The sequence below is a fragment of the Lepisma saccharinum genome, chromosome 17, assembly GCF_977018435.1.
Source record: "Lepisma saccharinum chromosome 17, izLepSacc3.1, whole genome shotgun sequence".
NCBI lineage: Eukaryota > Metazoa > Arthropoda > Insecta > Zygentoma > Lepismatidae > Lepisma > Lepisma saccharinum.
This window is the reverse complement of record NC_139245.1, coordinates 2,879,131-2,940,078: the sequence shown is the minus strand read 5'-3', so window position 1 is coordinate 2,940,078 and position 60,948 is coordinate 2,879,131. Positions and strand designations below refer to the sequence as shown.

At 38.9% G+C, this 60,948-nt stretch overlaps 1 protein-coding gene and 1 long non-coding RNA gene across 2 annotated transcripts in view; both read right to left on the bottom strand.

The window, feature by feature from the left end:
* Positions 1-383: 383 nt before the first annotated feature.
* LOC146001474 (epoxide hydrolase 4-like) lies at positions 384-25,726 on the bottom strand. Its single transcript, XM_083138836.1, has 6 exons — positions 25,324-25,726; positions 10,740-10,864; positions 9,360-9,472; positions 6,762-6,930; positions 4,385-4,539; positions 384-2,926 (listed from the first exon to the last, which is right to left on the bottom strand). Exons 1-6 carry the CDS (start codon positions 25,519-25,521, stop codon positions 2,634-2,636), a joined length of 1,053 nt encoding a protein of 350 aa, XP_082994962.1. The 5' UTR covers positions 25,522-25,726; the 3' UTR covers positions 384-2,633.
* Positions 25,727-58,268: 32,542 nt separating this feature from the next.
* Positions 58,269-60,948, bottom strand: part of LOC146001156 (uncharacterized) — a 14,166-nt gene continuing 11,486 nt past the window's right edge. The window contains exon 2 of the long non-coding RNA XR_014443535.1: positions 58,269-58,528. This is a non-coding gene — a long non-coding RNA (uncharacterized LOC146001156). The remainder of the gene's footprint in view (positions 58,529-60,948) is intronic.

The window sequence follows — 60,948 nt, the reverse complement described above, 5'->3', positions numbered from 1 at the left end:
TATCCAGGTAACATTTACCGGCCACAGTTTGCTCAGCGAAGAAAAAAAAACGGCCCATACATCTTTGTTTGTGACACTGCACAGAAAACATTCACCTTTGGCAAATCTCTTTCAACTGTCACGACTGCACGTGGGTTTTCCGTGCCCCAGAATCGCACATAATGGCGATTCACGTTCCCGGATAAGTGGAACGTTGCTCCATCGCTGAATATCAACTTGGCAGCGAAATAATAGATAATAGAAAAAGATAATGATCTCGTGCTGCCACCTGGAATACACAATACAAACTTGGTGAGTTTGTGGTTCTTTTCATCTATCTTTCATGTGCGTACGTGTAATACTTTTGAAAATATAGCCTTTTCAAAACGAATGAATCATTTATGCTAGCCCTGTATTTAATACAGTGCATAATATGGAGAATACAGACATCAGTGCACCTTCAAAATAATGTCGTCCTTCTGCTTGGATGCACTGTTCGAGGCAATGTGGGAAGGCTTTCACGACAACGTCTCAACCTGTCCTGTGAAATAGTGCATATTTCACGGCGACTGTGATCAGTGCCTGTTTGGATGAAGTCTTCCACTGCTACACTCCACGTCTGCACCAGCCAATGCTTCATGGTATACTAATTGGCTGACTCCCAGCTCTTCAAGGATGTGCATTCTGGTAGATACAATATGAACCACCCTGTATGTTCATGTACACTAATTGGCCTAATGATTTGGTCTGCAAAAATCAAGGAATTTTGTTTTTACGAATTGTAGACACCCTGTTATTCTGAACATTTAATAGTTTCATCATGACTGGTCACACTGGTTGAAGAATGCATCTTCAGACAATTAGAACAATGCAATTATATAAATTTCCTGTAAAACATGCATCACTAACTGAATAGTGAAAGAAATAGAATGCATCCTCCCTGTAATATGAAACATTCCACTCACTACCTACAGGGTGGCTACTCATAGGGAATTCCTTTAATTCTTCGATTTATGTGTGAATTAATGCTTCCGGGAATAATATGTGAATTCTGCATGAATTTTTTTCCGTATACATGAAAAATTGCAGCTTTTATTAATCCACTGAATCCATACGTATTTAGAATGCCCTGTGGCATGGTTTCACAGTTTAGCTTTCATTTTTATCAAGGAAGGAAAATAAAGCTGCAGTGAAAAACAAAAGAGAAATCAAATCTCCAAATACCTATACTTTATTAATGTTCTTTGCAGAATAATCTATCTGACAGATGTAGCAAGTCATGGGAAGGCACCAGATCCAGAGATGGCCATTTGACTTCGGCCTCGAGTTGAAGGTCGGCCTCAGCCTCCGAACTCCAACTCGGTCTCAGCCTCACACGGCCTTAGCCTCGCAAGGTTTCTGGAGAACGAGGCTGAGGCTGGACATCTCTGGTCTGAACTGACAAGAAGTTGGCCAATTTCTTCTACAGTTCATGGGAAATCCTGTGTGTGTTAAGAGAAGGGGCTAATGATTACACAATATTAATAATCATGTTAGATTTAACATAGAATTTTACGAGATATGGAACGTGTCTGTATTTTCACTTTTTTCAGAACATAAACACCTCAGTTATAGTCTGCTGTCCTCGCGTTTCCTAACACAGGTGGTGAACAGGGGCATACTTTCCTTTCCAGGAGGCACGCGACAACGACTGTACAATTTCTGGATGTGGTTTCTAGATAGTCCAGAAGTTACGGACTTTCTTTCCAGAATACACTTGAAATAACATCTGACAAAAGAAAAATGGAGAAAAAGGAACAGACTGCACCCTACGCCACAGAGCGCCAAGCGAGATGCCAAATAAAGGAATGCAAACTACACTCGAGACCAAAAATCACGTCTACCATGGCTCATATCAACAACTGGTAGAAGGCGAGCTTCCTTTCTGAAGGACAAAGACAGTTTCACAAAGTCCGAACTTCATAAAAATTCCTGTAGTACAATCCATTGGAAGCGAGATGCAAATCGGATTCTGCTATCATGTAGAGAGAGCTGGTCATTTGATTTGCTTGCGAGGCCCAACCTCCAGCCTCACATGGCCTCAGCCTCCGAACTCCATCTTGGTCTCAGCCTCCAACCTTCAACTCGGCCTCGGCCTCCAAGCTCAAGGTCGGCCTCACATGGCCTCAACCTCTGACCTCCAACTCGGCCTCAGCCTCCAAGCTCAAGGTCGGCCTCACAAGGCCTCAGCCTTGCACGGCTCCTGGAGGCTGCTGGACATCTCTGGCCAGACCTAACCTTTTTGGAGTGTGTAAGCTACAAGTTTCTTTATGATCGAAATTCAACTGCACTAGCATCAGTTCGTTCTTCTTGCAGACGAAAGTGTTATTATATTATTTTGTGTAATCATAAGCATTTCCGTAATATTCTTACGATTACACACGGTAATAAGAAAGGTTTAAATAAAGGAAACATTTGCCTGTACCCTTGAACTTTTAGCCATGAATTTTTTTGGAAAGTTTTCCTTGAAAACCAGGAATTATACTTGAATTTTATCACAGTCTTACAGTAGCCACCCTGTGCCTGGTGAATGTACCCTATATCCCTCATTTTTGTACTATTCTAAATTCCCCACCAGATAAACATGGCTTTTGACTGACTGAACCACCCATGGTTCACAACTTTGTTTTAAAAGATACTTCCTGCAGAAAGCTCCTCATCAGCGCATTTGTGACTTCTGGTTGATCCTGCTGCATGAAGTGGTTCGCACCCGTCACGATTTCCGTACGCAAGTTGGCCACATACTTCTTCGACAGTTTCAGTAAGTCATGGTGAAGGAAGTCGTCTTTCTCTCCAAACAAAAGGAGCACTGGCACAGTTATTGGCTGTTTTGTAGACTTGGGTCTTGATGGTGGCACGGTTGTCAAAGGGAGAGCTCTCATGTAATTCAAAGGTGGAGTGAAAGCACCTGAAAATGTCCACGGAGCATGAAATTAGTAATATAGTCATTTCACAGAAATAAGGTTATGGACATACATTCCGCAAATGAAAATGGATATGTACTCTTATGAGTAAGGTAAGGTAAAATTCCCCATGCATGTAGCATTGTTCCATGAAAGCACTTTTAGGGGTTTGTGGGGGTAGGGTCCCACACATTCTCGATATCTGTCACTTTGGAGGTGATGTGATCAGCACCATGCTCTAGATGCCTTGAACCGCCAGGTACTCATTGATTTGAGTCTGGGTGAGCTCCAGAGCCACTTTATGTGGGGATAAGGCCGTAAAAATTCAGACCGTAGCTCACCCAACCTGGGAATTGAACCCAGGTCTCCACATGGAAGTCAGATGCTCTACTGATTAGACCACCGCTGCTCACACTTATGAGTTAAGTAATGATTACAATATGATGAAGAATCGGAGTGCACGAAGACACCCAAACGTATGTAGTACATGCCTGGGCTGCATTTTGCAGACTAGAAAGGCTCTGGAGTCTGGACTTACAGTCAGCATAATCTCTCGGTGGGGCTTGTTTTGTGTGTACGTGATTGTCCCTTCATCCAATTCATCCTCATTTTTGCAATTTGCAAAAAGTGGCAGAAATGCAAAGTCATCATCATGGATCCATTTTTGCTACACTATTTTTATGCATAATTTTGCCCAAAATTTGGAAACATCAACAATACATAAAGCAGTTAAGACATTTCTACATTCTATCAACTGAACACAATTTTTCAAATCACAGATACTTCATACCTGTCCCAATTTGTTCGTTTTGTTATTATTTTATTTGTTTCTTAAAAATTATCATGGGTGCATCAGCGCTGGTGTTATTTTCCACCTTCTCTTAATATGGCAACATAAGTCATATTAAGAGAGTAAATTTAAAGAACTAATATTTTGGAGATGAACTCCTTATCATGAACATATTAAAGGAAAGTGAAACACCAAAACCAAAATGATGATAAAAGCCGAGACTCTGAAGTGGTACTTAACGCATAGATGACAACACACAATCCATACTGGCTATGGACATGGGCACCACAGCTTCAAGCATGTAGTTTGCTACACGTGCAAGAGATGTTGACATGTGGGTGCCTTTGAACGGGGTCAACTTTTACACCCTAGCATGAAAACTAACAAAAAAAAAAATCAACAAGTGAAAACCATAGGACCCTTGGTTGAGCAAGGAACAACAATAATATGAAAGATGGAGTAGAGTCAAGTATGAGGATGAATGTCATTGGTGCTACTAACCAAGTGAAACCACATAGGTGTTATTCTTGTCTGTAACCAATGTGGAAAGAATAATAGAGCAATGTTACGTCAGGAAGAAATTAATTCCTGCAATGTATTTTATAAAAATCGTAAGCAAGAAAATCACTCGAGGTTTAATTTATAGAAAAAAATAGTTAAAAAGTAAACATACCTGGTTTCTGAAAAGTATATTTATATGCTTCAATGTCATCCTGTGTTATTTTGCTTCTTGGTTTATTGTGCCTTAATACGATATCAAAAATTTGATAGTCATTGCATCTGAGAGCTATTTCAGGCAGGTATGGGATACGAATAAAAAAGATGTACCTGTAAGAAAGAATGCTTGGAAGTTTAAATGCGAATATGTAACATTTATATCAAAACAACACCAAATCATAAGGCATAAAAATTATCCTACATTTACAAAGCACTCACTCAATGTATAAATTTACAAGAAACATCTGTTACATTGTTGACTTTCTTTTCATTAAACCTACAATCTATTTTAAGGATACCATCTTCTAACACAAGAGCAGCAGTTTGTGGAAAGCTAGATTTAAACTGTGTTTGGTACATCGTGTGACATTTCCCACACTAGCCAATCGTTGGTATTTCGAGCAGAAACCACACGGCGTTGCTGCTGTAGACAGAGTGAGCCCCACGTTGGGGGAAGCCAAAGTTAGGTTGCGCATAAGTTATACAGGAATGCATAAATTCAACACCACCCTTATAAAAGAAGCTTCTTGCGGACACAAGCAAAACATGTGGGAGTTAGACCACTATGTAGCAACAGCATCTACGTAAGAGCCTTTCTTCTGGCTTCCATTCACTCCTCACTGCCTAGCAGACAACTTTTTCCTAATCTCTCATTGGCACCAAAACTGTCAAGAGATCTCTAGTGCAGGAAACAGGTTGTAACAAATGCGGTATAGTACTCCATCTTACTTCTAGGCTTGCAGACATTTGCTGCTGATCAAAATTTGATCACTCTTCCCAAGTGTTTAAATTTTTTGTCTAAAACTTCTTACAATCCATTTTGGCTATAGTAGATGAAAAACACATGTTTTGTCACTGGTTGCTTTTCACATAGCACATAGCACATAGCATCCACTTTTCTGTGCTGTCATCCTGGAATAAAATTATAAAAAATCATGTCATTGTGCTTGGCTACCAAGTTGGATGAAACAGCAAAGGTGCAGAAAATAAATAATATGAATCCCCTTACAAAGTTTTCTTAACAAAACAAGGAATGCTCTTACTCGTGGGTAGCTTAGAACAAAATTTTTAAAAAGCACAAAAAAACATTACATTTATCATGCTTCATAAGTTCCTTCCAATCACTGTCAAGAAAAAATGAAGGAAGAGTAAAAACAAAGTGACAAGACTTTTACTTTTTCGTTCCTAGTTATTAACAGGTAGCTAGCTATCTGGCACCTGGTAAAAAGGGTAAGAAAACAAGAATTTATTAATGACCAAGGTGGACAATTAATAAGTGTTAGTTAGGTACAAGGGCACATATTCAATGAGAAGGGAAATTAATTCCCGTGACGTCAGAAGTGAATCAAGAAAAGAAGAAAGTGTGTCAATCTGGGAAAGTCTCCTGCTGTTTGAGTTGCTGTTTTAAGTCCACTTTGTGCTCAGTAAGGCTAATCGGGACTGGACCTACAGTTTAAAGTTGGATCCGAACCACTAAGTGCCTCCACCAGGTATTCAACCCAGGACCCCTTGATTGCAAGGCAACAGCACTACCACTGCTCCATCGGGGAGGCCTTGGTTTCCTGCTGTTGCACCGAGTCTATTGTATGACAGTAAAGGCATGACTGGACTCTACTTGAGGGTGACAAATGATTTTACCATATTTTATCTCACGCCGTGTAACACTACATCTGGCCTGCATAATATTAAAAATCTGCAAACAAAAACACCGACATACTTATATGACACACTACAATTTAGACATGAAATACACAACTACACGACTGCAGAAATCTTTATCTGGGGTTCTTTTCAAAATCTATATTCCTGTCATCTCTGTCTCTGCATATTGTTTGAATACTCTACTACCAGATGCTACCTCGTGTGCGACATACAACAGCTCTAAAAGGGCAGTAACAAAGGTACTTCTTGATGAGAAGAGACAGAGCCTCAGTACATATGACTATATTCAGCATTCTTGCATTCAAATCGATATCAAATACATGAGCAGATTTGAATCAGAAAATAGTGGTAGATCAGCTGCAGGCTGAACTTCGCCCATGAATAAAGAACTTCTAATTACAATAGATATATTTCAGCCCTTTGAGATGTTGTAGTTGTCATTAATAAAAAATTTAAAAAATCTGTATCTAGTTTCTTTTATATGTAACATTTAGAGTGATCTAAAGGAAATCGGTAAGGATGGAAAAGATTGGATTGCCCTTGCCAAGGATATCGATAGATGGAAGGCTTGTGTTGATGCAGCCATAAACCTTCAGGTTTAAGAAGGCTAGAGAGTTTAGTTAGTAATATTTACAGTGAAAATGACATATAAACCAAAAGCTTACACTCACCATGCTTTCAGGAATTGAAAAAATGACGACAACACAAGTTTCATGTATGCCTGTGGATGTGGAGCGGCCATTACGATACAGGACTCAATCAGTTCAGGGTATTTACTTAATACTCGCCAACTAATTACTCCGCCCCAATCATGGCCTACCAAGACGCACTTATTGCGACCTGCAAATAAGAACAATCAGACCATATTTTTGGGATGTACCAATATGAATTTTTTACTACCAATAAAGCACCGTTAATGTACCAATCTTTGGCAAACATTCATAATGAATATGAATTATTCTTATTAGTTTTTATTCTAATATATGTAAAAAAAATGATTTAAAAAAATCAATTGGTTGCCGACTTTCAATCTTGCCACCAAGTTCCTTGTGTCCAAGTCCTAGCCTAGGCATGGAATGCTTTGAGAGCATCCCTGCATAAATTTCATTTAATTATTACCCTCGTTGTCGCAATTAGCTAAAAGTGGCACAAAAAGACACTAAATAACAAATATACAAGTATAAAATATGAAAAAAATTCCTGGTATGTACTGTTGCATACCATCATAAACAAAGGACTGCATATATGAATAAAATTGATTGACTTGCTTTATTTTAACTTTGCCTTTTGTGCGACTTTTGGCTAATTTGCGAAGATGGGGATGAGTGATGATGTGATGAAATTGATGAATGGACACTCACAAACATCCATGCCCAGGCTGGGATTTGAACCTGGGACCCCTGGCATCGTAGCTCCATGTCCTAACCACTCCACCATGGGGGCCAGCATATATGAATAAAAGAATAACAAAATGGCAGAAATTTGCACTCAATTATAGTCAACTTAAAATGCTTGCATAGTGATGATAAATTTTCAAGCATTACTTTGGGATAGTTAAGTTGTGAAATAAAACTATTTCCATGTAAAAACTGCAAATCTTGTGTATAAAAAAATCATTACAAAGTTACAGATACAGTGAATAACGACATGATTTTCTGAATATATACTTAAGTAAGAACAAGAATTTAATCTTTAATTAAGCATAACGTAATGTACTAATGATAATTTGGGGGTGGGGGGAAATGAACTGTTGTTCCTTTCTAAATAGTAAAAGCTAGTAAAAAATATTAAAGTACTCTACTGTAGTTAAAGTACTCTACTGTAGTTAAATTAGTATGGCAGTCTTTTTATTTTTTAACAAAATGGACCCTTAATTAGATGATTCTAATTTATTTGTTATTTCTTTAACATAATTCATGTGATTTGTGAAATATAACACACGACTTAAGTAGATTAGTGCACTGCATGTTTGTCTAATAACCATACATAGAAATACACACAATTTCAGACTTAGTAGAACAAGATGCAAGGTTTTATCAGATATTGCCAAAACTACAATTCCCATTATATTACGTCATTCGCAAAGTAAGTTCCACTGATGAATACCGTGGCACTGTAAGTGGGGCAGTGTGAATGCGCATGCACCTTGTGTAGCCACAACCTTGACGAAGTGCAGACGTCAGTCTGAGGCAAATTGGTCAGGCGAGTAGTGCGTTGTTGTTGTTATGTTTCAGACAATCCAAACTCCTGCCACGTGTAAGGTGCGGTCCGTGATGTGTTAATGATGAAGAACGAAGTGGTCGACCGTCTGTTGTAAATCCCAATTTGCTTCGTTTAGTGGAAGAGCAGATTAGGGAGAACAGACGTTTCACTTTGTCTGAGCTGTAGTTAGTTTCCACAAACCTCCAGAACTGTGCTGTATGAAATTGTAACAGTGAATTTGAAATTTCGCAAATTGTGTAACCCTTGAGTCCCTCACCAGCTCTTTGAAAATGCCAAAAAGAAAAGAATGGGAAGTGCATTAGAGTTTTTGAAAGGGTATAGTGAGGAGGAGGAAGAGTTGTTGGATCGGATTGTGACTGGAGACGAGACATGGGTTTTGCATGAAACCCCAGAACAGAAACGAAGTGCGTCACCGCAGAAAACGCAACCAAAACCAAAGCTTACGAACAAAAAAATCATGTGCACTGTGTTTTAGGATAGGCATGGAGTATTGCTTGTGGAATTTATGGAGCGTGGACAGCACATCAATGCCGAAACCTATTGTGTGACACTTGAAAACCTGCGTCGTGCAATCCAAAACAAACGACTTGGCATTCTCCTCCACAACAATGCTCGTCCGCATGTGGCAAATGCAACTCAGGAACTCCTGATGACCTTCCATTGGGAAAAACTACCACACCCCCCTTACAGTCCTGATTTTGCCATATCTGATTTTCATTTGTTCCTCTACCTTAAGGCATTCCTTGCTGGAAAACATTATGGTACTGGCAAAGAACTGAAACATGCAGTTTCCCAATGGTTCTCCATTCAGGCGGAAACATTCTATGATAGGGGTATAACGAACTTGGTATCTCGCTGTGATGCGTGCTTGAATTCTTAAGGCGATTATTTGTGAATGTTGTACCATGTATATATTCTCACCCCTATAAAGGTCATGATATTACTATTTATATTTTTCATTTTATTGCATGATAGAACTTACTTTCCGAACGATGTAATACTTCATACATGTTTGGATTTAAAACCCAGAGGAAAAGTTTACAAACCTAATGCAGTCACAAGTTGAGCAATATCATTTGCCATGGCTTCTGCTTTGTATGAATTCACACCATCAGGTTTTCCAGATTCTCCATACCCTCGTAGATCTACAGCAACAACCCTATAAATGCAGATATCTTTACATTTTACCATTTACAAATTTTGCTTACAGCTAACACATTGACAATCAGTCTACATCCTTTACAGATAACAATGATATAACAGCACGTATTCATTATCTAGCTTACATGTAGTTAAGGCCAGCAAAATTTGAAGAAAGAGTAAAAAAAATTGCCCTGGCAAGGAAATTATGTCAAATAGATAAAGAATTGAATATTTATTGATTATAAAAAAATGATGACAGATACAGTTGGCGAAAAGTAAAGTTCCTGCTGACATTTTATGAATGTTACATTGTAAGTAGTAATAAATCTTCTGTGGTACTGTCATTCAAAGTCATATGATGACAATATAATCCTTGCCAAAGCTTGCCACACCAGGGTGTCTACCAAAATAACAAATCCAAAATTCTTGACTTATTTCTTCATTTTTCTTAATCATTATTTATCAACCCTTACTTAAGTAAAATTGGAAGCGGGCAATTAAGAAAAATATTTATTTAATGAAAAACTCCTACCAAAAGGCCAGTGAAGATGAAAACAGAAGCTCTATTTAAGAGAATTAGACTTGCTTTATCTATTAATGCATTCTGGACTGTGAGGCTCTGGCATCTGGATGCATGTACGCCTCATGTTGACATCCCTATAAATTTGTGATTGTCCCTTCATTCATCTTATCTTACCACCATTCATCCTCCATTTGCAATTCGAAAAAAGGGGCAGAAAAGTGAAGTAAAATAAACTAAATCAATCATCAATCAGTCATTGTGATAGCAAAAGTTATTGACAAGAAGTACGATTTCTTAATTTTATGACTGGCAGACACCCTGCACCTGTTGATATGACCATTAGCCTCTACATATTACTGCTCTTTCCTTGCTGACATGCCAGATCTTTCTTGCTTGCTTCTGTGGTGAAGCAGACAATGTGACATTTATTTATAGCTCTTGAGAAATACACACAGGAATTTTGGTGACACATTGAGTGAATTAAAAGGTTAATTCATTACAAGCACAATTTTTATTAATATTACAAATTCTATATAGCATTAGGCACAACTCTGTTGATTTACTGCTATTCACTGTTAGTTCATGTGGATGATGGAGTTGAATTTAAAAGACTGGAAAGTGTATACCAGAAAAGATACATATGATACCATTAAAATTGATGCATGTTTAAAAAAATTGTCTTTTTCTTTTCAAAAAAGGCCTGAAAACCAAAATAAATAGAAAGAATAAGCCCAAAATCCATTTTCCAATGTGACATTACCAATAATCTCTAGAAAATTCTCGCAACTGGTGTCTCCATGAATACCAGAACTCAGGAAAACCATGCAACAAAATCATTAATGGCTTCTCTTTGCTTCCATTTTCCACATAGTGCAATTTAACATCCTAAAGAAAATAAAAGAAGCTGTAAGCAGGGACAAAGGATGGAAGCAACATAAAATATGGCTTTATGAAAGGTTAACATTTTAACAGGCAACACTACTTTCATATTATAGGTTATTGTGAAATGTAAGATGTTCCACTGTAGAAATCAAATGAAAAAAATGATTCCATCAGGTACAGATTTCTAGTCAAGCCACGACAGGGCTGCCGATTCACTGTACCCCCTCTAGAATTATATTGAATATTTGATTTGATTTATTTTACTATGCTTTTTATGCCACTTTTGGCTAATTTGCGAAGATGGGGATGAGTGATGATATGATGAAATTGATGAATGTATGCTCACAAATATACATGCCCAGGCCAGGATTTGAACCCGGGACCCCTGGCGTTGTAGCGCGATGTGCTAACCAATCCGCCGGCATATTGAATATTTTTTTAATCAACAGATTTCGATGTTTTACGTAATATAGAATTAGTTCCAGCATGTGGAAAACACAAAATAATGGAGACATTTCACTCCAAAGTATGGTAAGTAAAAACCTGCCATCTCTGAGTACTTTTGCTGCTTTTTATTAGTATAAACCGGTTGTATGCACACTGAAATAGCTAAAGAACTAAAGATCACACCATCAAAATTAGAACCCCTAACTTAACAAAAACATCGAAAATTGCTATCAGCACCAAACATAACAGTCCTAACCTAATGACGTAAAATTATAAACACCAATAAATCTAACACTCCCAACGATAATTTCACCTCTATTTTGGTTTCGTAAGTTCTCAGTCGTTCATGTTTGTTTCACTTTATTTTATAATACATTTATGAAACGGTAAGCAATATCCAGTCTGCTGCTGTTGTGGAATGTTGTGTTGAGTGCTAATCCCTTGCGTAAAACCTTCATGCTGTTCTAATTCACGCTAAGGTAACAAGCATACTTTACTTTACGATAGCACATTTCCATGAGCTAAAAACAACTCAAAACGTTCATAAACAACATAATCTTTCACTTTCTCAAGGGGAGAACAAAGGGGCAAAAGTACCGCCATGACATTTAAATTCTACAATGTATATTCCTACATTTTAGAAGGATAGCAGCACAGGGGTAGACAAAATATAGGGTGTCCAATTGACATGACACCTGAAAATTTTCATCTCATGCCCGAATTTAAAATTCACTTCTATTTTTTATATATATATTTTGAGATCCCCTATGGAAATTTCCATCCCCATATCATGTGTATCGTTAAACCAGCTTAATAAACATTATAAATGTTTGTGCTGTTGCTAGCCTAGAGTCCTTTAGTAAGACCACTCTGGCGTAAGAATTAATTACTTTTAATCCATATCTTGAATTAATTAATACATTATATGCTTTATCTTAGCCGGATTCGTGGTTTTCTTCTTAGACTGTATTTGCAAAAAGAAAATGCTGGCAACTGAGAAAAAGGAGCTAGGTCTGAATTATTTTTAGTTTTGTCTACCCATGCAGCAGCATAAGACAATGATGGTAGGATGTGAGAAGTGATCCATAACATTGTGTCATTTTCACTGTGCTACTATTAAACACACACCATCTAAAGCAGAAATATTTCTATCCACAACACATACTATTATTGACAGTAAAGAGGGACAACTGTAGCTCAATCAGGTATTCTGCACATGCTATGTACTTGATCTACCAAGCAAACTACTGTGTGGATTTTTACACTAGCACATCTACATCTAAATGAAGAAAAAATTCAGGTACAGTTTTACAGTAAGCTAAATGTAGGTTTGGTAGCTCAGCTGATTTTAGTTTCTTCTAATATACCACCATAATCAGAAACACATTTCACACCACAGTCTGATAAGGTACAAGGTAAGAAAATTAATATGAATAAATAATTAATGGAACGACTTAAGATGACTGGACCCCTCTCCCATTTTTTTCATATTTGGCATACTCATTAATTGAGGCCTCTTAATCATGAATCTGGAGTTAAAATTTGTCGGAAACGTCTAGAAATTGCAAAATAAGCGAAAATAAGGCGTTACTTTTCGGAATGGAAACAGTCAATTTTCGTCAGTGATCAGAACGCTACATTTTAAAAGTAGCTTCGCTATAACTACAGCTACTCATCCTAAAATGTAGCTTCGCTACAGCTACAACTACATTTACCAAAAAGTAGTTCGCTACGCTACTCCTGTTCGCTACTCGCTACTTCGCTACTTTTGCGCTACTTCTGTATTAAAAACTTAAACAACTACATGGCTATTCAAAAGAAGCCCTAGTATGATAGTTGTACGTACTGAAAAATAGATTCTGTTATTTATTACCATGATTCCCTTCATTCTATAATTTTTATAGCAGTGTTACTTCAGTTACATAATTTTAATAAAGTGTTTGAGAATAAAGTTCCTTTGTAAGTGGCATATCAATTAAAAAAACTAGGTCTTACACGTATCCGTGATGTTCTTATTGTCATTTGAAAAAAAATTTATGTGACAGACTTCTTTTTAAAATTAATTGGAAGAATATCACATGTATCGAAATTCACTAGAACATGTTGCACAAAATGGGAATAAGATAAACATGTGATATTTAGTGAGGGATGGCGGATATTTGCTCGAACCTTGAGGATAGCTGGGAGATGCTTCTAATGGTATAAATGAGAAACAGTTGGAACAATGCTTTAGGTAAGTTTTTCTGTTGGAAATGCTTCCCGAAGACACAGTGGAAATTGTAATTGTCACCTTGTATTCAAAGGACCCCAGGTTCGATACCCGGCGGAGGGCACATGGTGGATCTTATCAGTCTTGATCAGCTGATTTGTGCATAAAGTGGACTCAAAACAAACACTAGGAAAGACTCCTATAGATCGACCACAAGGAAAAAAACCTTGGACGATAAGTTCCCACACAGCTTTCCCTTCTTCCCTTCAACACGGGCCATAAGGAAGCATGGTCCTCTCTCCCCCTCCCCTCCTCGCCGGAGTACGGTGCACAGGAGTCGCGGGTCTGCGCAGGTTGTTTTGCTCCTGGTTCCACTATAGTTGGGAAGATGGGATCCTCCTGTTCCTCCATTCCCCACTCTGCTAATCATTCTTCCCCATTCTCAAAATTAGCCAAAAGTGGCAGAAAAGGGCCATAGATAAGAAAATAACTAAATAAATAATGCATCCTCGTTGCCATGATTAGAAAAAGTTACAGAAAAGGGACGCAAAAGTAGGAAAAATACATAAATTTGAAAACTGTGTATTTTAACAAAACAAATGTCATTTCTGCAGGAAAGTCAATAACTTGTACGTTCTTTTTACAATATGATAAAAATATATTGAGGAAACTGATGTGTAAACCCGAGTGTTCTAAACATATTGTAATTTTGAAATTTGCAAACAATCATTATGACCAAAATAATTGTAATTCCAGAAACACTATCGTTCTTGTAACAATAATTTCTTGCCAGTGTGATCCTATACACTGACAATGATCAATGCTGTTAACGAACTGAATAATTGATTTCTGGCACTTTTGCTTTGTCAGATTAGTAGAAAATGGATCGCCCGTTTTTGCACTGTAAGTTGGGCTTTACACAGTAATTATCGATATTTTGCTGCCTGTTACGCCATCAATATCCACAGGATTTGTTCCAGGGGTGGCATAAACGGGGCATTTTTTCCTGGCGGTGTAGCAAATGAGGCATGATTCTCCCCAAAATATCGATGCAGCTAAAATAAATGGCTATTAGCCGGAATATATTCATATATGCCAGTTAGTTATCTGAATATTAGAATTATTCATATGCTAATGAAATAAATTATGCAGATATTTATAATCTGCGATATAAAGATATTTATAATCTAGATTATCTGTATTTGCATGTAATGGACTTTGTCTTTTTGAGTCTCTTGCAAAAGTAAGCAATATTGTCATTTATTTTTGAGGCCGTTGCCACATTCAAAAATTACCTCAAAATGCTGAGAAAAATGTAGCTGTAGCGAAATTTTCGCTACAACTACAGGAATTTTGTAGCTTCGCCACCGCTACAACTACAATTTAAAAAATGTAGTGCCGCTACAGCTACCGCTACAAATTTTGTAGCTAGCTACAGTAGCGACGCTACAAGTAGCGCGCTACTTCCGACCCCTGATTTTCGTGACATTTTTTGCTTCACAAGGAAATATATATATTCCTGATACTACCACAACACCAAATTTTAACTATGTTTGCCTAATCTAAGCAAAACTAACCTAACCACTCGTCAATGGTTCGTGGGGATAGCGTCAATGGTTTGCAATTATTTTGCAATTTCTAGACTTTCCAACAAATTTTAACTTCAGATTCATCATTAGAAGGCCTCAATTAGTAAGTATGTCAAATATGAACAAAATCGGAGAGGGGTCCGGTCATCTAGTCATACCTAATTAATAAATAAATATTAATATGAAATAACTTACAATGATGCAAGTGAACATATAAGTGTTCTCCTAAACTAGACAAGTTAATGTTACCCAGGTGGAAGAAATTGAGGGGCCTATGATATAATCTTTTCAAAATGTTGGAGATTTATCTATAAAAGTAACCATGTTTATTCTTTCTTTATATATTTTGTATTGCATATAGCTTCAATTGTTTATTTGTGTATTTCAAATGCCTTAAGTAACCTGCACTCCCATTGGCTAATTCAATCTTAGCGCGGTGTCTAGTTGCCGCCATTTTAGCACGGTAGTTACTTCCAGCCAGTGTGCGTAGAGAGGCCACTCGGGACACAGCCAGAAACCGTGGCGGACAATTATGGATACCGTAAGCCCAACGTGGCTACGTTTCATTAGTGGCGCGTTGTTGTAACACCAGCTGCAACTTCGTGTAAACAGTTTTCCCTAGAGAGGAGTGCATGGGAAGTGTAATCAAGTGTTATGTGCATATACCTTATAATACATAGTTATAGTTATCAGTGTGTGTGCCTGTGTTTTCTTTACAACTACCAAGAGGATCGCGGTGAACTTTGCCCTGTAGCGACACAATCCATACCAGAGAGATGTAAGTGGTACCTACAATTTCACTTACATTTAGATCCTACCGGTTTGGATCATCATTCATTTCTGGTCCTTCACAGCCGGACAGGTTCTACATTCAGTTTTGGTCCTGTACGGTCCGGAACGCAAACATTTTGGTCCTCCGCAGGCCGCGATCTCCTTTGTATTGAACATGAGGTACGTTACTATCAGTGATTTTAGTGACATTGTGTTGTGCAAACTTTATTTTCAAGTACAGTAACTGCAAGTTATTGAAAGCATTACGTCATTCGTTGTAGCGCGCGAGATATTTTCCACGTGGCTGAAGAACACGATCGGGACTTCCCCGAGCCGACAGCGCTCTCGTTGTTCGCTTGTCAGTGACGTTTCACACTCCTCTCCCTTGTCCCCTCCCACTGTGTGAGGAACAGTCGGCGACCAGTGACATGACGTCATACACCGCTGGTGTGTCGCTGAGTTATTTTTAGACTGCAGTTTTCTGTTCCCCCGCGGGACTGGCTTTTTTTCGTTCGTTTTCGTGCGGGAGCGAGGAGAAACGTATCGCGGAGAGTTGCATCAAGCAGCCCACGCGTGCAGACGTGACATCACCATGGCGACCGTGCATCAGCTGTTCCAGTACTCGTCAGTGTCAACGACTACCTGCAGTGTTGCAGCCTAACCAGGATTTCAGATGCCCAGATGGTCCAGTGAATGCCAGATCGGTGAGTACAACAGTGTTTGGTTCAATATTTCCTCACTTTTTCCTTTCATTTCAATACGCATTGCTTGTCCCTCCCACCTTGAGGCATGGCAGACTTAGCACATCTTCTAAAGCAACGTGCCGCCTACAGGGGGCAAATAACGAGATTGCAGTCGTATATTAGCAGTGTTGATCCAGAGGCGCCGAACGTTCAACAGATCAAGGTTCGGCTGGAGCAACTGAACACATTATGGCCCAAGATAGAAGAAATTCAGGATTGCATTGAATTTGAAGCCACAGACGATGAACACACGGCAGTTCGAGAGACAATCGAACTTTCATATTTCGATCTCAAGTCGCAGATGCTAACATTAATTGAGGGAAATCATTCAAATACAGACGGAGCGGAAAATGAACACAGGGCTTCGTGCAAGTCTCAAGTCAAGTTGCCGTTAATAGAGCTTCCACATTTCAGTGGAAATTACACCCAATGGGTATCATTCAAAGACACATTTTCTTCGCTCATACATGATAATTCGGATATTTCAGATATTCAGAAATTCCAGTATTTACGTGTCGCACTGAAGGGTGAGGCATTGCAAATCATTGAAAGCATACCAATTACAGCATCCAACTACGGTGTAGCGTGGAAACAACTCCAAGAGCGTTTTGACAACAAGCGTCTCATAGCTGCTTCACACATCAATGATATTTTGCATATAAAACCAGTGTCGAGAGAAAACGCAGAAGAGTTGCGAGCGTTCACAAACACAGCAATCAGTTCCATCTCAGCGTTAAAATTATTAGCAGGAGATAGTTCACTATCAGATATAGTGTTAGTTCAACATCTTACCTCTCAGCTTGATGCCACCACCCGAAAAGCTTTTGAATTAGAAGTGAATGACTCTGAATTCACCACTCTTGACAGTTTGTTTCAGTTTCTAGAGCACAGAACCAAGGCTTTGGAGAAATTCAAACCAATTTCCAATGAAAAATTAACATTCAAACCACAGTTTAGTGGCAACACCAAACAACAAAGTCACAAATCTGCGCATCCTTCTCCTTCAAGATCGTATGTTTCTACTGTATCTCCTTCATGCCTGTATTGCAAGGATACTATGAAGAATAATAAGCATCCGCTGTTTGCGTGCAGTTCTTTCAAAGCAGCTACTATAGCTCAGAAGTACAAATTTCTTCGAGAAAACCAGATCTGTTTCAATTGTCTTGGACAGTCAGATCACCAGGGATTTAGGTCAGGATGCAAGGCAGGATCTTGCAAGTATTGCGGCGAGAAACATAATTCCCTTCTTCATGAAGATAAGAACATCAGAGAACGTCAAACACAGAAGCAGCCCAGTAAATCGGCAGTAGGCGATGATACTCGTTTTCAGGATAATGATGCCCAGACTAAAGCAACATATTGTTCTGTCAAGAACAGAGAAATTTCGCAAGTTCTCCTAGCCACTGCAGTCATAAAAATTAAGAACGCATACGGCGAGTGGCTCCCATGTCGTGCACTTTTGGATGGAGCCTCGCAGAGTAATATTATGACAGAGCACCTTGCTCAGCAGCTACGCATCAAGAAACAAAAACGCCGAATTCCTATCCAAGGGATAAATGAAGCTACAGTGCAAGCCTTTCACACCATGGAGACTCAGATTAAATCCAGCATAAGTGGATTCACCATGGATGTATCTTGTTCCATCTTGCCAAACATCACAGGTTCGATGCCAGCGCAGAGGCTCGAAACTTCCACATGGGGAATTCCGAGTGACATACATTTAGCAGATCCTAGCTTCCATACACCTGGCAACATTGACCTACTTCTGTCTGCAGATGTGTTCTACACGATTCTCAAGCCAGAGAAACTTTCAAGAACAGGAAACTATCCAGCGTTGCAAAACACCGAATTTGGATGGATTGTAGCAGGAAGGATTCCCAATGCACCATCTAATAACGGACCTTCGAAGTCATTCTTTGTTCGCACAGAAGATACAGTCAATTTCCATTTACAGAGATTTTGGGATTTGGAGGAATTCCATGATAAGTTGCCTTCGCCAGAAGAAATCACCTGTGAAAAACATTTCCAGGAAACTACATCTCGTGATCGAGAAGGTCGATACACAGTCAAGCTGCCCTTGAAGAAGGACAGATCTGTTCTTGGTGACTCTCTGCAAACAGCGATTTCACGATTTAACCAATTAGAAAGAAGACTGGATCGGAACATGGAATTGAAAAGAGAGTACACAGAATTCATGGTCGAGTACCAACAACTCAAACACATGCAACCAATTGGGACATTGGAAGATGTATCCAGAGACAAGGAGACAAGGTACTACATTCCACATCACTGTGTGATCAAGGAATCAAGCAAAACTACACGTTTAAGAGTGGTTTTTGATGGAAGCTCGCCCACAACTACGGGGGAATCGTTGAACAGTATACAAATGATTGGTCCCACGATACAAGAAGAATTGTTTTCAATCCTGCTCAGATTTCGTAGTCACAAAATCGCACTGACTGCAGACACGGCTAAAATGTATAGGCAAATTAACATGCATTCAGAAGACAGACCACTTCAATGCATCTTATGGAGAGCATCACGTGACGAACCGATCCATGTTTACAGTTTGAACACAGTCACTTATGGATTAACTTCAAGTTCATTCTTGGCCACAAGATGCCTCAAACAGTTGGCAGAAGATGAATCATCAAATTTCACAGTAGCCACTCATGTCTTGACACATGACTTCTACGTTGACGATTTTCTGGGAGGAAATCATTGCATTGAAGGTGCAATAAAGCTGCGTGAAAGTCTCACAGAATTACTCCAGAAGGGAGGATTCAATCTACGTAAATGGTGCTCCAATAGCAAGGCAGTGTTGCAATCTATTCCAGAAGAATTGAAGGCAGTACAGGATCTAGTGCAATTCGACACAGAAGGCACAAAAACATTGGGAATTTCATGGCGCCCATCCACGGACGAATTTCTCATGGACAGCAAGGTCTCCACAACAGTGGATGTAGGCTCGTTGAAGATCTTCTCAAAGCGCCAAGTTGCCAGCATAATTGCACAAGTGTTCGATCCAATCGGACTAATATCGCCAGTGGTGATAACATACAAGTCATTCCTGCAGCAGTTATGGCTCCGCAATGTAGGATGGGATGATCCGCTTCCTATAGATTTGCAGAAAACATGGCGTCGTCTTCATTCGCAGCTCACATGTATTAACGAAGTAAAAGTACCACGCTTCGTTTTGGCTCCAGGAGACATCCATAAAGTTCAAATTCACGGTTTCTCTGATGCATCAGAGAGAAACTATGGCAGTGTTCTCTTCGTAAGATCAATTGATTCAGAGGGTCACATAAGTGTGAACTTATTGTGTTCAAAGTCCAAGGTGGCTCCGGTGAAGAGAACCACTCTTCCACGTTTGGAATTATGTGCGGCAGTTCTACTAGCCAAACTGGTACACAAAGCATTGCCCATACTGCGTCTATGTATAGACACCATTCACCTATGGACCGACTCAAAAATCGTCCTAGCTTGGCTGGCGTCACCAGCCAGTAAATGGAAACCTTTTGTTGCCAACCGCGTGGCAATTGTACAGGAACTCACACAGGTCAGTGATTGGAAGCACGTTCCGTCAAAAGACAATCCTGCAGATCTGATCTCACGAGGAGTCGATGCAAAAACAATCAGATCACTTCAGCTTTGGTGGCACGGACCCGGCTGGCTCCAAGAAGACGAGACACAGTGGCCATCCTCGAGTTTAGCATTCAGTCCAGACGACAACACTATTCCAGAGCAGCGTAAGGTAGCAGCTACCACATTGGTCACTCATGTAACAACTGAAGAAGAAATCATATCTAGATATTCAAGTTTATCCAAGCTACTGAGAGTAGTGTCACTCTGCAAAAGGTTCATCAGCAATTGCAGAAACTCAAGAGATAAAAGGAGTGAAGACCTTACCACCTTTGAAATTCATGGCGCCACACTTGCCTGCATCAAGATAACACAACGTGCATTCTTCTCTCAGGAAATCAAAGATTTGTCTGTCAAGCAGCAAGTACACAACAAGAGCATTTTGAGGAACCTTCACCCATTTCTCGACAATGAAAAGGTAATTCGTGTCGGAGGAAGATTGGAAAACAGTGAATTGGAGTTCCAAAGCAAACATCAAATTATTCTTCATCCGAAGAGTCATTTCGTGAAAATTCTGATAGCATCAGAACACAAGAGACTTATGCATGCTGGTCCACAGCTTCTCATATCATCACTTCGTGAGAAATACTGGATAACTCGCATACGACAGGTGGTCAAACAGATCATTCATCAGTGCAACATATGCTATCGTTTGAAGGCTTCAGCCGCCCAGCAGCTGATGGGGCAGTTACCCTCCAGTAGAGTGAGACCCAGCAAGGCATTCCATCACGTAGGCGTTGATTACGCAGGGCCATACCACATCAAGACCGGAGCCGCAAGAAGCAGATCCACAAGAAAATGCTACATTGCAGTTTTCACTTGTCTTGCCACAAGGGCAATTCATCTAGAGATTGTCTCAGACTTGACATCACAAGCCTTCATCGCAGCTCTACTACGCTTCACCGCGAGAAGAGGAAAGTGTGCAAGTATTTTTAGCGACAATGCTACGACGTTCCATGGTGCTAAAAATGAATTGAAGGAATTACGTAAACTCTTTCAATCACAAGAATTCAACAAGGACATTAACAGATTTGCAGCAGAAGAGAATTTCCAATGGAAGTATTCTCCACCACGCAGTCCATCATTCGGCGGGATTTTTGAAAGTGCAGTGAAGTCTATGAAATACCATCTTCGCAGAGTAGCAGGAAACGCCGTGCTAACATACGAAGAACTAGTAACTCTGCTATGCGAAATAGAGGCCTGCCTCAACTCCCGTCCTCTTTCCACACTCCCTGATTCTCATGATGAATTCAGCTACATTACCCCTGGTCATTTTCTTATTGGAGGTCCTCTAACCTCATTTCCTGAACCAAACATTACAGATCTGGCTGCCAACAGATTATCCAGATGGCAGCGCATACAGCAGTTCCAGCAACGAGTATGGAGGAAGTGGTCTCAGGACTACCTGCATAGCCTGCAGCAGCGACAGGAATGGACAGCCGTTCAGTCGAATTTGAAGCCTGGCACACCAGTGCTATTAAAGGAGGACAATCTTCCACCACTCTCGTGGAGAGTCGGCGTCGTCCAAGAAGTGTTTCCGGGAAGGGATAACCTAGTGCGCGTAGTCACCGTTCGTACTAGAGACGGAGTCTACAAGAGAGCATTAAGCAAAATTGTGCCTTTACCACATTGGGAAGAAGACGCTCCATGAGCTAAAGCATTGACAATGTATCCCCTAGTGTTAGGTTGGATGTGAACATTCCAACGGGGGGGAGTATGTTGGAGATTTATCTATAAAAGTAACCATGTTTATTCTTTCTTTATATATTTTGTATTGCATATAGCTTCAATTGTTTATTTGTGTATTTCAAATGCCTTAAGTAACCTGCACTCCCATTGGCTAATTCAATCTTAGCGCGGTGTCTAGTTGCCGCCATTTTAGCACGGTAGTTACTTCCAGCCAGTGTGCGTAGAGAGGCCACTCGGGACACAGCCAGAAACCGTGGCGGACAATTATGGATACCGTAAGCCCAACGTGGCTACGTTTCATTAGTGGCGCGTTGTTGTAACACCAGCTGCAACTTCGTGTAAACAGTTTTCCCTAGAGAGGAGTGCATGGGAAGTGTAATCAAGTGTTATGTGCATATACCTTATAATACATAGTTATAGTTATCAGTGTGTGTGCCTGTGTTTTCTTTACAACTACCAAGAGGATCGCGGTGAACTTTGCCCTGTAGCGACACAATCCATACCAGAGAGATGTAAGTGGTACCTACAATTTCACTTACATTTAGATCCTACCGGTTTGGATCATCATTCATTTCTGGTCCTTCACAGCCGGACAGGTTCTACATTCAGTTTTGGTCCTGTACGGTCCGGAACGCAAACACAAAATTTTGTTCTTTCTTTTAAGAAATGACCCATCACCAGATCCTACGATAGTACAAGGACCACATGGTTATATTGTGCGTCATTTCTCCAAAACTACCAAGACATTTCATTCAAATTTATTATTTTGTGAATGTGACATATTTGAATTACACACAAAACAATATGTCCAGATGCATTTCATGTATTTCAAAGAATAAATTATTTTTTTTCACTTCTTGTGAGTTCCTGGTCCCTCCCTCCAAACCCATTGGAGAGGTTTCATAGCAGTAACCCGCTTTTAGGCACATGAAGTACAGGTGGCACCCATTGATATTCTTTGTGAGATTGCAACACTGTGAACTATACTGTACATGAGTGCTTTTGTGTAGCTGAACATTCTTTCTTTGTCTTTGTTCTAAGCACAGTTCAGTAAAAGTTTACTATCCGTCGGACACCTATAACTTCTGAGTTTCGTCAATTTTTGACATTCGTACTTACCTATCTGCTTCACGGAAAATTCCGTGAATGGTTTTTGGGGCCATCCATCCTGGAATCGGTGCGAAAATTTAAACAAAAAAAATATTTTTGTTTGAAATTTTTGACTCAAATTACCCACCGATTCCGGGCTCCACCCCTGGGGTTATTGACTTACCGCCCCCAACCCCTAACGTGGCCCCGCTTCCGCTCCGGCTCCCCGGCTTTTTCTATAGACGCCCCGTTAAAGGCATGTTAGAAATTGGTCGGAGTCACCTGCCCCCAAATGAGCCCCAAACTTTTAAATTTGAAGAAATCCGTTTCCAGGATACGGAAAACTTACCTGAATTTCACACAAAACACCTTTCCGATGTTAGACAATACTACAGGAACTTATTACGGTAAGTAGTTTCTTCTGTAGAAAGAAGAAATCTGTCCGACGGATAGTAAACAAGTACCCACAGTTCTGCTGCACTCCTAAGCCATGTAATATTACAATGCTAACATCAGTCGTGTGCTTGGTGTATAGGCATCCCCACATGCCTAAATACGTAACAAGAAAAATATTAATGCATCGAAAGAAGTAAGCACACTGCAGATTCCAATGTTATGTGGAAATAGGTTAGTGAGAAAGGGAAGGACACGTAACTATGTATTTGTGCCGAAAGTGAACAAGGAACTGCTTCAATTGTTACATTTTTAGGCACATGGGGGACAACTGTACACTAAGCATGCGACTGGTGTTAACTTTAAAATATTACATAATTCTGAAGAGCAGTAGAAAATTGCAGCTGATCTTAGAAGAAAGACAAAGAAAAGAACATTTTGCATTCATGATCAGTATAAATCACTGTGTATTTCATATCTTCAAGATAGTTAAAGAGCTGCGGAACAGGTGTACTACATGCACCTATGCATGTTTACAGAACATGAGGGTTAAAGAACCCAGTCCATAAAGGGTGGAAACATACTATAAGTTACACCTTATTTAAAGATCTGCAGATCTTACCACTTATTCTGCTTCCAGTATTTTATTATTCCACATTAAAATAACATTTTGTGTTTCGCAAGGTTCGTACTTACCAATTGTATATTGGTAAGGTGCAATTATGCTTTTTACACGAAAACAAACCTAATTTTTCACATTCTGAGTGCTTTTTTTTATTCCTTTCTTCGCTTCCGGAACACACAATATGGCGGGTACATCTTGAGTCACGTTGTGGGTATACAATGTTTCAACCTTCTTCACCGAAAAATACCTACTATCGTGTTCATCACCGGAGGAAATTATACATTATGCATGGGTAACTGACAGATAGCCCCACGAACCATTTCCGATAAGGTTCAGTTAGGCAACCATAGTAAAAAAAAAAAGGGGGGGTTGAAACACTGACAGGGGCTTACGTCATCAAACGTACATAGCATCTGGTTGACGTAAGGCAAGCAAATGAAAGCAATGGCAAATGTGAGTTGGTGAGATATTTTTCTTGAAAAATACATGATTTCCCGGTCAAATATTTCCACGATGAAAGAAAATACCTCGACGAACGTTGTAAACCTTTGAGAAACTCATTTCCGTAAGAAGTTTCTTGTGTAAAATTGAAGAAATGTGTCTCTGATGTGTGAAACTGTTACTGAAACTACTTACAGAAATTAGTTTTTCTAAGGTTTCCAACGTTCGTCGAGGTATTTTCTTTCATCGTGGAATCTATTTCACCGGGAAATCATGTATTTTTCAAGAGAAATATCCACCAACGCACAATTGCTATTGCTTTCGCTAAGTGGCCAAGATGCTGCATACGTTTGATGTCGTAACCCCATTGTCAGTGTTTCCTACCCCCCCTTTTTTAACTATGCTTGCCTAAACTAACCAAATCATATCGGAAATGGTTCGTGGGGCTATCCGTAAGCTACCCATGCATAATGTAGTTCTGCAATACACAATTGTTGGTAAGTACGAACCATGCAAAACACAAAATATCCGATTTTAATGCATCTCCGATATAACGAACCGTTATCAAAATTATTGCCAATGAATGAAGATCCAAGTTTCAGGAAAACAGAGCACTTTCTCTTCAAGTGGGAGGGGGGTCAGAATTACCCTGGTTAGTGAAGATAGTAATGGACACTGCCTTTGCAAATGGCTGTTCTATATCTTCTGTAACGAAGCATCAAATTGTATGAAGATACTTTTTTTTCTATTTCATATTAATTAAGTTTCAATACCGAAGTTAACCTAGCTGTGATAAAATAATAAATGAACACGGCAGAAGTTACCTTCAACTGTATGAAGGCGTGTTGTCCGAGGTCATCATCAGACAGGCATTTTGGTAATACTGTTCTTCGTTTTAGTTTCCATGCAGAAAATGGATGTAGTATTGTCTGAACAAATATATACACACATACTACTACTCCCCAAAACCCGGATATAGTATATACAATTGTAATGACAAGGAACTTTTTCCACCAAGTCATGGCTTTCAGCACTTCACAGATTCTGTTACGTTTGGTAAGAAAAAACACTTTCTTAATAATTATGCACTGATAGAAATGTTACTCTGTAAAACCGAGAATATATGTCACATATTGTTTTTTTAAAAAAAAGCTCAAATAATATCAAAGTTATATCTTTCTCGGTTTCATTTGTACTCATATCAGCTGACACAACCAGTGCTGCCAACCTATTTTTAAAACAAAACACTGTAGGCTGAAATTTGATGACAATTGCCTAACGGAAGCGAAAGGGGCCTGTCAGACAAACTACTACTTCCAGGCGCTGTACAGTGGGATCCATGAGTATTACCGTGCAAATTGTCCATGACTATTATCATTATTTTTTTTTTAAAACCTATGTGTTTTTAAGCGATGGATTTTTATGTATGCTGGTGAAGAAGTTGTCAACAGCTTGTTTTGAGTTTTCTTTTAATTCTTGAAGCTGTTATTTGGTCAAATAAAGTGCACGAACATGGTGATGGACAATTTGCAAGGTAATACTCATGGATCCCACTGTACTACTCCCCATAGGCCTTTTTAAAGGGGTATAAATAGAACCTCATAGCTGACTCGCCGCGGACGAGTGAAGCCACACAGGAGGGCTCCGTGTACGGCAAGAACACGTTGGCTGTACGCGCTGTAGCCGTAATTATTGTTATTTCTTCCATTGCATATCACTGCATAACCCTGGAAAAGCCAGGGTCGGATGTTTCCTTTCATAGATATGTGTTTATCAATTGTGTGCCTACATTTCTACTGTGAAATACGTAACTATTTTATGTATATGCAGTGATCAGAACGCTACATCTTAAAAGTAGCTTCGCTACAGCTACAGCTACAGCCAGGCACGTATCCAGGAATTACTTTCGGGGGGGCTCAACACCATTTTGTTAAGGGGTATAGTAAGAACCTCACAATTGTGTGTTTAAGACCAGAGGTGGCAATTGGGTTCCAAAATGGGGGGGGGGGTGCGGGGGGCGTTGCAAAGAAAGTTTACTTTCTCTTGGTAGCCAAGGCTTAACATTAAGAGGTCATAATGTTGAGGCAAAAAAAATAAAAAAAATTGGGGAGCAACTATCCCTTAAATCGTTGCCACTGTAAGGCTATCATTTTAATCAGAACGTGAAATCGGAACATTTTTTACCACTCCACTCCTCTTGTTTCCATGCATTAATATTGTGTGCCGGAACCATCTCAGTATGTGGGTTTGTCCATTTTTTCTCATCAGGCATAAAAACATCTATGGTGTGTTTGAGTGTTTTTACGAAGCTGTTACACATGCACGGGATGGACAATCCACTCGACAAAGCGAGATTCAAATTGTGGGCTGCAAACTGGACGCAGACAGCTCTCGAATATTTCTCTCTGATTCGAGCCTGAACACCACTAACGTGTCTTGTCCTCCCATTTTTTCAGCTCTTATAAAAGCCGAAACCCACCAAATTGTTCAGATTCAGGCCTTAGCACTCACAAGTGTTCAAAAATGCCTGTCACAGCTTCCGCTGTCTTGTCATATATCGGCACGAAACAAAGGAAGTCTTCTCGAATAGATGTGGATCACGAAACAATTAATGCACAGTGAAAACCCTTCCATTCCCAACACATCTAATGTTTCGTCTCCCAGTATGATGAAATGCTTACTCATTTATCTCCAGTGACGTGCCCAAGGGAGGTTTGGTGAGGTAATAACCCCATTTGACCCAGCATTCCTTTTTTTTTAAAAAAAAAAAAAAAAAAAAAAAGAAGAAGAAGAAGAAGATTAAGAAGAGGAACGTCAAAGACAGGGAAAAAATGGCAAAATCAGGACGGCCTGCCTTCACACCTAACCTTAACAAGGCCCTAATTTTCCATCCTTGTGACTTGGATTTTGAAGACCGAAGGGACACGCGATACATGTCGATTGGAATGGGCCAATCAACAGCAGCGTTTCACACCGTAGCGTCACAAAAGGCAGCACAAACCTAATTTTCAGGCGACACGGTGTGAAATCTCCCTTATTAGGCCACTGTCATTGTCACCTCGAAGTAGTAGCTCTTGTTGACCACAGAAAAAAATATCCTCAACCGGTGATAATGCTCCTCAGTTTTCTTCTCTCTCCTATATTTTCTGTGCTTGTTCACCTTACGATTTGATATACACAGGACATGTACTATGTAGACATTTTAACGAAAAATAGGTTGAAGTCAAGGATGGCTAGGTGGCTCAGTTGGTAGAGCCCTGATTTGGGTTCTGCTAGAGCCTGCAATTTCCGCCTAAAATATCTACATATGCAACATCTTCTTGCTTTCTCTTCTCGACATTCATAAAATTTTCGACTGTCTCTTTATGGTAGTTAAGTGTTTGAATGTGTTTCGAACCCAGTAGGCTTAAACAAAAGTATTTTTTTATACCATGAAATTCTCGGACTTCATATACGAAATTTAGTTCTGGCAAAACTAAATCATCACTCAAAACTTTGCTTTTCAGTTGATCTATGCAGTTTATTTCTGTTTTAATAAACCACTCCAATATCCGGTACTGCTGAAATATTCACTTTAGAGAGAGACCTTTGATCTCTTCGGCCCTCGAACCGAAGTAGCACTACACTGAGGCCCCGGAAGTTCTTCTGTCGTCATTTTCGAATCACTATATCTTATAAAGCAATCAGAGGATGCTGACTGATCTGATCACCAATCGACTGTATAAATTGTCACATTTACCTCTGAAATCTCATTAACCGATTCTTTGTACAGATCAACCGAAAAATTTAATCCGCGTATTTATATCCTCATTATATTCTAGAACGTTCCGCAGATAAAACGATTCGTTAATATCGCCAGTAGTTGACTCCTCTCATTCAAGAACGTGCCCTCTCCCGCCTTCCAGAGATTAGAAATTACAACGAATCGCTCTACGTGTGGCGCTACCTTTGTTGTGCAGCTTCCAAATGCTGACAAGTTTCTACATAGTGCTCAAGTGCGCTGCGACAAAACACCGAAAGCGCAAGAAAAGTGAACGTGCAATATTATCAACAACAGGGTTATAGAACATTCTCTGTCTTGCCTCGATAATTGTCTATCTCCTTAAATCGTCGTCACATTATTCAAAAAGCTAAAAACCTGATTTTATCTAGTGTAAAATAAAAAAAATCCTGGGGGGGGGGGCTCGAGCCACCTCAACCCCAGCTTGGATACGTGCTATTAACAATAACAGGGTTATAGAACATTCTCCATCTTGTCTCGATAATTATTTCTCCCAAATTATCATCACATTATTCAAGAAGCCAAAATCCTAATTTTATCTAGTGTAAAGAGAAAAAAATCCTGAAGGGGGGCTCGAGCCTCCTGATTCCCACCTTGGATACGTGCTATTGACAATAATTGGGTTATAGAACACTCTCAGTTTTGTCTCGATAATTATTTCTCTCAGATTTATAAATTTATTATCTTCACATTATTCAAGACACCAAAAATCTAATTTTATCTAGTGTAAATTGAAAAACTTCCTGAGGGAGGGGGGGCTCGAGCCATTAACAATAACAGGGGTATAAAACATGCTTCGTCTTGCCTCAATAATTATTTCTCTCCTTACATTATTTTCACATTATTTAAGAAGCCAAAAACCTAATTTTATCTAACGTAAATTGAAAAATTTCCTGGGGAATGGGTCGAGCCCCCTGTGCCCCATGTTGGATACGTGCTATTATCAATAACAGGTTACTGAACATTCTCCGTCTTGCCTCGATAATTATTTCTCTCCTTAAATTATTGTCACATTATTTTATTTCACACCACAAGAAATCAAAAACCTAATTTTATCTAGTGTAAACCTAAAACTTTCGGGCGGGGGGCTCGAGCCCCCTAAGCCCCCCTCTGGATACGTGCCTGGCTACAGCTACTCTTCCAAAATGTAGCTTCGCTACAGCTACAGCTACATTTATCTAAAAGTAGCTCGCTACGCTACTCCTGTTCGCTACTTTTTGCGCTACTTCTCCATAAAAAAATGAAAAACATCCATATGGGTGTTAAAAAAATCCCCTACTATTGGTAAATAGATTCTGTTATTTATTATCATGATTCCAGTCATTCGATAATTTTGATAGCAGTGTTACTTCAGTTACTTATTTTTACTATAGTTTTTGAGAATACCATACCTATGCAAGTGGCATATCAATTCAAATTTGATATATGAATATTATAATTAGGGTGTTACCCAAATTAATTATTACAACTATACACAAATAAAATTTGGTAGGATTACGTATTTATGTTCACATCAACTTTTTTTCTTGAGAATAAATATTTCATTTTTTATAGACTGATATGAAGTCAGCATTTTGAATTAAAAGTAACTGGAGCCCTTTGACTACAAAAGGGCCCCAGGTTTGATACCCAGCGGAAGCACATAGTGGTTAGGATCCAGTCTCGATCAGATTATCTATGCATAAAATGGACTCAAAACAAAAACTAGGAAAGACGTCAAGTTGGGAGGATGAGATCCTTCTGCTCCTCCATTCCCCACACTGCTCATCATTCATCATTCTTCCTCGTTCTCACAACTAGCCGAAAGAACAGAATAGATCAGGCACAGATGAGATGGTTCGGACACATGAAGAGGATGGATGCAGAAAGACTACCAGTAAGAGCTTACAATGCACAAGGAGTGGGAATAAGGCCAAGGGGGAGACTAAGATGTCGGTGGAAAGAGCAGATAGTGGAGAGTGTTAGGAGACAAGATTGGAACACCTTGGAAAGAGAGGAGTGGTGAAAGACCAGGAAAAAATTGGAGAGGTTTGACTTCTATGCCGACCCAGCCAGAGGCAGGAAACGGCAAAGGATGATGATGATATGTCATGGTTAGCAAAAGTTACAGAAAAGTGACGCAAAAGTAGGAGAAATACATAAATGTTAAAACTATGTATATTAACTAAAGAAAATTGTCGTTTCTGCAGGAAAGTCAATAACTCGTACATACTTTTTGCAATATGATAAAATTATTGAGGAAACTGTCGTATAAACCTGAGTGTTCTAAATGTATTGTAATTTTAAAATTTGTGAACAAATACTATCGCGAAAATAATTGTGATTCCAGAAACTCTATCATTCTTGTAACAATAATTTGTTGCTGGTGAGATCCTATATACTGACTATGATCAATGCTGTTAACGTACTGAGCCATTTATTGCTGGCACTATTCCCTTGTCAGTGCAGTGGAAAATCCATCGCTCGTTTTTGCACTGCAAGTTGTGTCTTACACAGCAATTAATGACATTTTGGTGTCTCTTACACCATGAATATCCACAGGATTTGTTCCGCGGGCGATGCAAACGAGGAACTTTTTTCCAGTGGTGCAGCAAACGAGGCATGTTTCTCTCCAAAATAGCGATGCAGCTAAAAAAACGTAGTTGTTAGCAGGAATATATTCATATATGTCAGTTAGTTATCTGGATATCTGAATTCTTCAGATACTAATTAAATAAATTACGCAGATATCTATAATCTACAATCTAGATAATCTGTATGTCCATGTAATAGACTGTCTTTATGAACCTCCTGCAAAATTAAGGGTTATTGTCGATTTTCTCTGACGCTGTTGCCACATTCAAAATTCACCTCAAAATGCCGAGGAAAAAAGTAGCTGTAGCGAAATTTTCGCTACAACTACAGGAATTTTGCAGCTTCGCTACCGCTACAACTACAATTTTCAAAATGTAGCGTCGCTACAGCTACAGCTACAAATTTTGTAGCTAGATACTGTAGCGACGCTACAAGTAGCTCGCTACTTCTGACCACTGTGTATATGTTACTAGAAATGTGAGAATGCGTGAAAGGAAACTTCGTGTTTCGCTCTACCTATTTGTATACTTTTATATTGTGGAACAAGAATAGGCGCTGACTTCCTGCCCCCTCAATTCCTCAAGAAGTATATACATTATGAGTAAAAAAATATTGTCAATCTTGACCCCCCCCCCCAACAAATATTTATATGAAGTTACAGCTTCTGGGGACAGACCACGTACATAATAATACTAATAATAATATATCGTGTGGGTATTAATATGTCTGACAAATTTACAATTCATGATGGGTTAAAACAAGGAGATGCATTATCTCCATTGCTCTTTAATTTTGCCTTAGAATATACTGTTAGGAAGGTAAAAGAAACTAAAGAAGGACTAAAATTAAATGGTGTGACTCAGTTGTTAGCATATGCAGATGATGTAGACTTACTGGGGGATGATGTGAATACAATTAAGAATAATGCTAAAATATTTTTCAAAGCTGCTAAAGAGATAGGTTTGGAAGTTAACAAAGAGAAAACTAAATAATATATGCTTACAGGCCGAAACCAAGTGTTAGGTAATAATCAAAATCTAATTATTGATAACAACTCGTTTGAACCAGTTTCCAAATTCAAATACTTAGGAGTAACATTAACAAATGAAAATGATATTAAAGAGGAAATAAAAAGTAGGCTTAATTCAGGAAATGCATGTTACTTTTCTCTTCATAACCTTTTGTCTTCTCGTTTAATATCTAAGAAACTAAAAGTTAATATATACAAAACAGTAATTTTGCCTGTAGTATTATATGGATGTGAAACTTGGTCCCTTACATTGAAAGAGAAACATAAATTGAGAGTATTTGAAAATAAGATCCTTATGAAAATATTTGGACCTAAAAGGGATGAGGAGACAGGTGAGTGGAGAAGGTTACATAATTTAGAACTACATAATTTGTATTCATATCCAGATATTATTAGCATAATTAAATCAAGAAGACTTAGGTGGGCAGGCCATGTGGCACGAATGGGAGAGGAAAGAGGAGTTTACAGGATTCTTGTTGGGAAACCTGATGGTAAGACACCTGTAGGAAGGCCAAGACGAAGATGGAGGGACAACGTTGAGATGGACCTAAGGGAAATCGGTAGGGATGGAAAAGAGTATATAGATCTTGCTCAAGATAGGGACAGATGGAAGGCCTGTGTTGCTGCAGCCATGAACCTTCGGGTTTAAGAAGGCTAGGGAGTTAGTTAGTTATATATCTTTATGTTATGGAGGTATTAATATTTCCGAACACCGATCGAAGTTTTATTTGTGTGTAGCCTGAATGAACACTGTTTGAAAACTTCTTATAGAAACATTTTTTCATGGCGACATTTTTTTTTTTTTGTAACTAACTGCTACGCAGTTTAATAGCCCCTCCTGGATTAGTCGGTTAACTTGTCAAACAAAATGCAACTTTGGTAATTATTTCTTTTTTAGAGGAATAAATGTGGCAACATTTTTCAAAGCTGTTTGAAAACTCCCTGTAATTGTCCGTTAAAACTTCTTTAAAAGAGGCAAGGGAGGTTATTTTCTTTGGAAAATGTCCATTTAACATGGGTTCTGTGCGATTTCCAAGAATTTCAGATGTACAAAACCTGTTAACATTACGAACGTTTCTATAATTATTTACTAATAAATTAAGCGAACTGAATAGAATATTTTATGTTCAGGCACCTATCCAGAAATATATTTCAGAAGCTGAGGAACCAAATAATAACAATAATGTTTAAAATTATACGTTAATATAATTTATAGGTTTATTCATAATTATGCGTAAATAAATTAATATTGTATTGTTACTATTACATGAATAGATAAAAATAATATATTTAAGAATAGAGATATAACAGGTTGTATTCATTATCTAGCTTGCGCACAGTTAAGATCGACGAAATTATGTTAAAACAACTTTTTTGGCAAGGAACAAAAAAAAAATAATGGAATATTTTTTGAAAGGATACAGAATGGAATATTTATTGAAAAGCAAAAAACTATGTTAGATTCAATTAACAAAAATTAATGTTCGTGAATAATATCTTATGCACATTATTATAAATAGTAGTGTACATAAATCTTCTTTGGCACTGCCATACAAAGCCGTATGATCGCAATATAATAATGAAAATGTTACATTATTTTCACTGAAATGATTATATTGTTCCAAATATGTGCTTATTTAGTACTTTTTACATGTAAAATGTTTCTGAATTAGAAATATGTGTTTATTTTTTAACTTAAGGCAAGCAACCTAACCACACTAACTGAGCGTTGCAAGTGTTAGATAGGCCTACATACTGACTTGGGCGCTGTAGCAAAATCTTGAAATACTAAAAACGTCGTGAAACGAAAAAAGTTTGGGAACCTCTACTGTAAGGGATGATCAATCATGATCAATCAATTATACTGAATGCAACTCCATCTGGCGGCTGACCTTGAAGGCTATTTCTGGCGCGTCCTGTCCCCCAATCATTTTCGGGGGCGTGTGTCCGATGGGTGTCAACAAACTCAGTTACGAAGTAAAAGCCGAAGGGATCACATCGCTCTCCCGAAGCAACGTTGCCAACCGTACTTCTGTTTTTACCAGTTGTCTTTATATGACTGTGTCCGCCTGCATTCCGACCTGTGGGTGGTCATTCCGGAAATTTCATCGTTCAGAACCGCGTGTACAGTTGTAGCACTAACCCCGCTGATTACTGGTGCTGACGAACAACGTTCGTGTGACTCGATAATGCCCGATCTCAGTCGAAAAAATTCAACTGATCGCTGATTCGCTGTTTCCCAGCCGACACTTGGAGTTGCGTTCATTATAACACCTCAAGAGATGGTTTAAAACAAGGAGAAAAATGTAGTATCTGTACAAAGGCACCGACTCCATGGGGCTTTGGGGGCTCGAGCCCCCCCCCCCCCCAATGTTAACGATGTGGGGGCGGAGCCCCCAAATAACTTTGCTTAAGAGGATCTAATGTATTATTTTGCTTCTCTTGTAAAGTTTACTCTGAATTGTGCAACATGAACTTAACTTTAAATACACATTTGAAATGTTCTAGACCAGTGGTTTCCAACTTCAAAAGGTCCGAGGGCCAAAATTATATCCAGCAGTTGATTGGCGGGCCGCATTTTTTTGGGAGGGGGGCGGGGGATTAAAAATTACAAAAATTGTAAGTAGAGTGCCACACACGTAAATTTGCCGTTGCGTAGAAACGTATTTTCGTTTCGTCTCCCTCTCTCTTAGCATCACGTGTTCTACCCTGCTCGAAAACCTTCGCTATTGTTGCCATATTGTCATTCCATTCCTGGACACACTCGCGCAAACTTCATTGAAAACAATTGAACAGCGCTCCAGCTCGCGGTTCCCACCGGTCAGCAGGGACGGCAATGTGGCAATATAGCACGGCGTAGTCGTTGCTTCTTTTATGCAGTGCATGTTCATTGGCTAGCTAGTAACTAGTGTTGCCAACTGTAATAATGAAGCACTATTTCTGTCACGGAAGGGGAAAGCAGGTAAAGTGGCGGTGAGTTTTGTTGGATTGGAAGCACCATATTTTTATTTTATACTAAGTATTTGACCGGTTTGACGTTGTGTGCGTGTATTGCGTGTGTTTATGTAAAAGTGTGTGTTTGCTAATGAACGTTAAATTCCATAATGCCTCCAGTTCTGTCGAAGTTGAAATCAAAAACCTTGCATAGCCAAGCTCGGGAAATTCTAAGCAACGTGCACGAGTTCATGAAGGAGGAAGCCAGTCATGGTGTTAGCATCCCAATAAAGCATTCTGGCAAGAGAGCAGCGAACAGCAGCAACAAATTGTTCATATTTCATAATTTTGGAATTATTCAAAATAAATAAATTATGTGGCTCCAACATCATTTCAACTCTGGCTCCGGCACGTGTTCTTGTAGAAATTGCATAGAGGAGGCTGTCATTTTTGCTGCTTAATGCGATACATATTGTTTTCTGTGTTAAAATTGCCATGCTTTGATGGGTGACCAAGTTCATAGCAGGGCCGGCGGAAGGGGAGGGCGAACCGTCCCATCGCCCAGATCGGCAAAATTTGAAGAGAAGAAAAAAATAAGCCTATTGAAAACTGTGATCGAGCGAGATATTCTTTTGCGCTGAATAGTATTGAAATAGCATAAGAAGTCTCATTATTTATTTTATATTTTGATGTTTTAGTTAGGAATATATTGATTTTCAATTTTCCGTTGCTGCGTAATGACCGGGGGGGTCGAAATAGAGCGGCATCTGCCGCCACCTCCCATGGAGGCAAAATGACTAGCGCCGGCCCTGGTTCATAACAAAAGAAAAAGCCGCGCAGCTTATCGTCTAGTGGCAGTATATGTACTTGTTATTGTTGTGGAAGCCGGCATCCTTTGTAAATGTACAACAAAGGCAACCGACTGTCGCCGATCTCAGAGAGGAAATAATAATACTGCTTCAGGAGGAGTGTTATGGTGCAATTGTAGCGGTTTAACACGTTGGCATGTTATTATCTGCCGTTGCAGTTCCATACCAGTGTATACGGGTTTTGGGAGTGAAAAGTTAGAACGCCACCAGTGCATTAATGCAATGAAAAATAATATATATATTTTTTTATTTTGTTTGAAATCACTCAAATAAGGAATCGTATGAAGAAGTCTTCTTTGCAGCATTTTTGGTAATTTTACTTATGTGTTAGTTCATATTTTGCGAATTTTTAGTCCATATGTATGTAGCTACATACATAGTCACTTGTTAGTACATATTAATCCTAGTCCTGGTATAATGCATGACGTTTAAAACTCAACGTTAGATAGACCTGAATTCTCTAATTTTATTGTTGTACGTAACAGCTGTGCATCGGCGCACCGCAGCGATTTTTCTATCTGCTCCATTAGCAACACTGCTTCTTTAGTTCTGTCGCGCATTGCACGGCAGAATTATCTGCGCTGGACTCTACTGAACTGAGAATGTAGTACTTACTTTCGCATGACCTAAATTTCTAAAATGAGGCATTAAAACAATGGAATCACAAATCAAAATTATATAATTCCAGATTATTTCACAAAAACCCAATACTTATGGATGAATTGAAAGAAATGAAAAACACACCATACAAATAAGAATCCTTCATAGTAAGTGTTCAATGTGAAAATTAAGGCCGATCTGCTTCTTTCATTAAAGTTGGAATGTCCACTTCAATTTCTGTATTTGAAAGTCTCAGAAGGTGAAGCAGTGAAGAATCTACCAATCGACTTCTGTAGCGGTTCTTGATGAACTTCATTGAAGAAGAAACACTTTCACACGTGTATGTGCTACCGAACATCGATGTCATTCTTTGCCCAAAACTACGAAGGATTTGAAAGCGTTACTTTGAAAGATATTTGAAAAACTCTGGCCCCTTTTCTTGCCTAGTTTGAAGGAACAAACTTGCAAGTCACACAATTCAAGTTGGAGAGAAGCTTCTTGTTCTTCGATGTTAACACGAAGAGGATTGCTAAATAGCTGGATGCTGCTTTTAAGTTCTTCAAAATATTTAAATCTGGAGTCAAACACATCTATTACTTCTTTAATATTTTGCACTGAATTAAAAAAAGTCCAGTGTTTCTTCATCTTCTGCTAGCCGCCGACAGCGTTATTCCTCTCCCAAGTAACGTTGAAAATCTTCAGTTTATTACGAAACCCATTTATGATTCCCATTAAATATGACACCAGCTGGTTTCCTTCCTGCAGATTCAAGTTCAGTTCGTTCAGATGACCTGTGATATCTGTTATAAACGCCAGTTGCTTAAGGAAGTCCATACTCTGAAACTGTTCCTTCAGTAAAAATAGAACGCATTTTAATAAAAATACATAAAATTAATGTATTTTGCAAACTGGCTTCGCGGGCCGCAAAAAAAGTCATCGCAGGCCGCATGCGGCCCGCGGGCCGCCAGTTGGAAACCCCTGTTCTAGACCATCAACTTTGGGGAGCTGAGACCGCCAAACCATCAACTTTTTTTGGGGGGGGGGCTATGACTAGAGACAGCAAAACACATGACTTATTACTATATACTAAGTATATAATTATGAGTATTGTTAACATTTTTACTAAAAAGAGTTTCAAAAGAAGATGTGCATGAACTAGAATAGTGGATGGGACGTTCGGGCTACAAATGGCTCTCACATGACATTCAGAACGAGATAATTGATATATTAGAGAGATCTGTTTTGCGCTCCGTGGTAACAGATACTAAACGTCGGGAATATTTGGTATTATGGTTGACGAAATTTGTGACATATCCATCCGTGAACAATTGACATTTTGAATTCGAAATGTAAATAAAAATTTTAATATTTTTGAGGAATTCATGGGCATTTACGAGATTCCGAACACTGAGGCCAAAACTTAAGAAAGGGAGGGAGTGAGTCATTCATTAATTTTTTTCAGTGATCAGAGCCCCCCAATAATTTTGACAAGTCGGCGCCCCCTGTATGATATTTATAAATTTTATATAAGTTAATGACCCCCCCCCCCCACACACACACATCTTCATTTAATACTGTTAATTTTTTGAAATCTATCTCTCTGAGAGAGAGGGAGAGTGAGAGAGAGAGTGATTTGAGAGAGAGAGAAAAAGAGAAGACCCCAGTTCTTTTTTCTTCTCTCTCTCTCTCTCTCTCTCTCTCTCTGCTCTCTCTCTCTCTCTCTCTCTTTCTCCTTGGGTGGCGACCATTCCCATACATTTGCAACAGTACCCAATTTAACAATGGAACTGCAGAAACAATACAACAATTGTTTGATTATTTTGTCCAATTGACCAACAAAGAAATGTAAGAGTGTGTATGTGTGTGTGTGTGTGTGTGCAAGTCAAAACTATTCTACCTTGTGGACCTTCCCCATGGCGCATTGGTAACGACGTCGCCTTGTAATCAAGAGGTCCCCGCTTCGATACCCGATGGAGGCACACACTGATTCGGAACCCACATTAAACTGCAGGTCCAGTCCCGATAAGTTTGGACGTAGAAAAACAAACCCAGCATATTCTACCTTATGCTGTTCGACCGCGACGCTGCTAGCCAGTGGCGGCGATTAGGTGGTGAGAGGGGGGCCATTTACCCAGCACTTTTTGGCACTTTTGCTCCTGCACTATGCTAAACCTTATCTACCCATGGAAAGTAAATTATCCTTGTCCCCCAGTTTTTGCACCTTGCCCCCCTCCAATTTTGGAACCCAATCGTCGCCACTGCTGCTAGCTCAAGTTCTTGCAACCGTGGGAGGGGGAAAATCACCATATCTTACTCGGGAGTTAAAAAGAGGGTGTAAAAGTTCCCCGAGAAAGGTTAAAACTGCATGTTGTGAAGAAACCTACACAGGACATACACGACACATTAAAAAGGTATAAAGGTGTACTAAAAAGAAACACTCAGACGATTCCAAACGCGACAGGGAGGGGGATGTTCGCTGTGGGTTTCAGATGGAGTCTGATTCTTGTGTTTGTTGCGGAGCGCGAAATTCAAAGAAAGGCAACGACCCAGCCAGCAACCATGTTTGAAATCTCAAAGAAAGTCATGGACTCGCATAGAGCCAAGTTAGGTTCGAATATACGCTCCTGGCCAAGGACGTATTTAATACTAAAGTAAAATAAAGAAAATGTACTTTTTAGCATTTGTTGTACGATAATCGATGGTTATTCATTTCCTATGAACTTGGAAGACAAGGATTCTTATATTGGGATCATACTGCTTTGAAGGACAGGACCAAGGAATATTTTTGCACACTACTACATATGATGATAATATGCATAAAATATTAATTAGGAAAATTATTTTTATTATTATTCAATGAATATTCAATTCTTTATCTATTTGACATTAATTTCTATACAAACTAAATAATAAATATATGCTGTTATATTTATATTCTTATACCATATTTTTAAGTATTGGTGTAACAATAAAAAGACAATTGCTATTAATAAATGCACATATTTTAATTTAAATATAATTTAGTTGTTTTAATTTAAGCATTATTATTGTTATTTCTGGGATACTTGGTTCGGACTTCGGACACCCCACCGAAATGTATTTCCACATACGTTTCTGCTTCTGGCGTACTCGTATAACGTTGACAAATGTGTGAGCATAAATTGATAATTTTGAAAATGTTGAAACTAAATAGTTGGCAGTTTAGCTAATACAGAATGTTGACAGCTTAGCCAATACAAGATTTTGTAATCCCCCCCCCAACCCACACACACAATCAGGGGTGCCGACTTGTCAAAATTATTGGGGGGGGGCTCTGATCACTGAAATAAATTAATGAATGACTCACTCTCTCCCTTTTTTAAGTTTTGATCTCAGTGTTCGGAATCACGTAAAAGCCCATGAATTCCTCAAAAATATCAAAATTTTTATTCACAGTTCTAATGCAGAATATTAACATTGTCCACGGATGGATATGTCACAAGTTTCGTCAACCATAATAGCAAAATATTCCCGACTTTTAATATCTGCTACCACGGAGCGCAAAACAGATATTCCTAATCTATCAATGATCTCGTTCTGAATGTCATGTTAGAGCCATTTGTAGCCCCAAAGTCTCATAGTGTTGCCCACGAGACGAGACTTTGGCCTGTCTCGTCTCGTGGAAATGTTGTCTCGTCTCGAAAATATTCTTTTGTCTCATGACACATGGCCAATATCGTCTCGTCTCGAATTTTTAAAAGCCTGTCCCGTCTCGTCCCGTAGACAACACTACCTAGTTCATGGACATCGTCTTTTGAAACTCTTTTTAGTAAACAATTTAACAATAAGTCATGTGTTTTGCTGTCTCTGGTCATAACCCCCCCCCAAAGTTGATGGTTTAGCGGTCTCAGCCCCCCCCCCCCCCCAAGTTGATGGTTTAACGGTCTCAGCCCCCCAAATTGATGGTCTAGAACATTTCAAATGTGTATTTAAAGTTAAGTTCATGTGGCACAATTCCGAGTAAACTTTACAAGAGAAGCAAAATAATACATTAGATCCTCTAAAGCAAAATTATTTGTGGGCTCTGCCCCTACATCGTTAACATTGGGGAGGCTCGAGCCCCGCCAAGCCCCATGGAGTCGGCGCCTATGCACACAATAAAAAGACGAACTTGCGTCTAGGATTATCCAAACGAAAGGATCTTCCATTATCTCAGTATCTCAACTCAATGGCATTCTTTCGTTTCCCTAGGGTGACCAGACATACTCTTTTTAAGAGTATTATACTCTTTTAGAGGTTCATATACTCTATACTCTTTTCAATTTGCAAAAATCCCCAAATATACTCTTTTCCTTGCTATTTAATTTCATTCATTATTTTAAGCGTAAAAATACCTTAAAATCCACAGAACGGAAAACGTCAAGATGTCAACAAACTGAAGTATTTACTCCTTGACTCAAGAATTTCCTATGAATAATTTCAAGAGTCATTTTCATATTCCATCAACAAGCAAAACATATTTCAAATTCATTGGAATTTAATGATAATGATTAGGGCTGAACCGATACCACTTTGAACCGATACCGATACTCTTACCGATTCCCACCGATACCGATACTTGAAAATTGCAATAATTAAAATTTGTTCAAAATATTGATCAATATTGGTGTGAAAATATTCTCCTCCAATTATATGCATCAACATACCAAGAAATTTGCTTTAGAATATTAAAGAACTGCATCAATATTTTAAAATAGATATTATGTAGTCACAAAATAGTGAAAATAAAAAGAAAGTTTTAATTTTGCATAATTTCCAGGATAATTAGATTGTCAAGAAGTCGCGCGGGATTTTTTTGGACCCTGTGAAAGACCAAAGTGCCGGATAGTATCGGCTGGTATCGGTAGATGAATTCCAACCGATGCTTTCCGATACCGATACTACTTGTATCGGCCGATACCGATACAGCGGCATCGGTATCGGTTCAGCCCTAATAATGATATTTTTGAAACTTACTGTGCAATTTCAAAAGCCGTTGAAAGACATCTTGAAGATTGGGGGAAAGAAAAAAATCAATGATGGGTAAATGGAGGTCAGTGTGCAAAGATTTAGTACAGGCTGGGTCAAATTTTAAAGTGTATGTGCCTCTTATGAAATTCTTGTTTACCGTGCCTGGTACAAATGTTGGTTGTGAAAAACTCTTCAGTGTTATTAAAACTTATTGGCGAGAGGGAAAACGTACACTCCTGGTTTCAACACTCGAACAAATAATGAAAGTGAAATTCAATGTGGACATGACCTGTGAAGAGTTTGGACTGGCAATAAAGGACGATTTCAACTACTCAAGAAAGCAAAATCATCCCAGAAGTATGAACGATGGTGCCATTGATGAGTAAGTATTTGTAATTAGCTAATTGCATTAGACCCATACGTAATTTGAATCTGTAGAGTGTAGGCCTATTTTATAGGGGCTATAATAGAAGCAATAACAAATAGCCACCCTTATTTTCGTTTTCTTTTTAAGTTTTGTGCATGCTCAACTTCAACCTATAGACTATACTCTTTTTAGTCAACAAATATCTGGTCACCCTAGTTTCCCTGAAATTGTATCAGTGTTATTGAATATCTGAAACACGCTCGCTCACAGAACATGCACAAAGAGACACCATCAAAGATCATTGTTTAATTTTAGGCGTATTCAAGGGCAAACGCGCGCTCCATAACAATGCAGAAGCTAACAAGGAAATGCACAATCTACGCAACTTGGTAACAGACGAATTGAGAACAGGTTTTGTCCTAGGCTTCGAACTGGTCGAACAAGTTACGTAAGGGGAGAAATAAAAGATAACACAAATACAGGTAACTCCAAACCTCCCTCAGGGTGATCATTTGGAAATCACTGACATTCATTTGAGTGTTAATCATAATTTCCCCCTCATTTTGTTCAATTACTGGAAGAGGCAGACGTAGTTAAAACTCCGTCGTAAAGGCTCTTGTTTTGTGCGAAGATGCCGCTTTAGCAGTTAAGTATGGAATGTAGCGCTGATTTATATTACAAGTTTGAACACGTAAACATGGAAGCTAGTTCGGTTTTGCGCATATTTAGTATCGATTCTCCTTCAAGTTTTTTTTTCTTCTTTTCTTTTTTTGTGACAGCTTGAAAACGACTGAACGTAGCCATCCTAATCTTCCCAAGGAATCACAAATGTCTTCCAGGATTAAGGTGTATGATGTTTTCTCGCCCTTCTCTGAGTTTGTCTCTCATTCATCATTCATCATTCGCCCCCATCGCATGGGCGTCAGCAGATGGCAGATGGAAGTTTCCATCTACTTTTTTGCAATTTATGCAAATTTATAAACGAAGCACTTTATTTCACTTCATTTTGCGTCATTGTTTAAAAATGGTCTTGGGATATCGAATTTGGTACGAAACTTTCATAATTTGCAACACTGAAACTCTGTTAATTTGTAACTTTCACACGTTTTGAAGCTTCTTAAAGTGTTCCCCTGTGCATAGCACCACGCCATGAAGGCGTATAGGGGGTGTGGGGGTAACGCCCCACACTTTCTTGATCCGGTCGTGAGTAGGGGTGATGTGATCAGCACCACGCCCCTGACCGCCTTTACCCCCCAGGGTTTCCCCCAGGTACACATGTTATTCGACGCTGGGTGGGCGCCGGGGCCGCTTCCAACCGTTAGAAAAGTTCCCGGATTTGAACCGGCCGGGGATCGAACCCGGGACCTTGAGCATGGTAGTCAGACGCGTTACCGACTGCTCTCTTTTAATTCACGGATGGTGTGTGGATTGTCTTTGTATACTTTATTTTTTAGATTTTCGTTTCAAAACGTCGTCGCACTTCTCCACAATTCCTCTTTCCGAAGTAACACTCGACAAGATAAATCCCTTGTTGTAATGTAAACTTTTGTGGTGCCATATTAAGCCACAATCTTCAAGACACGGACACGACACAATACAACTTCCGAGGGAGGATTATACTGGCGTCAGTCTGCAACGTCAACAGAAAGGGAAAGAGAGCGAAGGCAGGGAGAGCGAAAAAAACAGATTGCAGCGTGCGACTGTCGCGGACCCGTTCACCGGGAGAGACAAGCGCTGATGCCGGGCCGCTTGCCGCCGAGTCTCATAGCGAATGTCAGGGAATGCTCTGTATATTATTCACATAGTGAACTTATTGGATGATAAAATAAACTAAAACTGCTACTGCTACTACTGCTGCTACTACTACTATTATTATTATTATTAATAGTATAATTTAAAATACCGATAATGCAATAATTTTAAAAATGAAACCCTCTTTATCAAACTTCTGCATATGCCACTGGTCTGCATCACAATATTTTTGAGGGGAGGGGGTGTCCTCTTCGTCTTCGATTCGACCCCCCCCCCCCAGGAAAATTTCTGGCGACGCCCATGCCTCATCGTCGTGAATAATCAAAGAGTTTGGAAAGCGAAGTAAACTAACCCAAATAGAAGAAAGATAGATATGTTGTTTCTTATGCAGGGGTCAAAATATCGAAGTTATGCCCAGGCCCAGTGGTGGATATAAATCTTGTGATAGCATGTGTGTAGGCCATTGTAAAACTGAAATATTTTGAGAGTAAAATAACCAAAATATAACGTTAGAGAGAGAGAAATAGGGGAGAGTGAGATAAGCAGAAAGGGAGCTGAAAGGATGAAAGAAGAGAGAGAAACAGAAGGAGAAAGACAGTTGAAAGAAAAGCAAGAAAAAGTGAAAGAGAAAGGAAAAAGATTAAGGATTGGCCAACAAACACACACACAGAGAGAGAGAGAGAGATAGAGAGAGAGAGAAAGAGAGGGAAAAAGAGGAGGAAGAAGAAAAATCGAGACAGGGAGATGGTGAGAGTGACAGAAAGATAAAAAGAAGTTTCATAGATGTGCTTGGACAAGAAACGAGAAATTTAGAAAAAATGGGAGAGGAAAAAGGCATTACAAGAAAGGAAGTAGGGAAGAAGAAATTCCGTAGATTTTAAAACTGAGAAAGAAAAAAAGCGAGAATTTAGAAAAAAAATTGCACATGGAGAAGAAGAAAAAGACAATGGACAGATCCCAGTCGAATGTTGTGTGGTGGTGTGTTGAACGCGATTGGTTGGCTGTCACATTTTTCGACGGAACCTTAAATTCTGAGAAGTCCAGGACCTGGCTATGGTGTAGGAAAGTTGAGTACAGATATTTTTTTGCGTCAATGTTTAGTAGATGTATTGAGACATATTTTTGACTTGTACATTTTCCAGCTATAATGTTACATGACCGATTTTGATGGAAATTGAGTCAGTATGCTGTAATTTCTATTTAGAAGGTGAAAGAAAATTATTTGTAAACCGTTTCGTCTTTTTTCTAATAAAGAGAATAACAAGTATAAAATAAATGTGGACAGTAGCGTACGCAGGATTTCATCAAGGGGGGGGGGTTATATGTAAAACTTTCTCCAAATTCACATTACCATTGTTTTATTATACTTTAATTAAATAATAATACTCATAATTAATTAATAATAAAAAAGGTAAAGTGTTCCCCTGTGCTTAGCACCACGCCATGAAGGCGTATAGGGGTGTGGGGTAAAGCCCACACTTTCTTGATCCGGTCGTGAGTGGGGGGTGATGTGATCTGCATCACGCCCCTGACCGCCTTTACCCCCCAAGGTTTCCCCCAGGTACCCATGTCATTCGACGCTGGGTGAGCCGCTTCCAACGTTAGAAAAGTTCCCGGATTTGAACCGGCCGGGGATCGAACCCGGGACCTTGAGCATGGTAGTCAGACGCGTTACCGAATGAGCCACCGCGGCCACCAATAATTAATTAGTTGAATTACTACTAATAATACTGCTAATACCACTACTACTATTAAGTAGTAGAGATCTACATAAATATAGTATTTATGAAAGCAATAAAACTAAATTAATTTCTAGTAATTCGATTATTAACGAATTCTAGAGCATTTTTTCTTTCTTACGAAATAATTGTCTACTCAACGAGATGAGACATTTTAAGTGTGAAGAAAATCTATAAAAACAAGAAAATATATTAAAATTAATTGAAATAATCAAAGTACGGAACTCATCCAAGGAGCTGCGGGGGTCTGGTCAGTAGGCATCTGACAACCATGCCGGAGATCCGGATTCGATTCCCGGAATTGGTTGGAATTTTTCCGGCTTTGTCGCCGCATAAATATCCCCGATTATTCACATCTGGATTTTCTCACTGTTATTACCAACAAAATATTTTACAATAGTTAAGCTTATTGTCGTTTGAATTCAGAAATTCAAACGTGCCGCGGGAAGGTGGACGGATGACTGAGTTATTCTTGTCGGCCTAGTCTTTGTCTATACATTAGCCGCTTTCAACGAACCAAGAACTTTCTTTAGCTAATGCTCATTGTTCACACACAAAAAATAAATGATCATTGAACGTTGATGCAGCCGAGATACAAAACAACTTTTTTGCTCTTTAAAATCATAGTTGCCCGTATATATTATTTTCAAGAATTCGTGTTTATTTTCAAGGCATTCACTCTTAAAGACGCGTGTTTGAAATGCTGTGCTTTTCTCCGTGCTGCATGGGAATAATAATTCAAATTATATTATTATTATTAGTAGTAGTAGTAGTAGTAGTAGTACTGTCGCAGGTCCTTGACAGTGATAAATTGGTCATTTTTATTTTTTCCACAGCATTTTTCATAATATTTCAAAAGCTCAAGGGGGGGGTTTAAACCCCGTAACACCCCCCTTGCGTACGCCACTGAATGTGGATAAAAAAGGTCGCACAATATAAAGCACAAGTTTCATAAACTTTGAGTCTTGCATACAGTATGTAACATTCTTATTCGTACACATAGAATTTCCGAGGAAAAAATGTCATATCTACTAGTAAATATAATCATTTTCATATGTACCTGGAAATTAATGTTAATGAAGGTTTCAGCAACAAATGTCAATAAAATTGTATGTTCAAAATGTATAAAAAGAGCATATAATTTGTGTGAAAAGAGAAAAACACGCTGTTTCATGCAACATTGTTATTCGTACAGGCAAGAGCTTCAATCTTCCTCGCATACAGCGCCAACGCTATTCGGGCAATTTCGTGCAGCTTGCAACTTCGTAACAAGTTTGAACATGCAGGCGCGCTCCCCGTCAAACGGAATGCTGGCGTAGGTATTGTTGTATGCCTATCGTCTATCTATCAGAGTGTTCGAAATGGGCAAGGTGAAGGAATTTAGTTCCGATCTGAAGGATATTATTATAATTTGGCCCTTAGAGGTTATTCGTTAAGAAAAATTGGACAAACAGTCAATAAATTACACTCCACAGTTCAATACATAGTAAACAAATTTAGAGAGAATGGTTAGCACAGAATGTGCCGAGAAAACCAAAAGAGAGACGGTTGAATAAACGTGATGAACGCTTTATTTTAAAAAGAGTGCGAGAAAACCCTCGACTAAGTGTTCCTCGGTTACGACCGTTAGTAGAAAATGTTGCTGGCAAGATGATGTCCGATCAAACTGTCCGACGTGCCTTGTGGAAGCATGGATATCATGGCAGAATACCACGAAAAAGGCCGTATGTAAGTAAGGTGAATCGCAGGAATAGACTTTCATTCGCGAAAGAGCACATCCACAAGGACCAGGAATTTTGGGATAGTGTTATATGGTCAGGCGAGTCCAAGATTAATATATACGGGTCAGATGGGATAAATAGGGTCTGGAGAAAATCAAATAAAGACAATGATCTCATTAATACAGTTCCAAAAGTTAAACACGGTGGTGGGTCATTAATGAATTGGGGCTGTATGTCGTCCAAAGGTGTTGGTACCATCCAGTTTATTGATGGTATCATGGATCTATATGTCAGGCACAAATAATTAGTGAATCATGTGTTCCAGGGTGCATTATATCACATATTGGAACATATTGAAGAACAATGTAAAGCAGAGTGTCCAAAAAATGGGCATGCCGCCTATCTACAGATTCCAACAAGACAATGACAGTAAGCATAAGGCGCGAGTTAACATGAATTGGCTAATATGAAATGTGCCCAAACTACTACAAACACCAGCTCAAAGTCCAGACTTAAATCCCATCGAGCATTTATGAGCAATTTGGAAGAGGGGAGTCCAAAAAGCAGGCGTCAAGTCCAAACAAGAGTTGAAAACTGTTGTGAAAGCCGAGTGGAATAAAATAAGCTCCGAAACATGTCAGAAACTGGTTAATTCTATGAAGAACAGGCGTCAAGCAGTAATTAAAGCTAAAGGATACGCATCAAAGTATTAGAACTGTGAGTCAATTTGCTCTGAATATACTTTTTTCTTTTATATTATTAAGTGTACGAATAGAAAAGTTGTACAAAAAATGGCATGTTTCTCTTTCAGTTTCATTTAATTTATTATTGTCATTGATTATACAGAATTTGGGTAAGATTTTATGTTCCTAATGATGTTAGTTATTGAATTGTAAGGAAACAATTTCAAAAGAGTGTATTTCCTTCCAGATATTAAAGCATTTTCTTTGAAAATCCGTGTGTACGAATAAGAATGTTACATACTGTAGATCAGAAGGAAGGGTTGATCATATCATATATTATTTCTTATTAAATTCATGGTTCAAGAAGTCAACAATTAAAATAAATTATCCATTAATATCTTATTTACTGTTTTCCTAAATTTGATGATATTGTTATTTTTTTATTTTTTCTGGCATTATCACAATATTGAGGACTTTTTAATAGTCGATGGTTTTTACCACTTCTGTCCCTTCTCGTTTTTGTTGCGGCCCCATGGCTATTGGCAAATTTAGGCAGACACTCCTGCATTCCTTTATAGGTCTTGTCCAGTCTTACGGCGGGCGCCCTACATGCTAGCAAGGGGAGTAGGGAAGCGACAAATTCAGCGCGATAAGAAACACAGTAGCCTGTAGAACGAGGTACGCGCAGCACCTCCTCCCGCGACGTCGTAACTCTTGGCGTCACCGCTGTTGGTTGGTCTGCTACGTACTCCCCGCTCCTCACTTTTCTTGCCAGCATGTAGACCGCCAGCCATAAGATTAGACAAGAGCTACAGTAACTTTGACAGCGTATGAAGTGTCGGCTTTTGAAGAAACGGCCATATAAATAAATATATCTGCAGTCCATGAACAACAATGTATCAAAGCCTGACATATCTCCCGTCCACTGAAGTTGCCACGCGGAACTCCACCCACGAGCCTTGCCATCGTGGGATGGGGACTTGTGAGCCCCTCTGGCCCTGAACGCCGGCCACACCTCCTTTCTCCTTCGAAGTTCAGTGTCATGGGGAACGGAAGGAAGGCTGCCACGTCAAGGTCTGCAGTGACATGCACCTAATGCGCGCGTGTTGCATGATCCGTCCAGATACGGAGCTAGTGTTTCCAACTTCCTTACTTTCTCTTCAGATGTTCTGGACAGCCTGCTTCTCGCTAATTCGTTTACAAATGGTTCGCAACAGTGGAGCAGAAAATATGGCTACGCTACAGGCTAGGTGGGTGCGGGGCCTGGGGCATACAATATGTGACGAAACTTTTTCAGAGGTCTGAAAAAAATCAGAGATTTTTGTTCCTTAGTCTGGAGTACAGGCGACCTATATGATCACAATTTGAACGTTATTACAAATAATAAACGATTAATTTTTATATTTCGTATTATTACCTAAGAGTAATAAGCAGAACGCGTTGAATGTTAAAACCAAGAATTATAGGAATAAAAGTTTCTAAATTAGTGTTTGTTTCCATTTCCGATGTGCCACTGGCCAGATGTAAAGTTAGGCAACCACATAACGCCTTACAGAGATCTACTTGTCGCATTTTTATTGCCGGTCACTGTACATTTATAGAATAGAGCCTGTCTACCGAACAGAGAATACAGGGTACAGTGGCGTACGCAAAGGGGGTTACGGGGTTTAACCCCCCCCTTGAGCTTGTGAAATATTATGAATTTGTTTTGGGAAAAAATGTAAATGGCCAAAGATCTGGGACAATACTATTACTATTACTACTTCTACTACTACTACTACTAATGATAATAATAATTTGAATTATTATTTCCATGCAGCATGGAGAAAAGCACAGCATTCCAAACACACGCGTCTTTCAGAGTGATGCCTTGAAAATAAATATGAGTTCTTGAAAATAAAATATGAGGGTAACTATAATTTAAAAGAGAAAAAAATGTTTTGTATCTCAGTTGCAACAATGTTCAATACACTGGCGTACGCAGGATTTATTTTCGGGAGGTGCTGGAATAGTAAATATGGATAGTACATGGCTTCGTTTTGGAGGGCATGATGCATAATAAAATATTTCGTATTTTTGGAGCTTTTTCAATCTATTAAAATTGTATTCAAAGATAAAAATGGTAATCGGGACTCACTTTAAAAGAGGTTTCGCATTTACACATTTTGATTTTTTAAAGTTCTTACCGGATTTTTATTTTAAAATTCTGATTTTCTCAAAATTTCGGTAGGGGCTGTAACACCATCGGCCACCCCTCTACGTACGCCAGTGTTCAAGGAAATGTATTTTTTTGTGTAAACAATGAGAATTAACTACATAAAGTTATTGGTACGTTGTAAGAGGCTAATGTATAGACAAAGGCTAGGCGGACAAGAACAGTCACCAGTCCGCCTTCCCATTGTATACGTTTGAATGTCTCTCTTTAAAATGTCTCACCTTGTTAACTAGACAATTATTCAAACGACAATAAGCTTAACTATTGTAAAATGTTTTGTTGGTAAGAACAGCGACACAATCCAGATTTGAATTATGGGGAACATTTATGCGGGGAAGAAGCCGGAAAAATTCCAACTAATTTCGTGAATCGAATCCGGATCTCCCGCGTGATTGCCAGACGCTCTACTGTCAAGACCCCCGCAGCTCCTTGGATGAGTTCCATACTTTGATTATTTCAACTTATTTTAATATATTTTCTTGTTTTTATGGATTTTCTTCACCCTTAAAATGTCTCACCTCGTTGACCAGACAATTATTTCGTAACAATGAAACAAAAAAATGCTCCCAGGATTTGATAAAAATCGAATGACTAGAAAGTAATTTCGTTCTATTGTTTTCATAAATACTATATTTATGTAGATCTCTACTACTTAATAGTAGTAGTGGTATTAGTAGTATTATTAGTAGTAATTCAGCTAATTAATTAATTAATTATAAGTATTGTTAATTAATTGTGATTATTATTATTATTATTATTATTATTTAATTAAAGTACAATGATAATGTGAGTTTGGAGAAAGTTTTAGAAATAACCCCCCTTGATGAAATCCTGCGTACGCTACTGACAGGGTGTCTCAAAAGTAATAGCGCAAAGTGACACAGGTGAAAGTACACGATGATAGAAGCAAAAAAGTCTCAGTAAACATGGGTCTGCAAACGAGCCGTTTTCGAGATAATCGAGAATGAGTGATTGATTACAAGCCGCCACTGACCTCATTGTAAACGTGGCCCTAAAATGCTTTCGAATACCCCCGGTACATTTCGGAATTAGTCACAAGCATGTACAATTATCTGTACTGATTGTATCCATCCTGTTTCATTACAACGCCACCTGTCGGAAATGTTCTGTTTTGTAAACAAAGAGCAAACCTCGGAACGCGCAAGGAGTAAAGCACTCGGTGTTTACAAAATGCAATCAGTGACGGCTTGTAACCACACATTCGCACACATTATTAGCATTTTACCAACTAGGACGACGTTTACAAACACTGAAGTCAGTGGCGGCTTGTAATCACACATTCGATATTATCTCGAAAATGGCTCGTTTGCAGACCCATGTTTACTGAGACCTTTTTGCTTCTATTATCGTGTCCTTTCACCTGTGTCAGTTTGCGCTATTACTTATGAGACACCCTGTATAAATTGTAGAAATTCAGTGTGTTTTTATGTTTTCATGACAACGGAAATTTTCTTCTGACTGTGTGTACGCCCACTCTGCAATTCACTTTTGCTTCTAAGTAGCTCTGTCTAGTTCGCTGCTGTTCTTTTTGCAGGTGTGTGGTGTCACGCTGGTGCAAGGAAATGACTTTGAACCAAGTAGACGGATAGCGGTGTTCAAGTTCTGAAGATTCAACAAATGACTGTCTGCTGCTTTAAACCTTTATTTGATTAGTTAGCAAACATCACGTGACCATACATCAAGTGACTCAAGAACGGTGTGCAAACGGTGTAGACATAGGCTTACCATATTTTTTTGGGTCCAACCCAGGACATATTCGCGATCAACTCTTTACTGCTGAATTTTAGTTTTCTTTACAAAAATAAATTGAAATTACTTAAAAGCCTTAACATTTTATTGGAACATTAAACTATAAATTGTACAAGAAAGAATATTAACATTATTTTCTAAAATCTCTTATGTTTGTTGTAGCAGTAACATTAATAGCACTCCTATGTTTAACTGTTTTCACGTGGTCTTCAATATCACCTCTTCCTTTATGTGCAAGAGAAAATACTCCATTACAGAGTGTACATTGCACACGTCTGTCACTGTCGTTACACAGTTTCAAGAATTTGTATTCCTGCTGCAGGTTAACGTTAAATACACACTTTCATTTGCCCATTGCCAAATGCAAAGCCATTGTAAATAGTTATAATTATCAAAAACGTGTAGACGAGTTACTTCACACGCTTGCAAGACAACCAAGACGCTCACGGAATCGTACGGAAACGGAACCGTTCGGAAGTCGATTTCTCGAAGGAAGAAAAGAATCGATCCTTATAATCGATCGATCCTTGCCGGTCATCAATTTTGGTCGTCAATATTCAATACCGGTAGCTATTTTCATGTCCAGATTCTTAAAACCCCGGACATTTTGAAATCTCGGACATCACCCCGGACAGCTAAAAAACCAGGACTGTCCGGGGTAATCCCGGACGCATGGAAAGCCTATGTAGACACCAATTGTTGAGTTGGTGTTTTAAGTCAACTTTTTGCACAGTAAGGCTAATCGGGACTGGGCCTACAGTTTAAAGTGAGATCCGAACCACTATGTGCCTCCACCGGGTATCGAACCCGGGACCCCTTGATACTACTTGACACCAAATCAACTAAGTAGACGAGTTGGTGTTGCACCGAGAAACCAAGTTGACGCGCGTGTGCAGATAGAGTCGAAAGGTGCAGCGAACTGGACGGGGCTACTGAATACGAACGAATGAATCAGTGGCGTAGTGCAGTTCTCTGGGGCCCTCCTGCAAGTAAAATATTGGGAGCCCCCTTAGTGACAAAACAATTATGATGCCAGAGTGGTACGGACGTACTCGTACAATAGTTAGATAGACCACAAAATTTCAATAGCTATGTAAGAACTTACACAATTACACAAAATAATGGCTACCTTTAACATGCGGTATACCCTGCGTGGCAAAGTAGAGGATGGCCCTTACAGCAAAGGGGTAATTGCCCCTGTGCTTCACCTCCTACTAAGTTTGTGGCCCCCTTTGAAGTAAGACGTAATAGGTGTAGAAATTGTGGGAACTTCATTTCAGCTCTTATATCAATATGAAAGGGCTTGGGCCCCCCTTGATAATATTTAGTGTGAAGTTACATTTTAAATATCACGTATAAAACTAATATTAGTTGTAAAACGTCATGAATTACCAAGTTTGATCTTTATTGTGTAGTAATAAGACATCGACTGGTTGAGCAACTGAATCTTTCTACTGGATTCATAACTGTAGACAATTGACACGCTACACTACGTTTACGACAAACTGCGTAGATATAAAACTATGAGATGAGATTAGGGATATTTTCCTATCGATTGCTATCGGCGGGGCAAGTAAGTGAATTCTACATTTCGGATCGGGACCCACATGACAAGTTACCCGGGCCCCTCCGGCTGAGACAACACGCCACTGCTTATTATTGCAGACGTCGTCATAAGATGTTACTGGGAACCAAAGTTCTGTTTCCTTTCGTAAATCGATACTATCTGTGGAATTTCTGCGATTAGGTATGCAATATTTCAGGAGCACATTGTGGGGCCCATACACCTCGGAGCCCCCTCCGTATTGCGGGGGTTGCGGGGGCGGCCGCTACGGCACTGACATTGCAGTTTGGAAAACTACATACTCCGTAGTTGGCAACACTACAGGGGATCTCAAGGTCAGAGAGACAGGGCATCGAAGGAAACTGGGGCGATATAAACAAAAAACTGCAGAAGAAGGAAGAGCAGGTTCTGGTTACTTGGAGAGATGAAACTGAAGGTCGAAACAGCAGTCTGACGTAGCATCACAGGAATACAATCTGTAGAGAAAGGCGATAGATCAAGTGACTATTAAAAAAAAGATAAAAAAAAGTCGACTCGTCATGGGCAGGGGGACGTGTAAATTCAGGGTCAACTTGTGCCAGCTGATTTGATTTTGAAACGAGCGTGGTTTTTTATTGTTCTCGCTACACCTGTTTGGCAGCGCTGACAAATGAGCGTTGCGCTGAATGAGAATGAGACTGAAGAGAATTGAGCTGTAATTTAGAAGCTCGTTCCTTCTAGAGATTTCGCTTCCCCATTACCACCTACCAGGAATTAAAAGGTACTGACTGAATCGTCTCCACAAAGTTATCCATACTAATGGTATGCTGCGTATTGAAACCTTGCTTTTTTTAATACCATTCCATTTTTTCTCATGCTTCAGGAGAATTGCTTTATCTACATACCCCCAAACCCCTTAACACCGCCTAAAATAATTCAAAGGCCCATTTTTTTGTCATTTTGGCTTTACATTTATACTTACACCCCCTAAAAACTAACTTACACCCATCCAGACGGATAATTCTGCTCACAAAATTGTGAGTGAGTGTTAACCAAATCAAAATCATTTAGTCCCTAATATCGTAAAAGATCTCATAAATCGTATGAGAAGTGGGAGCATGTACAGTCACGGACATTTCTGGGTTGTAACAACTCCATTGACTTTCAGTGATATCATTATAACCCAAATGTGTCCGTGACTCTACATAATACAATAGAATCAGCAGCTAAAGAAAGTATAGGATACCATAAACCAAGAAAACGTAAGCCCTGGTTTGATAATGAATGTTGTAATCTAATAGAAACGAGAAATCAGGCTAGACTAAAGTGGTTAAATAACTCTGATAACACAAATTTAAACAATTATTATAGAATAAAGCGAGAAGTTAACCGCAAGATTAGAAGTAAGAAAGAGATGACTTGAAAAGCAAAATTAACCAAATTGAAACAAGTAGCAAGAATAAAAATATCAGAGATGTAAAGGTGTAAATGATTTAGAAAGGGGTGGCAAACTAAAGTAAATTTGATAAAAGATAAAAACGGTGAATTTTTGGCTGATGCCAAGCGATATTTTAAATAGATGGAAGAACTACTTTAATGACCTTTTAAATGTTCATTGATTGATTTGTTGTTTTGAGTCCACTTTATGCACAGTAAGGCTAATCGGTACTGAACCTACAGTTTAAAGAGGAATCCGAACCACTATGAGCCTCCACCGGGAATCGAACCCGGGACCTCTTGATTACAAGGCGACGACATTTTAAATGTTCATGTAGGATATAAATCAGAAGTAAATGAAGTACACACAGCAGAACCTTTAGTTCCAGAACCTAACTTGACTGAAGTTAAAAATGCTATTTAAAGGCTAAAGAATAACAAAGCACCTGGCATTGATTTAATAACAGCTGAGTTAATTAAATATGGTGCAAATTCGTTAATATGTCAAATTCATAAATTAATTTGTTTAATATGGAATAAAGAAGAAATCCCTCAACAGTGGAAAGAATCCATAATTGTTCCTGTGTTTAGAAAAGGTGATAAAATGAACTGCAATAATTACCGTCGAATTTCTCTACTCTCAACATCATATAAAATATTATCTAACACTCTTTTAGCAAGACTAACCCCATACGCTAATGATATTATAGGTCATCATTAATGTGGATTGAAACGTAACAGATCAACTATGGATATTTTTTTTCACATCAGACAGACACTTGAGAAAAAGTGGGAATATAATCAAAATGTCCACCAGCTATTCACTGATTTTAAAAAAGCATATGATTCTGCCAAAAGAGATAAATTATATTAGTCGAGTTTGGAATACCTAAGAAGCTTATTAATATGATAAGACTATGCAATAATAAAACAGAAAGTAAAATTCGTGTGGGTATTAATGTGTCTGACAAATTTACAATTCATGATGGGTTTGATGAGTTAAAACAAGGAGATGCATTATCTCCATAGATCCTTTAATTTTGCCTTAATTTATGCTGTTTGGATGGTAAAAGAAACTAATGAAGGACTAAAATTAAATGGTCTGACTAATTTGTTAGCATATGCAGATGATGTAGACTTACTGGGGGATGATGTAAATACAATTAAGAATAATGTTAAAATATTTTTAAAAGCAGCTAAAGAGATAGGTTTGGAAGTTAGCAAAGAGAAAACTAAATATATGCTTATAGGTAATAATCAAAATCTAATTATTGATAACAACTCGATTGGATCAGGGTCCCGGGTTCGATACCCGGTGGAGGCACATAGTAGTTCGAATCCCACTTTAAACTGTGATTCCAGTCCCGATTAGCCTAATTGTGCTTAAAGTGAACTTAAAACAGCAAACCAACCAACCAATCGTTTGAATCAGTTTCCAAATTCAAGTACTTTGGAGTAATACTAACAAATGAAAGTGGTATTAAAGAGGGGAAAAAAGCAGACTTAATTCAGGAAATTCGTGTTACTTTTCTCTTCATAAACTTTTATCTTCTCGTATAATATCTAAGAAAGTAAAAGTAAAAATATACAAAACAGTAATTTTGCCTGTAGTATTACATGGATGTGAAACTTGGTGCCTTACATTAGAAAAGGAAATTAAATTAGGAGTATTTGAAAATAAAATCCTTACGAAAATATTTGGACCTAAAAGGGATGAGGAGACAGCTGAGTGGAGAAGGTTATATAATTTAGAAGTACATAATGTGTATTTATCCCAGATATTATTATTAGGTTAGTCAAAAAGTAAATGCAATGTTTTTATTTTCTTCCGTATGTTGGCTGTACAGCTTTCTGCGCTCGCAAGCCGATAGATAGTATCGTTGTCTTCGCCTGTGGCAGGTTACTGCGTCATCACTTCAGTTCGCTCTGCAGTGTTGCCAAGTAAACATGGCTGCGCCACTGTTCGTGTGCACCACAGAAGAACAGCGTTCTGTAATCCGTTTTTTGTGCTCTCAAGGTGTACCAGGAGCTGAAATCCATAGAAGAGTTTCAGCACAACACGGTGATAATGTTTTACCGCTGCGAAGTGTTTACCAGTGGATGAAAAGTTCAAAAGCGGTCAACCAAATGTGAAGAACGAGGAAAGAGCAAGTCGTCCAGCCACATCCACTACTGATGACAACATTAAGCAAGTCCGTGAGCTGGTTCTGAATAACCGACGAGTGACTGTTGATGAAGTGGCAAACCATATGCACTTTAGTCATGATTCTGCATATGAAATTATCCATAACAGGCTCAACTTTCATAAAGTCTGTGCGAGATGGGTCCCTAAAGAACTCACTGACGAGAACAAGCGAAATCGTGTGAGAATCTGTCAGCAATTATTGGACAGACATGCTAACGAAGGTGAAGCCTTTTTGAAACTAATCATCACTGGAGATGAAACATGAATCCATCACTTCGAACCTGAGAGCAAACGCCAGAGCATGGAATGGAAACACCCTGAATCTCCAGTGAAAAAGAAAGTCAAGCGTCAACACTCTGCAGGAAAAGTGATGCTCACACTTTTTTGGGACTCAGAAGAGGTAATTATGGAACATTATGTGGAAAAGGGGACAACAATAAACAGTGAACGATACAGTGATATGCTTTCGAACAAGTTGAAGCCTGCAATTCGAAGCAAACGACGAGGTCGATTGTCGGAAGGCATTCTTTTGTTGCATGACAACGCGCGTCCCCATACCGCCGTCAACACCGCTCAAACTCTTCAGAATCTGGGCTTCGAGGTGTTAGAGCATCCTGCATACAGTCCCGATCTCGCCCCGTCGGATTACCATCTGTTCGGTCCACTTAAAGATGCTTTAAGAGGCCGTTGATTCGACACAGATCAACAGGTGAAGGAAGCGGTGCATACGTGGCTTGCTGCTCAACCGAAAACCTTTTTTTCTCAGGGTATCGGAAAGCTTGTGGAACGTTGGACCAAGTGTATTGAAGTGCAGGGGGACTATGTTGGAAAATTATATCATTGTAAGTTTTCTATTGTTGCTGTGAAAATTTAAAAAAAATGATTGCATTTACTTTTTGACTGACCTAATAGAATAATTAAATCAAGAAGACTTAGATGGGCAGGCCATGTGTCACGAATGGGAGAGCAAAGAAGAATTTACAGGATTCTTGTTGGGAAACCTGATTGTAAGAGACCTGTAGGAAGGCCAAGGCGAAGATGGAGAGATATCGTTGAGATGTACTTGGAGGAAATCGGTTAAGGATGGAAAAGATTGGGTTGATCTTGGCAAGAAGAGGGAGAGATGGAAAGGCTTGTGTTGCTGTAGCCACAAAACGTCGGGTTTAAGAAGGCTAGAGAGTTCACTGTAGTTAGAAAAATGTAAAAGCTGGAATCACATGCTACATTTTCAATCTAGGTAGTAAATAAGTGGAAAATATTATGATGTTTGATTGGCAACTGCACCTTCCGTATTGTGCGTCTGCACCCCAGAGCGTGGCGGGTGACGTTCGAAGTGACACCTGGCTGGAAATGTGGCAACTGTATTACTCGGGAACCGTAGGATTCGAACAACTTCGACGGCACGAGAAAGAACACCATGGCACGCTTGCGGATGATTCAGACACTGTACACGACAATTTTACACTTTCACACTTGTTCTCATATCCTACACAAATATATCATACAAACTTGGATTATGTTTGTCTATAACTGAGAAAATATTAATCGACTCGGTTTTCGACTTCTTTAATAAATTCTTAGCATGCCTACAAGTTAACATTTAAAATAATTGGCAACTTTGAATATTCTTGGCGAATTGGCATTTCAAAGTCATTCAGATAATGAAAATATCAGGTTCACCAGCAATGACGGTCTTGGAGCCCCTCTTCTGCAAGGGAAAGTACGCCGTGATCCGTGCGTAGCCGTACTGGGCCGGGTCTTCTCGCAGTCGAACGTTGTAGACGGTTTCTGACGTGTCCAACGATAAACTCGCACCGACCACGAGGCACACAAGTAGAATCTGAAATTACAATTCTTTTACATTAATTATATTTTAAGAAACTCTTGCAAACTTATGTCATAATTGTAACAAGATATGAGTTATGTTCATGGAAGTCCGCAGGATTTCTTATTCCAGTGAGGGGCAAGCAATGCATTTTTCCAGGGGCGGCAAAGGAGGCATTATTCCCCCGGTAATAGTGATGCCCCCTCAAAAAACACTGCTTCAGTTTGAAATTATCATTTTCCTTCAACGCCCTTATAATAATTAACATACTTTACTTTGACTGAAATTAAATTATGTGTGAAATATGTAATTTTAGGTAGGAATTTCAGGGGAGGGGGCCGTGGCATCCCCTTGTCCCCCTTCCGGACTTCCATGTTGTTGTTCTAGACATGTTTCTTGCACTACGTTTGTTGCAAAATATTTCGGGAAAGGTTTTGACAAGCACACCAACACACACACGCGCGCTAACTATCTAGGCATATACTACACGCAGGGCCGGTTTTTTTGTTATTAGCGATAAACGTGAAATGTAACGGAGAGATACAGCAAGTAGTAGCTGCACGATTTATCACTGATTTCCGGCTGTAATTTTGTCGCGAATTTTCGCGAAAATTGACCGTTTCTGCGAACATTTTCATTTTTACGATAAAAACAAAAAAAATGGCATTTTTTACAAATTTCTTTTTAAGAAATATATTCGATTTGAAGATGTTGGCTGCAAAGAAATGAGAAATCATTTGGAAAGGCACAGTAACCCGAAAGTCTATTATTTTTTATGTGCAGGTGACTGGGTTTTCCTGATCCTTTAGAACATTCCATTTATTTAGTCGTTTTTAGCTGCAAGAGTAATGGAAGTCATTGTGGTTACCTCTTTCAAACGCAGATAGTGAACGTTTTTTTTTCACAGTACAAACTTGTAGTGTCAGATATGAGAAGAAGTATGAAGGAACAAAATGTTGTCACTTGTTGTATGTTGATGTTTCATGAATGAAAATAAATGAGACACAGATTGTTTTGTACACTCCACTTCTTCTAAAATATAAATATAACTGAGTAAGGCTGATTTTCAGAAGGTGAAATTTATTATTTACTATTTTTAAGCTTATTTTCCCATAAATGTTGCATATATTGTGCCTTGTATAAAATCATTCATTGATTTAGTAACATTATGTATAAGTTAAAAATTACCACGAAATTACTGCCATATTTAAAACTATAAACACGATATTTTATATATTTTTCACGAAATGTTTGAAAAATTAACACCAAAGGAACCTTGCCCTGGCTATATGCATACGTATTTTTACACCGTTGTTGTTGTTATTGTTTTTTTTGTTTTTTTTTAAAAAAAAGGGTTCAGGTACTGTTCAAGTTGGTTTGTTATTCGGTTCATCCTAAGAATTTGTCAAAATATTGTGGTATGACGTTCAGAAATTATCACCTCTTGTAAAAAGGTGTCAGGCCGACGTACCTTTCGTACCCCCGTACCGGCACCTTATTATCGGAGGTGATGATTTCTGAACGCCATTTCACAATTCCTGATTGGATTTCATTCACAAAGTTTAACTTTATGCAATCATGACACAGACTGTTCGATGACTCGAATTTGGTCTTGTACGCGATTTTTTAGTGTATCTTGCAAATTTCATCACTTTTTACGCATATAGAGGAAAAAATGTAGCGAAAATGTTAACTGCTCGTATCAAGTATATCTCATGTAAAATTCTTCAGTCAGTTTACCGTTCATTTGTTTGATTGATTTTAACCACTCCGACTGTTCTTTTGTTTAACCATTAATCCTACGCAGGGCGCTCATCACTGAAATAAATTAATGAATGACTCACTCTCCCTTTTTAAAGTTTTGGCTTCAGTGTTCGGAATCTCATAAAAGCCCATGAATTCCTAAAAATATCAAAATTTTTATTCACAGTTCGAATGCAGAATGCAGAATATTAATTGTCCACGGATGGATATGTCACAAGTTTTGTCAACCATAATAGCAAAATATTCCAGACTTTTAATATCTGCTACCACGGAGCGCAAAACAGATCTCCCTAATATATCAATGATCTCGTTCTGAATGTCCTGTGCAGGGAGTCGTAACGTAACGAAATGGAACGGTATTTTCAATTACGGTTTCCGTTACGTTACAACCAGAAACAGAATAACTTTTTTCGTGAACAGAAACGTTACCTCAGGTATATGAACATTACGTTACAGGTGTGCATAACGGTACCGAACCATAACTGATCTCTAAAGGAGTAGGTCTTCACGTGACACTTTAACGTTACATCCATTGCCGGCACCCAGTAACGTTACAGGGTAAGAAAGAGGTTCGTCACGTATTGACTAGTAACTTTAGTGTGTGTGGAAAGTGATAGTAACGTTACAATTAACCAGTAACTTAATTGAGGTCACGGTTGTAAAAACGTTAC

What these genes read in the sequence shown, in the direction of transcription:
- LOC146001474 (XM_083138836.1), bottom strand. Translation starts at nt 25,521, where the DNA reads ATGACTTGGTGGAAAAAGTTCCTTGTCATTACAATTGTATATACTATA. An exon ending in TTTCAATTCCTGAAAGCATG is followed by an intron (nt 4,540 to 6,761) that starts GTGAGTGTAAGC and finishes TCTTTCTTACAG; the next exon opens with GTACATCTTTTTTATTCGTA. An exon ending in ATATACTTTTCAGAAACCAG is followed by an intron (nt 2,927 to 4,384) that starts GTATGTTTACTT and finishes GGACATTTTCAG; the next exon opens with GTGCTTTCACTCCACCTTTG.